Below are 72,089 nucleotides of genomic sequence, written 5' to 3' on the forward strand. Positions count from 1 at the left end.
CAAGGCTTTCATCATGGATAGGGAAGTGTCTCATTGACTTCGCTTAGTGAGACCACACAATAAGCCGAAACCTTAAAAACCCAGTGTACATATGTATTGTAGCACTTCCTATTAATTGTACATACACATACTAAGAATGATAAAAAAACATGAAACCAAAAAAAAAACTCAAAATGATCAAAAATTAAAAGCGCACATAAACACCTTTACAACCACAAATCATATATACACACCCACACTCACTCGCATGTGCACGCACATACACGCACACACTTAGCTCCCCTCTAAAAAGTACCCCTCTTATGCCATTTTAATTTTTCTCCCCCTTAGATCCTTTAAATTTCCTCCCCCTAAATTTTTGAAACAATCCTTTCCTTGGAGAAAATATCCATGCTTGCATGCAAGCATGTGCATGCGAACACACACACACACATAAACGTAGGCCCATGTGTGCCAGTTCATCACACAAAAAAAGTGCCACACAATCACGTGTGTCATGTCATCGACAAAAACAAAAAAAAAGGTGCCACATCGTCGTGCACGCTCATTATGTGTTGTCATCACAAAAAACAAAAAACAAAAAACAAAAACAAAAAAAAAATCCACCCTTCTATAAATGCCAAATTATGCAGGCGCATCCAACACTAGTCAGATTTCAAATATACAACCCCAAGTTCTAATTATACATGATAATAACCTTTGGGTTTACACAAACACCATGAAATTTTGACTAATTTGGGAGTTTGAAAAACCTTGTTAACTTCACATTTCCATGGTCAAAAAATGAGCCTTTTGTCAAATCAATCAACTAACACTAAGATAAAGGTATGCTCTCTCTACAACTTGAGTGACCTTCTATCAGCCAACAGAGAAGAGCTTTGATACACAAATTGGCATTGATTTGTGTATCAATGAGTCAACATAGGATGATGACTTGGGCATCGAGGATGGAGACACATGAGTGGATTCTACAAGGGAGGCAGCACTTTCTATTTGATTTGAGTGGTGAGGGAGGTGTCTGCCATGGGTTGACACCATTGGATCCCTGCTTTCCTTTAGTCCCACTCAAGATAAAGGACTCTATCAATGCAGGATGCCATTGAGGGTCGCCTTGGTAACACAGACTCTATCAATGCATGTCACGAGATCTCACCGCGACAGCCATGCAGCAATCTGAGTGTTCACTTCGGCTCTCTCAGGCATGAATTCCCTCTTCTTACTTAAGCATATAATAATTGAAAGCCTGATCTTACATCCAAGGCCCGTCTACAGACGGGTTCATGCATGATTTTCCCTGGTTTTGTGGGCATAAACTCTCGCCAGAGTGGGTATGCTAAGCATGAATTGAGAAGGTATTGGACTCTGGAAAGACTTGCCCTATCAACTAATCCACTGCAAACTAGCAAACATTGATCTAGGCCTACAAATACACGGTGATTTCCACATTCAATCAAACACCACGGACATAATACATTAACAAGCTAGATGTTAAACCTATGTGAAAATAAAGCCAGTTACCGTTCAATGGTGCATCATACACAACTAAATGTGCACCCCAAGGGTCTGAATAGGTGGGGATCAAGATGGACATCTTTCTGCTTAAATAAACCATGATTGTGAGAGAGAAACTAGAGACAAAGAACACAAAATGACATAAAAGATTTCCTTACATGGGAAAGCTTTAGTATCCACATCAGTTAGTCAATCAAGAAGTTGAAAGAAACTGAAGAGTGAAGACCACAGGTACATGGCAAGCCTTTCCCCTCACATGGAATAGATGAACGTTTTTTCGTTTGCAACGAGTGTATCAGCAGCAGCCAACTGACCAATGCCATGCCATGGCTTAGATCCTAAAGCATAAGAAACCCCATGACAAACTCAAGCATCACAGTCTCATGCATAAGCTACAACCCCAGAGTCCAAGTCCAAAGCCTCTTGCTACTGTGCATGCTAGTTCAGACAAGTAAAAAAGCATTATCTATCACACATCACCAATCTTCCATTTCATAGTACCAAAGTCTACTGACAGCAGAGTAGCTGAAACATGTGACAGCAGATACCCTTCAATCTATCATTGGAACGGCACCACCGGCAGCTAGTATTTGTTTCTCCAACTGCAAGAAAAAGAGAAAGCGTATGTTGTCCTTCTGATTTGCGAAGCATTCGCTAAGAAAAGAGACTCTTGTGCTGCATTCACAAATTTACAGACCGCTACAGGACATAGAGACTTCACGATAAAGAACGTTCAACACCTAAAAGGCTAAGATAAATCACAGTATCCACGACTTCATATAGTATGAGGAAGCAACCTCACCTGCAATAGAGCCTCAAGCTTGCTTTTCACAAGATAGAACTCTTGCTTAATCTGCTGTAAGGCTTGCAGGCATCTGTTATCAGTTACCCACAAACATGTTATATCCCTCTAGCATGTTTAAAAGAGAGAGCAGCAGCAAAAACAATCATAACACCATGGCACGGACTCAGACAATACCAATCTTGAGGATCCCAAAGCCACCAAATAAATATATGCAGTCAGACCCTACTACACAAAAATTTGCCGCTTCACAAAGACCAAAAGTTCAAGAGAGCAGAAAGCTTTTAAAGAAACCATTGCATGAGCTTCTTCTCTTTAGCTAATGCACAAACAAGAATCTGATCAAAGAAGTATATAATCTCACCCTTCTCTATTTCTTGCCTCTGCATAAGCCCGAAAATCCATGCACACTGCTTTGACTCGCTGGGCTCCTACACTGCATAAATCAACAAATCGTTAAGATAGTTTGCAGCTTGCTGCAGTTACATAACAAGAGAAAAAATTCTCCATAAATATTAAGGAGCCTTCCTTTTTTATTGTTCAATAATTGATTCTCTCTCTCTCTCTCTCTCTCTCTCTCTCTCTCTCTCTCTCTATATATATATATATATATATATATATATATATATATACATACATACATACATACGTATATATATATATATATGGAGAGAGAGAGAGAGAGAGAGAGAGAGGAGGGAAGAGCGTGGAGGAGTTCTGCTGTTGCCCCGCCGCCTCCGCCCTACTGTTGGTCCTTCCCACTTGCTGGTCGTGCTCGCCAGTTCTTGTTCATAGTCGAGCTTCTGCTTCTGCTCTACCTCAGGGCTTGTGTGTGTGTGTGTGTGTGCGTGTGTGTGTGTGTGAGAGAGAGAGAGAGAGAGAGAGAGAGAGAGAGATGGGTAGAGAAGTCGAATTTGTAAACACGCCTCTTGTTACGCTGGTGACTGTGTTGGCACGATACCTGGACGTGGCAGTGTGATCGACATCCTTGCAGAGAAGACAACACACCGCCTTTCGTTATCAGTGGAGCTGCTTGCAACAAGAGGTATTACTGTAAATACAGCAGGTACACTAGGGTTTCTAGCAAGTACTGCAGGTTCAGTAGGGTTTCCAGCAGGTGCTGCAGTACAGTAGGGGTTCTTCCAGGTACAATAGTTTCCGCAAGTACTGCAGGTACAGAAGAGTTTCCAGCTGCCGGTACTGTAGGTACAGTAGGGTTTCTAGCAGGTCACTTGCAGGTACAGTAGGGTTTCAGCAGGTGGTACAGAAGAGTTTCCAGCCAGTACTACAGGTACAGTAGGGTTTCAGCAGGTACTGCAGGTACAGAAGAGTTTCCAGCCAGCACTGCAGCAGGTGCTGAATTTGGGTTTGAGAGAACGAGTTTTCTTTGCTTTTGTACATGGATTTGGATGACCCGGCTGCTGCTGTTGGCGACATGGCTGCCAATAGCCTTAACATGGATCTTATTGAGGAGATGATCGAGAAGGATGTGGGTTATGCTTCAGATGCCTCAGAGCAACAAAAACGTCAAAGGCTTGATGTTGATGCAAGCTATACTCCGGTGAATGTTGGAGAGAATGCAGAGGAAAGTTCTCAGGCACCTTCTCCGGAGTTTGCACATTTGCTGCAGATCACTGGTGAGCTTCTGCAAGAATATGTGAAGGCAAATAGCGTGCAAATGGCTGCAATAGATAATAGTGGTGTGGCTGATGTATGCATGGAGACTCCTTTGTTGCTACAACAGCTAGCAGATTTTCATGATCGTGCTGCTATCTTTTTCTTTACTGGGCATATTCCATTGTTGCCTCGCCTTAGAGCATGGCTGGGCCGCTTGGTGTCGCCTGAGGCACTTGAGGAGATTTACGATGGTCCGAGAGGCTTTTATGAAATACTTTTTCGCACTTCGGAAGCCCGTAGGGCAGTCTTGGAGCAGGTGCCACTTTTTTTGGATGGGCAGTTGGTTCATGTGGTTCCGTGGAACCCTATGGCAGAGTACCAAGATATGTTGCGCCAGGCTTGCCCAGTTTGGGTTGAAGTGAAACAATTCCCACCAATGTTTTGGCGTGTTTTACCAAGTCTCATGCGAGGTATCGGTGATGTCTTGGTGGTGCCTCGAATGACATCTAGAAACCGAAATCGTCTATGCATGTTGTGGAATACTGGGAGACCTAGGCCGACACATTTGCGTGTCAATATGGCTGGGCTGCAACCTTTAATGTATGAATTGAGGTGGGATACATTTGCTGGCCACTGTTTCAAATGTGGTGAGATGGGCCACTTTGTCTCCGAATGTCCTAAGAAAGAACAAGTTGCTGCTACAAAGGATATCCTTGATGGGCAGTTGCCCGTGGAAGATGAGCATGATGCTCCTTCACATGATGCCCAACACATGGATGTACATGTGGATGTTCAGAATGAGGCTGAGCAGCCATGGGTGGAAGTACGTGGTAAAAAGACACGATTTGTTGCCCCGCGGGGGGATTTCTCAGATGCTGTTTGGCGGGGGCCTTTGCGTACTCATCAGGGGCCCTTACATACTTATGCTCGTCGCCCTTTGGGTTCAGGTGCCCAGCAACAGACCAGGATTGAGAGGCCGGGAGGCCAACTTTCTCAGGGTACAGGGCCTCTTGGGGTGGATAGAGTAGAACGCTATCCTATTAGAAGTCGCCTAACAAAAGAAGCACAACAACAATTGCCTCTTGTGTTTGGTTCGAAGGGTGAGGTCATCTCGCCATGGGATGGTCATTACCCTTTGACATGTGCTCGGGAACTCCTAGGGCAGTCTGAGATCACAAATACCATGTCTAAAAATGCAATGCTTCAAAAGGTTCGTGATTTGGCAGATTGTCCTGGGCCTAGTACACGGCCTTGTTGATTCCTTTTTTGGGAAGGCTTATGAAAATTGTACAATGGAATGTAAAGGGTATTTCTTCGCGCCAAAAGCAGTTCAGGCTTTGGCGTACAACTTTTTGTCATGGTTGGGATGTTTTGTGTGCAGTTGAACATAAGCAGCATAAGTTGGCTGGCAAAGCCTATGTATATAAGGGGTTTCATGTTTTCTACAGCGGACATCCTGCTTCGCAGTCAGGTGTTATGTTTGCTGTTCGTTCGCAGTTTCAGCCTTCTCTTGTGATTCAAGATGTTCATGGAAGATTTCTAGTGATACAGATTGTTTGGGATGATACGCCTTTATGGTTGTTAGGGGTGTATGCTCCAAATAATGCTCGTGCATGCCGTTTGCTGTGGAATGACTTGTGTGCTCTTTCAATCTCTCATCCTGGCTTTGTGATGGGAGACTTTAATATGTGTGCCTCCAGGGAGCAAGCCACGTCGCCTCATTCTGTAATGGATGGCCCGGAGAGAAAGGCGTGGGAAGCTTTTGCAGCAAGGTCGCTAAAACAAGACATGTGGTCTTGGTTGCATTCAGATGAAAGGGGTTACACTTATGCCTCGCAACAGTTTCGGGGCACTTATGCTAGATTGGATAGGATGTATATTTTACATCAAGATCTCTTTTTGCCAGAGGTTCTTACTATGATGGTTGATCAGCAACAAGTTTTGTCAGATCATTGGCCGCTTGTGTTTGAAATGGTCTATCATCCTGTGGATGCATATAAAGGCTTGTTGGGACGCTTGCCTTTGCGCTTAAATCACACTTTTTTGGAGCATGAAGTTTTTGATGTTTATATGCGTCAGTTGATACGACATTTCTCCACAAGAGTGTCCATGGCTGATTATCATGCTTGGCCAGAGTTCCTTACCAACACTCGGAAATTAGCACGGCATTATGGTCTTGCTAATGCCTCTATACAAAAACAGCATGTGGCCCTCCTTGAGTCGCTTTTAAAGGGCTTGCAAGCGTTCATGTTTACTGACTCTATGGATGCTGAAGTTGCGGATGCCATAGAATGGCTGAAAAAGGAGCTATCTAGGGTGCAGGAAGCACAATATGTTCGCTTTAAACTACTTGCACGTCTTGATGCTTTGCAGGATGCTAACCGTCAATCTCATCGCTTCTATGATAAGTTGCATCAAAAATATATGCGTGAGAATATTGTTAGGCTGATGGATGCCAAAGGCAACCTTGTTACTCAACCTTCTGAGGTTATTCAGCATTGCATCAGGTTTTATGAAGATTTGCTTGCCCCTCGAGAGGATGTCTCACCGGCTGTCCTGGCTGCAAGGGAGTCATTGTTTGCTGAAGTACGATATCAAGTTGACCCTGATGTGGCGGTTCAGCTTGATGCTCCTGTTACTCAAGGGGAAGTGGAAGCTGTTCTCTCCAAACTTCCCATGGGAAAGAGCCCTGGTTGGGATGGTTTGACAAATGAGTTTTTCCGAAAATATGTTGATCAGCTTGCAGAGCCTTTGACGCTTATTTGTCAAAGGGTTTGGGATGAGGGATATATGCCTGCCGATTGGAAGTTGGGCATACTTCGTTTGTTGCCCAAAGTCCCTTCGCCTACTTCTTTGGCTCAATGGCGCCCGATCTCACTTATGGGTATTATGTATAAAATCTTTACAAAGATTTTTGCCAATCGCTTGCAGAAGGTGCTTCCTACTCTTGTTCATCCATATCAATATGGATTTGTGCATGGCAGGAATATTTTGCATAATATTCTTAATGTTCAAATTGGAGTGGATTATGCCAAGGCAAAGAAGCAAGAGATTGTGATGGTGCAGCTGGATCTTGAAAAAGCTTTTGATCATGTCAGCTGGTCTTTCCTTTCTTAGTTAATGACAGCCATGGGCTTTGGTCCCAAAATGACTAATTTGGTGCATTTACTTGGCTCTGGCTCTATCACGCGGATTATGCTCAATGTATTTCTCTCACCCGTTCTCTCCGGCAGGGCTGTCCTCTTAGCCCTCTTTTCTTTGTCATTGCCACTCATCCTATGTTATCTCGCCTAGATGCTATGGCATCGCATGGTGAAGTGGTTGGTTTGCATCTCCCTCATGGCAAGCAATTGGTTGCTCAAGCCCTTGCGGATGACACTTTTATGTTTCTCAGGGCCGAAAAAGCCAATATAGATCGAGCAATGGAAGCTTGGAATAATTTTGCATTGGCTTCTGGGCTGAAAATAAATTCATCAAAATCAGCCCTCATTGTATGCACGGAATTTGATCTTGAGGCATTAGGGTGGCAAGGCCGTGTGGTGCATACAGGAGACATTGTTCGTCATCTTGGATATTCGGTGGGTGTGGATGTGAACGCCCAAGCGCTTCTTGCTTGGATTTCTGCTCGGATCTCAGATAAATTTGTGTATTGGAAAGCTCAAGGGTGGCCTATGCATGTGAGGGTTAAGGTAGCTCAGGTTATTATGCTTAGCATGATTTCCTATTTTTTGCCTTTGCTACCTTGGACGCACAAATCTCTCATCCGTTTGGTTGCTCCCATTCGGTTTATGCTGTGGAAGAGGCAAGGAAATATTATGGGTCAAACATGGATAGCTTGGAATCACATTACGACACCCAAAAGAATGGATTGGGCTGCTTTACTGGATGTCCGCTTGCATATGGTGGCGCGTAGCTGGGCGCTTTTTCAGGATATGTGTTTGCAAGAGCAACCTTGGGTATTCATGGCTCGTGACTTGATTGAGTTGGAGGGATTGTCACATGGGCGGACACGTGTGCAGGCTTCATGGTGGGACATTATGAATGCGGCTCATCCTGTCCGTATTCGCTCATCACACATTTTATCGCATATTCTCCTTTCTTGGCATGAAGTTCTACTGTTGGCTCGGTGGGATCCTGGTCATGAAAGACTACTTTTGAACTCTTTGCAGTTCGAAACATTTGTGGAGTCGCGTGTCATTGTTTGGCCAGACAGAGATGCTTCACGCATACGACTCAACCGCATGGTCAGGCTAGGCTTGGTTAGAATTCGAGATGCTGTGATACCTGGTCGTGACAGGCCATATTCATTTCGTCGTATTCGGCAGCACTTTAGGGTTCCTCGGACATTTCAGCCACTATGGGTTGACATCATGCATGCAGTTGAGCCTTTTACTCCATTGCCTCGGCCATCTGCAGATCAGCCTTGGCTTGATTGGGCACTATGTAAATCTGGTGACTTGATATCACTCTCAGCTAACCAGGTCTATCATAAGCTTGTATCAGAAAAAGATTGGGTTTCAGCCAAGGCCAATAAGGTGTGGGGATTGCACAAGTCTAAATCATGGTGGCAGAAAACTCTTATGCGTGGTTGGCAGTCTAAACTCCCTTACGAAGGTAAGGTTTTCATTTGGAGGATGTTGGTGGGAGGGTTACCTACACAGGATCAGTTGAGCCGTCGTAAAATTACACTGGCCTCTTGCTTCTTCTGCAACATGCACTGAAACAGTTATGCATCTGTTCATGAGTTGTCCAGTGGCCCGTCAGATTTGGTCTTTTGTCTCTCGCGTTTGGGAGGCAGTAGAGAGGTCTACTGTTTCGGCTCATCAGTGGATATTTGGGATTTGTCCTCAAGTCATTACTTCAGACAGCCACCTTGTGATATTCCATTTCCTTAGGTGGACAGGACTTTGGCATATTTGGACTACACGGAATGGGTTCATTTTTGATTCCTTGTCTGGAATACATGGGCACATTCTACGTATCCGCGGTTTGCTGCTTTGGCAGTTTTCTTCTCTTCTCTCAACTCAGCTACTGGATGCAGATGTTATTTCGTTATGGTCTGCGGCGGCTCGGCTGGCTCATCTTTGATGCTTTTATCTGGGATGCTTATTTGGCTAGGAGGCTTTCTTATTAGTGTACAGGTTTGCATGGTCATGATCCTTTAGAGGATCTTTTGTGGGGGTTTTGTTTGGGGCCATAGGTTCTGTGTGAGCCATGTGGCTGATGTACATTTTACATATAATATAAAACACCATTTCACGAAAAAAAAAAAAAGAGAGAGAGAAGCTCTTTTAACATCGTAGAAACAATCCCAAGAGACCAAATATGATCTATCCAATGGGAGTCAAATTCGAACACGAGACGTGTTGAATAACACAACTCCATGAGCTAGCCAATCTACCACACTTAGGAGATAGAAGGGTTAGCCCATTTTGTTTATTTACCCACACACCCGATTATAAACAATATATGCCTAAAACACCTATCGATTATTAATATAGTTATAATTGATTATTATTATAAGTACTAAATTATTCCATTAATATTTATTAAGATAGTTATAATTGTTTTATCAACCTATTGTGCATTAAAATAATAAAAACAATATAATTATTCATAGTATCAATTATTATACTATGACGTTAAATATTCTAGCATAATACTGTTAATTATTCTTACTTTATATTAGTAATACTGTTTAAGACATAATATATTCAATTGTAAATTAACAATTCATGGTATCATTACTGTTGTGCACAAAGTGATTCCACATATGGGCTTCCTTATAAGACCATCAGGCCAATCATGTCTACTCATCCACATCTAAACCGCTGTCCTAATACATGCCAGATTCAGTATGCATCCTGAGTGTCCCTTAGAGGTACATTTCCTATCTATTGAAAAGGGTAACATACTACAATAAATTACAGATGTGATCATGTACGGGCTGCATGCTCAGCAAGCAACCCTAAAGCCAGACTGCCTTTCACTCAAGTGAAAAAGGTCCCAACCTCTTTTCATCATGCAAATAACAATCTTACAATCTCCATCCCATGGCCTTCTTGGAGAGAAGGGGTGTCTAGAAAAACGTCCTACCAATGGCCCTGAGATTATAAAAAACTCACGGAAACCAAGCAGTAGATTGTGGCAGAGGTTCTCTCCAGGATAGGTTATGGTTCTGCACAGTTTGACAATACGCCTCCAGCTATATGCTCCATGTTGACATGCTACTAAATATAGAAAACCATTTAGGTACTTGATCAAGCCTCCAAGACAGAATTTGAAGCTCACCATTATCAGGCTTGTAAAAATTTGGATTCTGCCTTGGTATGAGGATGAGTTCCAGAGACATGATACAAGCCTTGAATTCTCCATCTAACCAGAGAATAGTGGGTAGAAACCATGCCACAATTGACAGGATCTAAGTTGATGAGTGGACCCTTGATGGAGGAGGCACTATCTGTAGTAACTACCACTTCAGACAATCTGCCAACCGTTCTTTGTCTCCTATCCTTTATACACAGAATGGTTCCGCCCCCAACGTTGTTGGATTTTATGCTGTGTATGCACCCAGGGGAGTGCTAGTGATCATCAGTAAATTACTGGGGCACTTTTTACTTCAATTAGTGGAGGTTTTTTCCCCCAGTTTTAGTTTAGTTTCACTTATTATGGTTTATAAGTGATTTGGTCCACATGGCACACTTTATGGGCGGACCATGTGAACACAACTTTTAGGTCACATCTTTATGTGGCTATTGTACTTCATTTTTATCATTACTCAATACAAGAGCAGTCGTGTTCCTCTCTCTATCTCTCATGCCTCTTGCTGAAGTACCTTCCAAACCCTAACCCTAACAGCTGAATCCCTTCATTTGGTTTCAGAGCCTGTCCGTACAGTTTGCTTGTTTTTACTTCAGCTGCAGCCACATACACACAGTCGCCCTCAGCTGCACAGACAGATGTTCCGTACACAGCTCCATGCAGGTTCGCTATCAGCTATCACCTTCAGCTGTCCGTACAAGCAAAGTCGCCAAGCTGCCCGTACTGGTTTGTCTGCAGCTGTCCGTACTGCTAGTCATCAGCTGCACGTACAGGTCTTCGCCTGTTTTGTTTTGTACCCGTCAGCTGCACGTACAATCCTTCTGCTCCGTACAGGCGCCTGCTTTGCTCCGTACACAGTCGCCTAGTACCCGTACAGTACCTGCAGAGGCGACCAGTTCTGTTCCGTACCCTGCAGCTGCTCGTACAGTCAAACGCCTACAGAGCAGAGCAGGTTCGCCTAGTTCCGTACAGTACCCTGCTCTGTACAGTAGCCGTACAGTCGACTGTACCTGCTCCGTACAGCAAACCAGTTGATTTTTGCAGGTACAAGTCGACTGTTTGCTGGACGGAACAATAGTCAGGTACAAGTCGACTGTAGGCTGTTCGAAACAACAGTTCGAAGCACGCGCAGCAGGTCATTTGTGGTAAGCTTTACAAGTTTTGAAAGTTGGGCATTTTCTCTGTGAAAATTTTTTGGCAGATACAGGGAGATTTTCTTGCAAAGAAATCTCTACAGGCTTTTGCAAGGTTTTGGATGCAGTAATTTTGGGGATTTTGTGGGCATTTTGGCACTGTGTGAGCCATTTTCATTGCTCTACTCAGTCAGTGGTGCATTTTGTTGCACATTCAGAGGATTGAGAGTGCAGGCGTATTTGGGTCAGATGTATTCAGTGGAGTACAGTTGCTTTCAGGGTTATTGCTTTTGGGTTTTTTGATACACAGGTACAGCATTGTGCACTAGCATAATGGCAAATCAACAGCAAAGTGATGTGTTCATGTACTTGTCTAAGGAAGAAAAGTTGGATGGCATGAACTACTTGTGGAGTTTTATGCTGAGAAATGTGCTCGTGGCAAAAGGTCTTTGGGATTTTGTTAGTGGTGATGAACCACGTCTAGGGCCATTGGCTCCAGAGACTCCTCCCCAAGGGGGTGCTCGTGGAAGAGGACAACAGGCACAGGCACCAGGTCAGCCTCTGCCTGTTCAAAGAACAAATGCTCAGAAGACATGGGATGCCAGAGATGCACAAGCCTCATCACTTATTGCATTGTCAGTACAGAGGTCTATAATACCTCATATTCGTTCAGCTGGCTCTTCACGGAATGCATGGGTGACTTTGGAGCAAATGTATGCTGCTCGTAATGAGGCACGGATCTCATTTTGGAAAAGAGAGCTGGAAAATCAGAAGATGCATGAAGGAGATGATATGTCTAGCCACTTGAACAAGCTGCAGGATTTGAGAGAGCAACTCATCAATGTGGATGAGATTATTCCTGAGACACAGCTTGTATCCACCATCTTAAACTCTTTGCCAAGATCCTACTTAGCTTTTCATACCTCTTTGAACCTCAGCATGAGGAATGCTGTTGAGCCCCTTAAGTATCAGGAACTTGTTGCTCTCTTGCTACAAGAAGAGCAAATCAGGAAGAACATGAATATGAACACAAGTGCCGAACAAGCATTTACGACAGGTCAAAAAGGGAAAGGCAAATCTCAGCCAAAGAGTTCAAATCAGAATTCAGGTGATGGTGGTTCATCTCAGGATACCAAGAAAGGTGATGGACAGCCCAAGAAGAAGGGCAAATGCCATTACTGTAAGAAGCCAGGTCACTACATCACACAGAGTGTAGGAAGAGGATTGCAAAGAGAAGGCAAAGGAATCTGGGATGTCTGTAAATGATGTCTCTAAAGCTCCTCTGGAGACTGCTTCTTTTGTTGAGGCCTCTTGGTCTTCACAGGCACTCAGTGTGACAGAGCATGCATGTACTTGGTATTTTGATAGTGGTGCTTCAAAGCATATTACATCTCACAGGGATTTGTTTTGTCATGTAGTCCCTGCTCTTGTTGGCAAAATTGTTCAGTGTGCCAATAATGCTTCATATCCAGTTCGTGGCATTGGGGAGATTCAGTTCACAGCCCATTGATGGCTCTATTCTTCGCCTTACAGATGCCTTATATGTACCAGGGATAAAGAAGAATCTGTTGTCCAGTTCTTCTTTAGCACACTGTGGTATGCAAGTCCACTTTGATGATGACAAATGCATGGTCAGAGACAAAGCTAATGCTTTGACCTTAATGCTTACTGGTACATTATGTCATGGACTCTATCTGTTGGATGCATTTCAGCCAGTGGATCAGTCTGCTTATAATGCATTCACTCTTACTCCAGCTATGGTTGATGCGGAGTTATGGCATGCTCGCATGGGGCATGTAAATTTTGGTAGTATTATGCTTATGCAGCGACATAACATGTTGACAGACCTACCTCTTATGGAGAAGCCTCCAGATCACATATGTGAAGGATGTATTTTGGGAAAAATGCATCGGTTTTCTTTTCCACGTGATCAGGCTCTACAAGCAACTGCAAAGTTGCAGCTTATACACAGTGATCTTTGTGGTCCCATGCAGACGAAGTCATTAGGAGGTTGCTTCTATTTTGCTACATTTATTGATGACTTCTCTCGTATATGCTGGGTCTATCCGTTGACACGGAAATCACAGGTATATGATGCATTTTTGGCCTTTGTAGCACTTGCTGAAACAGAGTCAGGAGGAATATGTGTCACACATGTTGAATTCCTTTCTTGAGAGTAGAGGTATCAAACATCTGTATACTATTCCTTATACTCCACAGCAGAATGGGATTGCAGAAAGGAAGAATCAGTCACTCATGGAGATGGCCAGATGTATGTTAAAGGCAAAGAAGCTACCACATATCTTTTGGGTGGAAGCTGTTATGTGTGCTTGTCATATTTTGAATCGATGTCCCACAAAGGCATTGGTTTCCATTACTCCTTTTGAGGCTTGGCATGGCCGCAAGCCTTCGGTATCACATTTTCGTACTTTTGGGTGTCTTGCATATGCACACATACCCAAAGAGTTGAGGAGGAAGTTGGATGATAAAGCCACAAAATGTATTTTTGTTGGGTATAGCCGTGAGAGCAAGGGCTACCGGTTATATGACCCACTATCCAAGAAGATATTCACTAGTCGGGATGTGATTTTTGATGAAAAATCAGAATTATCCATGGCTGGTTATGATGCAAATCAGGCTGAAAATGATGTGTTTGAAGGTCTACTACCTATGGAGTTTCATTCCATAGTTGGTGATCCAACCCATGAGGGTGCAGGACAGCCAGCTAATCATGAAGATGGTGAAATTCAGCACGCTATTGAGCCAAAAGTTGAGCCAAATATGGGGCAGCAGGCTCCACAGGTCAAACACATACCTAGATAGTATTTGAGGACATTACAGGACAGCCATCTAGAGGGTCTTCTTGCTGGCCGTACTCGTAGGGAGACACGGACCAATGAGCATGCACACATCATGGATTTAAATATGGTTATGGCAGCCAGTTTACAGGATGATGATGAGCCTGATTCATTTGTGGATGCACAAGACAATGTGCATTGGAACAAAGCCATGCAGGATGAGCTTGATTCTATTAAAAAGAATCAAACATGGGATTTGGTTGATCTGCCCAAAGGCAAGAAAGCCATTGGTACTAAGTGGGTCTATAAGTTGAAAAGACATGTAGATGGATCCATTGACAGGTACAAAGCCCGTCTAGTTGCAAAGGGCTATGCACAGAAGAAGGGCATTGATTATGAGGAGACATTTGCTCCTACATCCCGTATGTCGACACTTAGGTGTGTCATTGCATTGGCTGCACATCGTGGTTGGGTTGTTCATCAGTTGGACATCAAGACTGCTTTCCTACATGGGGACCTCGAGGAGGAAGTTTATGTACATCAACCCATAGGTTTTGCAGAACATGGTCATGAAGGGAAAGTATGCAGGCTGAAAAAGGCCTTGTATGGTTTGAAACAAGCTCCACGAGCTTGGTATGCAAAAATAGATGCTTTCCTGCTCACTCAAGGCTTTGTGAATAGTCCATCAGAAGCCACTGACAAAATTGCAGCTTTTAAAGAGAGACTGCAAAAGACATTTGACATGTCTGATTTGGGGCTCGTACACTACTATTTGGGCATACAGTTTGTGCAGGATAACAGAGGCATTGGGTTGTTGCAATCTCGGTATGTTGCTATATGGAAAAGTTTAAATTTCACGATTGCAAGCCTATCAGCACTCCTATGGAGCCTGGGATGAAACTGTCACTACAAGATGACAGTATTTTATTTGATGCCACTACATATGCTCAGGCTGTTGGGTGCCTTATTTACTTGTGTACTACACGGCCAAATATTCAGTATGCCGTATCTCAGTTGAGCAGATTCATGCACAGCCCGCGATTGTCACATTGGCAAGCTGTGAAGCGTGTATTCCGGTATTTGCAGGATACCTTGTCTCTTGGATTGCTTTATCCTGAGGGGGGTGACATGCAGTTATATGCTTACAAGGATTCAGATTGGGCTGGTGATTTTGATACCAGACATTCCACTAGTGAAAATTGTTTCTTTCTTGGCTCTTCATATATTTCTTGGCTAAGCAAGAAACAGACCACAGTGGCCACTTCGTCTTGTGAGGCAGAGTACAGAGCAGCCTACACTACTACCGTTGAGTGTGTCTGGCTGCGTCGTCTCATGACTGATATGGATATTTCAGTGGAGGAGCCTACACCTATCTATACTGATGGTCAGAGTGCCATTGCCGTGGCCAGGAATCTTGTGTTTCATGCTCGCACGAAACACATTGAGATTCACTATCATTTTGTTCGGGAGAGACTCCAGGCAGGTGATATCACTCTGATCTACTGTCCTACAGATCATCTTCACCAAGGCATTACCACGTCCGAAATTCGAAGCATTCCGCACTGCTTTGAATTTGTTTCCTTTTGGTGGATGATGTACAGTGATCACATATCACTCCAGGGGGGTTTGTTGGGTTTTATGCTGTGTATGCACCCAGGGGAGTGCTAGTGATCATCAATAGATTACTGGGGCACTTTTTACTTCAGTTAGTGGAGGTTTTTTTTCCCCAGTTTTAGTTTAGTTTCACTTATTATGGTTTATAAGTGATTTGGTCCACATGGCACACTTTATGGCCGGACCCATGTGAACACAACTTTTAGGTCACATCTTTATGTGGCTATTGTACTTCATTTTTATCATTACTCAATACAAGAGCAGTCGTGTTCCTCTCTCTGTCTGTCACGCCTCTTGCTGAAGTACCTTCCAAACCCTAACCCTAACAGCTGAATCCCTTCAAACGTTGACTCCCAAAGCACAAGGCAATGAAAAAGGAAGCCATAAAGACACTTGGACATAGACTTGCAGCCCTCTAGAAGGATGAGAAACACTCGGGAGACCCTTAAAGCAGTGAGATACTAGTTCTTCCTGGAGAGGAGAAGCTGTTGGAGCACAAGGCTGAGTATAGAGACACAATGCCGGAGAGTACTCCTTGACTCATGTTGGAGGGAGTGTGAACATGCACTTTTCCTCTGTTTTGAATCCATGCAAGGGCCTAAGGATGTACATGATGAACTTCATTCTGATCACAGCACCATGAGACATACTCTTTATTTACAGCTTTTCAGGGCAGAACCATGTCCAGCAGCTAGAAGGATCTAGACAGCATTGGAGCTCAAAAAAGCTATTTATGCGTTGCCAAAGGGCAAGTTTCTAAGGGAGAACTATCTTACCCGTCCTATTTTCAATCATACGGTCTCCTTTCTTGGTTGACTCTTGACTTTTGTATGTTACAATATGCTAAATAGACTCATCACATCGAGACAGCCGAGGATATCCAGCTTCAGATCATTGAGATATGAGTAGCCTCATTTATTTGAAGGAATGGGGCATGGGCACAATTGTTGCAAAATAATTACATTATCTGACATAAAGAGCGCAAACCCATTTCAGCTTAACAACATGAAATACACTTTGGAAAAAAAAAAGCCAAGAAACACAAACCTAGAACTGCTTCCTTTGAACTGATGCACATAAGCATCCACCTTCTTGTAATCAACTGGGTCTTGCTCACTGCATTTAAGACCAAGAGGACTTCACCATTCAAAAGCACAGGACTAAAGCTGCTTATTTGCACAGTTAATAAAACAAGGCATGCACAGCTTAACTAAACAAGAAATTACCCAAAGAGAAGCTTACAGTGCTTTTGTAAGTTCTGTTAGGAGCCTCTCAGAATCTTCTGAAAATAGAGAGATGACTTCACTAACAAAGTCAGGATTGCTGGCATCTTGAAGCATTTGAAGTTGAGTAAACTGATCATCCAAGAATCCCTGCAGCCGTAAGGCCAGATCAATCAATCCGGATACAAAGGTCTTGCATAAATCTTCCTCCCTATCTCTTGACAGGCTTAACTTTCTCTTGAAGAATCAGCTTTTCATGTTGACATTTGACACAAACTAACATGCTCATTAGCAAGGCAATTGAAACAAAACTTCCATTTAGAAAACCCCAAACTTCATCAGCAGACTCAGACATCCGTTCCATGGCTTAACATAGCTCTATTTAGGCCTTATCTCTGTGGTTGTTGTGGTCAGTGTGTGCTTGATCTAAGTGTGTGTATACTTGGTCAACATTGTGTGTTGTTTTCAATCATATCTGTGACCTAATCCTGTGTGTACTCTACCCTCGGGATCCCATAACAAGCATGAGAAACTAGAGCCATGAACCTAGATTTATCCTTCACACAGTATGAGGTAATCCCTTGAGGGCAGGACTGTTGGGAATCAAGGTCTTACTTGTGTGAACCCACTCATATAAGTGTGGTAGTATGTTTGTGTGTAAGGCTATTTAGCCTCGTTCTATGTGTGAGACTATTAAGCCTCAATATGTGTTTGTGTGTGTGAACCACCTCTTAAAAGGGTATCAATAGTATCTAGATATTTGTGCGTGATGCATAGTTGCATGCAACAGCAACAGCAACGGCCTCTGGGAAACAGCAATGGCCGGCCTCTGGAAATGTAACGGCCGGCCTCAAAACTGAAATGGCTAGGAAACGGTGGATGTATGATACACAATATAAAAATCATTAATAACTAGGGAAAAGTTTGAGTACATAACTTGAAATAAATAGTGAGCAAAATTTGTAGAAAATCACTAAGCAAGCACTAGATGAGACAAATCAATGGGGGAAATGGAGAAACAGAAATGGAAACAGCGACTCGGGAAACGGCGTTTCCGCGCTTCCGGGCTAGGAAACAGCCGTTTCCTGTTACTATGGTGTGATGTGACATAGGCAGCGATGCCAAGAGGAGAACCTTTGTACTTCTAAAAGGTACATGTACTCCATTGAAAATCAATCAAGCAACTATCACATCATTCTTGAGTCATGTACTTCTCACTCTCTCTCCTCTCTCTCTTTCTCTCAGTCATTGTAGGCTCCAACAACATAGCCATGGCTTTCATCTATGAGCCTCCATAGCTAGCTGCTCTTCTCTTATTCTAACATGGTATCAGAGCATACCTTTCCTCCCTGTGTGCGCCCATTCTCACCACCGTTGCCGCCTATCTGCTTGTGTGCCCTGAATGCTGCCGTCCCTGTCACAGCTGAAAGCTGCCCCATGTGTGCGACTAAAGCTGCCTTCCTTGTCATAGCTAAGCTAAGCTTAGTAAGCTAACCACAAGGATTCTCTGTAGCTAATTTGACACTCTCAAGTGAATTGGAGGGTGCCCCTAGAACCAAAATGGTTTTACACAATCTAAGAACTTTTGTTTTCTGCTCGGCACTAAAGTAGCAGCAGTGCCGACAGTCACCAGACTGCGCAGCAGTAACCACAGCCCGGAAGCTCGACTAGTGCAAGCGACCACATCAACTGCAGCACACGCATCTCGAAGAAAGTCGTCTACAGAAATTCAAAATACAAGTGCTTCGGCAGAATATCACTCAAGAAAGGTATATAAAAATCAATTTGGGGCTTTTTCATTTTTTTTTAAAATCCTACTTAATCGAAGCATTAATCTCAAATCCCCCAACCTTCTTCAAATTTGAGGGTGTATATCAAGCATTGGAGAGTTGCTCCAGCCTCCAATAGCATCAGATTTTTCCCTCTGGACAACAAGCAGGTGGGCACGGGCACGGGCACGGGCACGGGCACGGGCACGGGACGCACAGTGTGGACAGGCATCAGTTGAATGTGAAAAGGAAACTCATAAGTGTGGCCAGCCCAAGTGTGAAAGGGGACAAAAGGGATTTTGAGGTTATAAGGTTTTTAAAACCTTTGATGACAAAAATAATAATATTATTTGAAGGCATGCGTTTTTTTTTGCTATTGCTTTTAGTTTTTGGAGAAAAAGCAGGTGGAGGCGCCTTTTTATAAAGGGAAGGGTGGCGGATTCCGAACCGTGGAGGCATGTGGCGCTTCTCCTTGGACATGGTTTCCTCCCACGCATGTGTGTGCGAGCAGTTACGTGTAGGTATGCGCGTGTGGGTATGCGCTTGTAGGTGCGTGCACACGTGGGCATGTTGTCGCCTGCTATTCTATAGCCATGTTGGTGAGCAGTGTTGCAGTTACACGTGTGGTGTTCCTTTGGCAACTGGCGGGCTGCAGGAAAGCGCAAGATTGCAGGCAGCGCACGGCTGAATAGGAGGCGGGGCTAGAATGCGCTTGTTCGCTTTCTCGATCGGAAGAAGGGAGAGGTCGGCAGGATTATAGGGGGCTGCATGAGGCGTTTCTCACGCCTTCTTTCTCTTGCTCTGGAAGGCTGCGGCGGGCTGGGCTGCTGAGGTGCTGCTGTTACTGCCGCCACTGCCGGGTACTGCTGCCACCTCCGTCGAGTGCAACTGATGCCACCAGATGCTGCTGCAGGCGGGTACTGCTATACTGATGGGCGCTGCTGCGCAAGGAGCTGCTGCTGCTGCTGTTGGGCGCTGTTGTGCATGGGGTGCTACTGCCACTGCCGCAAGGTGCTGCCGCCGCCGCCAGCTGCTGCTGCTACGTATGGATTACAGCCGGGCAGCAAGGGGCAGCCAAGCGAGCAATCAGCAACGGGGGCCAGGCAGGTGACCAGGTGGCTGAGCATGGACTACTGTCAGCAAAAAGCAACCAGACAGGTTTCAGGAAGAGGCTGCACGTGTGGGAGACCAAGTGGCTGCGCATAGGGGCTGCAGCTAGCAAACAGGAGCCAGGCGGATGCAGGCAGGTTGCATGTGTGGAAGCAGCCAGCAGAGACAATCTCCAGGTGACTGTTGGGTTGGACAGCACGACTCTATCTCTCTCTTGGAAGAAGGCGAGCTGAAGGAGGCACCGAGGGCATAGTTACCACGGAACGTCGTTCCGCCTTCCTGGAACGCCGGAACGCCGTTCCGGGCGAAGGCACGTTCCCGGAACGTCGGAATGTTCCGCAAAAAAAAAAAAAAAAAAAAGATTGGGGGAGTGTGTTTTGCTTGCAAAAATGTATGTTCATGTCTTGGGGGAGCAAATATTAGGAAGCATATTTGGCTATCCGTATACAAAAAGTTACATTTTTTTGTGTCATATGCTGACATGTCATATGACATGGCGTTCCGCGACGTTCCCGTTCCCGCTCCCGTTCTAGCATCCGACGTTCCCGGAACGTTCCCGTTCCGCGGTAACTATGACCGAGGGGCTAACAGCCAAGGGGTTTCTCTCTCTCTCTCTCTCTCTCTCTCTCTCTCTCTCTCTCTCTCTCTCTCTTCATCACAAGCAGGTTCTGTTTACGAGAATAGGATGCAAAGGATCAAGTTAAGATGCACAGGATGATTTTCCTGGAAGAGATGTGTGTTGCTCTTCGTCTTGGACCTATGTGTATTCAGGGATAGCTTGACACATCCTCTATCTTTCTCTCTCTAGGTTTTGGCAACTGTGATATGAGGATTTATCTGTCATGGAAACAGGACATTGGTCTTTCGAGAAGAAGCAAGACTTTGGTATCGAGGAAACAGGCCTATGGTTTATGGGATACAGGTCTATGGTTTATCAGATATAGGTCTTTGGTTTCATGAGGAAAGCATGTCTCTGGATTCATGTGAACAGGTTTTAGTTTTTCTCGAGGTTACATGCAAGCTGTGACTATAGAAAGGACATGTGGTTTGGTACAGCCCTACTGCTGTTTGGGGAAGGGTTGAGAGAATCCATGATTGAGATGGAGAAGACCTTTTCAAGCACGGAGGTGTCGTACAAGTGTGCCTTCTCTATGGAATGCTTTGCTGTAATAACGAGAGTTCTTATTTGGAAAGTCCTAGGTGAAAAGCTGAAAGGGATCCTATTGGTAAAGGATTCGACAAGTTGTACTTTGTACTCATTTCTGATCAAGTAAAGAAATACCGCAAGGGGCGCCACTGCGTTTTGGGGCCAATCGGTGTACTTGTATTATTTGCAGGAGCACTCTAGCTCCCCTGTTTGTTTTACTTTTCTAGGTTCCCATGGGTGATGAAGTGTTTTGTGTGCGAGTGTTTGTTTCACCGCCCGCCGTCAAGTTTTTGAAGGCCGGTTTCATGGTTCCATTGCCGGGATATCGTCGACTTTCTCAAGGAGATGAGCCCGTGGTTGTCACATCAAAAGCTTCAACATGTGGAAAGTGAAAAGGAAGTGCAAGAGACAGTGCAGGATTGTATGAGGTGAAGAGCAAAAGCTAACGATGAAGCTCAGGAGAAAAGACACCAAGGACAAGAAGTAGTCAGCCAAGAACAAGAAGCAGTTGAAGTGTTATGGTGCAAGAGATGGGTTGAAGGCTATGGCTTTTGACACTTTGTCACCAGTGGTATATTCACAGAGGCTTCATGGGTTCGGAAGGCAGCTTCTTTCTATGTTTAGCAGTGGTGATCTACTATGCTTCATCAGGAACTTGTGCTTACCACTTGGGTGGAGTGCAAGCAAGTTTTGGGTGCCTATGGATGTATCAGATGAGGCTTAGATGGAAGAGGAGGAACTTGATGAGGTTCTTATTCCCAAGCAGATACTGGCACATAAGGAAAGAAAGGTACGAGGTAAAGTTTCGCGTCGCTATCTTGTGAAGTTTAAAGAACTATTCACCAATGGATGCGAAGTGGATGGAGGAGGGTGACTTAGCAGATTCACCTAAGGTATTGCAGCTTTATCTTGATGCTTTTGAGTTGGAGCCGACTCTTGCAACGGCTCATTCAGGTTCAGTAGAGCATAGGTCTGGAGCATTGCCTGATGCTCAAGAGGGGAGTAGCACCTCCACTCCCTTGTTATAGACAGGCTCAGTTTTCATCTAGGAGTCGCTTGGTGACATCTTTGTATTCACCCGAGGTACTGAGGCTGACAGTACATCTGCTTATGGGACTTCTATGATATTGTGTACTAGTCACATGAGATGGTAAAGTTGGGTATGGTTCACAGTCGGCCGCACCTTGAACTATAACTGCAACTATGGATGGGTAGAGCATCTTGAGGAGCATATTGTTTGCGAATGCATATATGTGTCATGCATATGTTTGTCATATGTTGTATGATGCATGGTTTTGTTTTTGGCTAACACAGATTACGTGTTTCCACTTGATTTTAGACTTTTGCTACAGGTTCTGAAAGAACAAGCAAGAGTTGTTTGTCACTTTGACGTGACGGTTTGGCCTTATTGTTCAAGATGATTGTTTCATCACCCAGATGCACTTGAGGGCCATTGATTTTGTCATATGGGGAAATCTTTGCTCATAGGATGCCTTACTGTGCCATTGAGTGCAATCGAGGACGCTTGCTATTTTTCAAGAGGGGGGTATGTTACGACCCTGTGTTTTTCCCTCTGGACAACAAGTAGGTGGGCACGGGCACGGGACGCACAGTGTGGACAGGCTTCAGTTGAATGTGAAAAGGAAACTCATAAGTGTGGCCAGCCCAAGTGTGAAAGGAGACAAAAGGGATTTTGAGGTTATAAGGTTTTTAAAACCTTTGATGACAAAAATAATAATATTATTTGAAGGCATGCGTTTTTGCTATTGCTTTTAGTTTTTGGAGAAAAAGCAGGTGGAGGCGCCTCTTCATAAAGGGAAGGGTGGCGGATTCCGAAGCATGGAGTCGTGTGGCGCTTCTCCTTGGACATGGTTTCCTCCCATGCATGTGTGTGGTTTCCTCCCATGCATGTGTGTGCGAGCAGTTACGTGTGGGTATGCGCTTGTAGGTGCGTGCGCACGTGGGCATGTTGTCGCCTGCTATTCTATAGCCATGTTGGTGGGCAGTGTTGCAGTTACACGTGTGGTGTTCCTTTGGCAACTGGCAGCCTGTAGGGGGCTGCATGAGGCGTTTCTCACGCCTTCTTTCTCTTGCTCTGGAAGGCTGTGGCGAGCTGGGCTGCTGAGGTGCTGCTGTGCATGGGGTGCTACTACCACTGCCGCAAGGTGCTGCCGCCGCCGCCGCCAGCAGCTGCTGCTACGTATGGATTACAGCCGGGCAGCAAGGGGCAGCCAAGCGGGCAATCAGCAACGGGGGCCAGGCAGGTGACCAGGTGACTGAGCATGGACTACTGTCAGCAAAAAGCAACTAGACAGGTTTCAGGTAGAGGCTGCACGTGTGGAAGACCAAGTGGCTGCGCATATGGGCTGCAGCTAGCAAACAGGAGCCAGGCGGATGCAGGCAGGTTGCATGTGTGGAAGCAGACAGCAGAGACAATCTCCAGGTGACTGTTGGGTTGGACAGCACGACTCTATCTCTCTCTTGGAAGAAGGCGAGCTGAAGGAGGCACCGAGGGGCTAACAGCCAAGGGGTTTCTCTCTCTCTCTCTCTTCATCACAAGCAGGTTCTGTTTATGAGAATAGGATGCAGAGGATCAAGTTAAGATGCACAGGATGATGTTCCTGGAAGAGATGTGTGTTGCTCTTCGTCTTGGACCTATGTGTATTCAGGGATTGCTTGACACATCCTCTATCTTTCTCTCTCTAGGTTTTGGCAACCGTGATCTGAGGATTTATCTGTCATGGAAACAGGACATTGGTCTTTCGAGAAGAAGCAAGACTTTGGTATCGAGGAAACAGGCCTATGGTTTATGGGATACAGGTCTATGGTTTATCAGATACAGGTCTTTGGTTTCATGAGGAAAGCATGTCTCTGGATTCATGTGAACAGGTTTTAGTTTCTCTCAAGGTTACATGCAAGCTGTGACTATAGAAAGGACATGTGGTTTGGTACAGCCCTACTACTGTTTGGGGAAGGGTTGTGAGAATCCATGATTGAGATGGAGAAGACCTTTTCAAGCACGGAGGTGTCGTACAGGTGTGCCTTCTCTATGGAATGCTTTGCTGTCTTAACGAGAGTTCTTATTTGGAAAGTCCTAGGTGAAAAGCTGAAAGGGATGCTATTGGTTTTCAGTTTTCCCGGGATCTTGTGTATAGAGAAGAGTTTACACGCCTATCTCTCTGTCTTTCTTGTGCTGTCTATTTTCTGCACTCTACTTGCTCTTGTGGTCTCAAGTTTGGTTATCATTCCCACTGCGTATTTTGACAAATCGGTGTACTTGTATTATTTGCAGGAGCACTCTAGCTCCCCTGTTTGTTTTACTTTTCCAGGTTCCCAGGGGTGATGAAGTGTTTTGTGTGCGAGTGTTTGTTTCACCGCCCGTCAAGTTTTTGAAGGCCGATTTCAGCACCATGTAAGGATGCAACATCTAAAATTGGTATAAAGGGCTGGCGATGAAAAATTTGCTGCTATTGAGCATAAATGTGTATTTCCCTATGTATCAAAGTTCTTTGTGTAATTTTCTCTGTCAAGATATGTGTTTGTGTTTTTTAAGTTGGACCAAGTTGTGTTTTATGCTCTAGATCATGTGTTTATCACAGTTGCAACAACCTCTAGTCACCTTATGATGTAGGCCATGTGGGTTGTGTGTGATCTGGTTGGTCCTTCTTCCTGGTGGTTAGCTCTACCCAAGGTGCACCACTGCATGCACATGAAATAGGACTATGGGTCCTGATTTATCCTTGCAATAGCACAAGAGATAGCCCAAGAGGGGGGTTTGTTGGAAAGCAAGGCCTTATCTCTGTGGTTGTTATGGTCAACGTATACTTGATCCAAGTGTGTGTATACTTGGTCAACATTTGTCCTCTTCCATGTGAAATGTCCATATCTCATAAATATGAGCCTGTACTTGTGCACACCATACCATGTATGTGAGAAATCACAATACATAGAGTTCCAGATTGCCTTGGTAACCCATCATACCTTGGAAAATTCTACGTTCAACCTTTGTAAAATAAGGCCGAGCTAATTGGACAGCGTGTTGTTTTCAGTTATGTCTGGACCTGATCTTGTGTACTCTACCCTTGGGATCCCATAACTAGCATGAGAAACTAGAGCCATCAGCCTAGACTTATCCTTGACACAATATGAGGTAATCCCTTGCTTAAGTTTAGTGAGTCTTTAGCAATCTTTTAAAACAGCATACATGAATCTGAAAGAGATGTAGTAGAGACAACACCAGATGGGTGAATGAGTGTACAGAGCGGAAGCAAATAAGCACTAGAGTGTGCTGAGCAAAGAGTGCAAGAGAGAGATATGGAGCAACTATGCTAAATATACTGAAATGATACAGTCCCAAGCAAGAGACAGAAAGTGTCTCATAAGTGAGGGAGCAAAAGAAAGACTAGATGTCATGTGCACAGTGGGTATCTACCGTGTGCTATACGCATGCAAGACTAGTTTCGAGGCTTGGGGAAGCTTGGAACTAGGCAGGCTGATTGACGAGCTGAGTTAGGGAAATACTAACGGGCGGGCACCCAAGTATGGATGGGCGGGCGGCCAAGTGTGGACGCCCGATGACCGGCCAAGAGCCTATAAAAGGGTGGCCAAGGTTAGTTATTGTATATAGAGAGTCTCGCGAGTTTGTGAGAGCTCTATGGTCTTGGAGCCTGGATCTAGTGCAGACGTGCACCTCCTTTATGCAGCCGAGGCAGCAGCAATCTCGAGGCCCGCAAGGCAGCTTCGTGGCGGTATGGGACGTCGCGAGGAGGAGATTGGTCGGTACGTCAACCTAGTTAGCTCAGCTCGTGGCTCGGTGGGGACAGCCAAGACTATGGGCTTGCCCACGGCTGTCATGGTTGGGAGGTGAGTCAGGCCTGCACCCCCTTTGTTGTTTGTTTATGTCATGTGCACAGTGGGTATCTACCGTGTGCTATACGCATGCAAGACTAGTTTCGAGGCTTGGGGAAGCTTGGAACTAGGCAGGCTGATTGACGAGCTGAGTTAGGGAAATACTAACAGGCGGGCACCCAAGTATGGACGGGCGGGCGGCCAAGTGTGGATGCTCGATGACCGGCCAAGAGCCTATAAAAGGGTGGCCAAGGTTAGTTATTGTATATAGAGAGTCTCGCGAGTTTGTGAGAGCTCTATGGTCTTGGAGCCTGGATCTAGTGCAGACGTGCACCTGCTTTATGCAGTCGAGGCCGGCAGCAATCTCGAGGCCCGCGAGGGCAGCTTCGTGGCGGTATGGGACGTCGCGAGGAGGAGATTGGTCGGTACGTCAACCTAGTTAGCTCAGCTCGTGGCTCGGTGGGGACAGCCAAGACTGTGGGCTTGCCCACGGCTGTCATGGTTGGGAGGTGAGTCAGGCCTGCACCCCCTTTGTTGTTTGTTGTTCGTTTGTTTGCAGGATTCGAGTTTCGAACCAAGATCGATCACGAGGGGATCCGTGGGGATTTGACAGTGGTATCAGAGCATACCTCGTGAACGAGCAAGTCGGTAGGTAGAGAAGAAGAGGTCGAAGAACGGTATGTGTTAAAAAACTTGCTGTTTTTTCTGTGCATACTACAGTTTTCAGATTTGGTATGTGTTTTTTCTTCATCAAAGAACCCCATGTTGATGGGAGATGGTAGTCTTAGAAGGGTTGATTGTTTTGCAAGAAGTAGGGTCTTTTTGCTTGGCAAAGAAGAGGCCTGTTTTGTTGTGCATACGCATAACTTGCAAGGAGAGAAAACAGAAGGAAAAAAAAAAAGAAGAAAAAAGCATGATGCTTTTCGTTGCTTTTTGGCGCATGAGAGAGAGAGCGAGAGAAGTGCTTGATTGCTGATGAAAGGTTGGCGACTGGCCGAGTACTGCTGACGTGTGTGTCGTGTGTGTCATAGGCGTGGAGGCTGCTCACAGCTACAGGCGGCCAGGCCTGCGTAGCCAGCCCCAGCCGGCGCCCAGGCCACGCAAGACTAGCGCACAGGCCACGCAAGACCAGCGCACAGGCCACGTGGCCCTGTGGCCAGGCGTAGGCGCAGCCTACGTGTGCGCACAAGCGCTGGCTGCAACGCAGGCGGATACACGTGTGGCGGCACAAGCGTACATCTGACGGCAGCTTCAATCGACGCAGTCAGCACACAATCGGGTTATTCCAGGAGGGAAGCGAAAAAAAAAAACACAAGGCAAGCACGTTTTTTTTAGCTTTTGTTTTTTTTTAGAATTTAAAACTTTCAAAGTTTTAAAAGAATCCTCCAAGGTTTCAAAGGTTTCAAGATGTTTATTTTTTTTAAGAAAAGAGAATATATATATATATTTATTTATTTATTCCCAAAAAAAAACACAAAAGCTAAAGCAAAAGCTAAGCATAGCTTTTCGAGATTTTTTTTAGCTTTTGGGAAACCTTTATAAACCCCCCTCTAGTGGGCTTCTTGCCACACATCTCTCGAGTTCTCAAGTTCTCAAGTTTTCAAACTCTCAAGCTCTCAAGTTCGCTCGCACTTTTGTTGTGCAAAGATCGAATTTTCTCTCCGCGTATCCTCTTCACGATGTCGACCCAAGAATCAGAGTTGGAGCCCCTCGTGGAACGCGAAGGCTTGCCGGCTACGGAAGGTATCGATGCCGATCTTTTTGACGAGTTTGTGTCAAGAGTTCAAAGTAGCTCTCGAAGCTTCTTCGACGGAACGTCGGGCACAAATCGCAGCTCAGATGCAAGCTTTGCAGAACTCCATCGCTCTATTGACCACTACCCTCTCTACTTTCTCGGGAATGGATACCTTGGCTTCTGCTTTAGGCCCCAATATTACTCCGGAACCGTTCGGGGGCGAGCAAAAGCAGAGAACCAAGGAGATCGTGGACACTTGGCTACACAAGTGGCAAGTTCACTTTCAGTTTCATCCATATGATGATGGAAAGAAGATACAGTTAGCAGCAGGTTTCCTGTCCGGCAAAGCTTTGCTTTGGTGGAAGGAACTGAACCCAAAGCCAACGACTTGGGCACAATTTGAAGACATTTTCAAGAAAGAATTCCTCAAGAAAGAGGATGATTATGATGTTGTTGCCCGGTTTTCAGCTTTGACCATGACCTCGCAGCACGTCACTTATGAGGTCTACCTCCAGAAGTTTCGTGACTTGCAGATGAAGGCTACAAAGATGGATGAGGATGGGCCAGATCCGTCGAAGTAAATCACCTTGGGGTGCACCTGTTTTGCTTAGGAGAAAGAAGGACAATACTTGGAGAATGTGTATAGATTACAAAAGATTGAACAAGCTGACTATTAAGAACCGTTATCCTCTCCCTAGATCAGATGACCTAATTGACCGGTTAGCAGGAGCGAAATATTTCACGAAGATAGATTTACGTACTGGCTATCACCAGATACGTATTCATGAAAGGCATGTCGAAAGAACCGCCTTTCGGACTAGGTATGGCCATTACGAGTTTCTCGTATTACCTTTTGGGTTAACCAATGCTCCAGCCACTTTCCAGCAAATGATGAACGATCTTTTTCGTGAACATTTGGGGAAATTTGTGGTGGTATTCCTAGATGATATTTTTGATATATAGTCGTACTCTTGAGGATCATGTCAGACACCTCACGATTGTCTTATCTATTTTAAGACAGAATCGACTATATGCTAAATTCAGTAAATGTGAGTTCTTTATGACCGACATCATTTACTTGGGACACAAGATCACTAGAGATGGATTGAGCATTGACTATGACCGAGTTCAGAAGGTTTTGGACTGGCCTATACCGCGAACAGTGAAACAACTTCGTTCTTTTCTCAGTTTTGTAGTTTTTCTTCGGAAATCTGTACGGGAGTACTCTCAGCTCACCCTACCGATGACCGACTTATTGAAAGGTCGTGGACGTAAGTCCAATCAGCCTATCACTTGGAATAACGATTTGGATATGGCCTTCAGACTTTTGAAAGATAAAGTCAAGGAAGCACCTATCTTAGCATTGCCTGATCCTAGTCGGCCTTATGTTCTTGAAACTGATGCCAGTGACTATGCTATCGGGGCTGCTTTATTTCAAGATGGTAGACCGGTTGCTTTTGAAAGTAAAAAGCTGGACGACACTCAATCTCGTTGGCCAACCCTTGAGAAGGAGCTTTATGCTGTGATTCATGCTCTCAAGGTTTGGAGACATTATTTATATGGCTCCAAGTTTGTGGTATTGACTGATCATCAGTCAATCAAGTATGTGTGTGATGCGGATGATTTGAGAGGTAGGAAAGCTCGTTGGGCAGAGTTAATGCAAGATTTTGATTTTGAGATCCGTTATCGGAAAGGGTCCATGAATAATATTGCAGATGCGCTTAGTCGGATTAGAGAGGTGAATACTTTGTCGTTCACCGAGATTTCTACTGACTTATTTCAGTCATTGAGAGGGCTTTGCAGGACTGATAGTTATTTTCGTCCATTTTGGCAGAAGATCCACCAGGATGGGAGCTCATTGATTGACCAAGACTCGGTGACTGCGCAGTCTACCATTCAGGCTGCAGGAGGTCAGTGGATGATTCAGAATGGTTTACTATTCCGTAATGACAAAATTTATGTACCACAGATCCCGGACATTAGGTCCAAGATTCTGAGGGAGTGTCACGACACCCCTTCTGTTGGACACCCTAGGGTACACAGGACACTATCTTTAGTGAAACACACTTTTTATTGGCCGAAGATGAAAGGGTATGTAGAAGACTATGTTCTCAAGTGTCAGATTTGTCAGGCAAATAAAGCTGAACGCTTTAGACAGACTCGGTTGTTGCATCCTTTGCAAATCCCACGTAATAAATGGAAAAGTATTTCCATGGATTTTATTACCGGATTGCCAAGAACACATCAAGGCCATGATTCTATTTGGTTTGTGGTAGATCACTTGACAAAAATGGCTAGATTTTTACCGACCCGGAAGACTATTACAGCTACGCAATTAGCTCGACAGTTTATCGAGCAATTGTTTAGACTGTAAGGGTTACCGCAGGACATAGTCAATGATAGGGACTCTAAGTTTACGAGTGAATTTTGGAAACTTGTTTTTGAGAAGTTGGAAACAACTTTGAATTTGAGTTCCTCAGATCATCCTCAATCTGATGGCCAGACTGAAAGAGTGAATCAGATTTTGGAGGATATGCTTCGAGCATATGTATCCAAAAGACAGAGTTCATGGGAGGATTATCTTCCTATGTTAGAATTTGCATATAACAGTACTAAGCATACGAGTACAGGATTTAGTCCTTTCATGCTTATGTACGGTTTTCAACCAAGATCACTTGTTACAGTAGGATTCTCAGGACTTCAGCATGATGCAGCACGTAATTTTTTGCAAGATATGCAAGAAATGTTACAAGTTGCCAAGGAATCTATTAGAAGTGCTCAAGACCGAGACAGGTTTTATTCTAATAGACATCGTTCACCTAGAGAGTTCTCTGAAGGAACGATGGTGTATTTGCGAGTTCCGAAAGATTCCGAGACTTTACGGACAGGTAGATCTCCGAAATTATCCCCTAGATACTGTGGACCATTTCATGTTTCACGACGGATTGGTTCAGTTGCATATGAATTGGATTTGCCTTCTCATGTGAAAGTTCATCCTGTATTTCATGTCAGTAGACTTAAGGAAGTACTGGGTGGAGCAGATCAGTTAGTTACTCCTCAAGAAATTATAGATGTCCAGGACATGACATTTGTTCCGCACGAACCTGAAAAGATTCTTGGATTTCGTGAACGAAGATTGCGTCATACGCTTATTACGGAATACAAGATCAAGTGGAAGGATCGTGTTGAGGAGGATGCTACATGGGAGACATTGACTTCTCTTCAGAGAGATTATCCTGGCTTTTTAGTGAGCTCAGGAGTGAGCTCTTAGAGGAAGGGATGTCATGTGCACAGTGGGTATCTACCGTGTGCTATACGCATGCAAGACTAGTTTCGAGGCTTGGGGAAGCTTGGAACTAGGCAGGCTGATTGACGAACTGAGTTAGGAAATACTAACGGGCGGGCACCCAAGTATGGACGGGCGGGCGGCCAAGTGTGGACGCCCGATGACCGGCCAAGAGCCTATAAAAGGGTGGCCAAGGTTAGTTATTGTATATAGAGAGTCTCACGAGTTTGTGAGAGCTCTATGGTCTTGGAGCCTGGATCTAGTGCAGACGTGCACCTGCTTTATGCAGCCGAGGCCGGCAGCAATCTCGAGGCCCGCGAGAACAGCTTCGTGGCGGTATGGGACGTCGCGAGGAGGAGATTGGTCGGTATGTCAACCTAGTTAGCTCAGCTCGTGGCTCGGTGGGGACAGCCAAGACTGTGGGCTTGCCCACGGCTGTCATGGTTGGGAAGTGAGTCAGGCCTGCACCCCCTTTGTTGTTTGTTGTTCGTTTGTTTGCAGGATTCGAGTTTCGAACCAAGATCGATCACGAGGGGATCCGTGGGGATTTGACACTAGACTAGATGAAAAAGCGAGAGGCCAGGCCACCTAGATTGTGGGCTGGCCGATTGGACAAGATGAATTGGCCGACTGGGTAAAGTGAAGCTGGCTGACTGGGAAAAATGCATCCAGCATGGAAAAAATATACAAAAAAGGGGTGGCCAGCCCACAATCTAGGGCCATGAAAAGGGACCAAAAGGGACACCAAATATGAGCAAAAACTGGGGATGAATGTGCTAACACCCCCTCTCAACACCAGATGCTGAACATACTCCGAGAAGCCAAAGTTGCGTTTGGAGTATTGTCCTTCAGCGGAGAATGCAACAGATTTGTTCACCAAGCCGGTTTCTCTGGCTTCCTTGGCTCATCTCCAGCAAGAACCCATTTACGAACATAGTGATACTGTATCTCAATGTGTTTCGTACGAGCATGAAACACAGGGTTCTTGGCGATGGCGATGCAACTCTGATTGTCACATCAAAGAAGAGTAGATCCCGTAGAAGGACAGCCAAGCTCCTTCAATAATCTCCGCAACCAAATCGCCTCACATGCAGCATAACAAACCGCACGATACTCCGCCTCTGTAGAGGAAAGCGCCACAATAGACTGCTTTTTACTGCTCCATGAAATGGCTCCAGACCCAAGTGAAAAAACACAACCGGTGGTCAAACATCGAGCATTTGGATCTCCAGCCCAATCTGAATCAGACCATCCAAGAAGAGTGCATCCTTGGCCATAGAAGATGCCAAAGTCCAGAGTACCACGCAAGTACCGAAGAACTCTGAGAGCACACCACCAATGCTGCTGATGGGTTTGAATGCTACTGACGGGTTTGGATGAGAAAGAACTCAATAAGCTGACTACGAAACACACGTCCAATCGAGAGTAGGTCAACCAAACCAAACTACCGAAGAGAACCCGATACTGTCCCTGATCAATCCCTACAGATGCATCAAGAAGAGAAAGCTTCTCACTAGTATCCATAGGAGAAGATACTGGTTTGCATCCAATCATCTGAAATCTGTCAAGAATCTCCCGTGTGAACTTCTGTTGAGAGAAGAAAATGCCCTTCAAGGTCTGCCAAATCTATAAGCCAAGAAAATAATGCAGAAGGCCAAGATCCGTCATCTCAAACTCTGTCTCCAAAGCATCCATGAGTGAACGGATCCTCACAGAATAAGAACCTGTAAAGATGAGGTCATCAACATAGACCACAATGAAAACAATCAACCCCCTCTCAAGGAGGATATAAAGGTTTGAATCTGCATGAGAACGGCGCAGGACGAGCTTCTCAAAGAACTCATCAATTCGCTGGTACCAAGCCTGCGGAGCTTGCTTCAGACCATATAGAGCTTTCTTTAGCCGGTACACCGGATCCTGTTTGCCTGGAACAACAAATCCCGGCGGCTGATCAACATAAACCTCCTATGTAAGCTCTCCATTCAAGAAAGCCGACTTGACGTCCATCTGGAATATGGACCATCTATGATGTCTGTTCAATAGCATCCAGCTCTGCCTGCATAGCACGACGCCAAGGCTCATGTGAAAGAGCCTCATCCACAGAAGTGGGATCAGAAGGAACATGAATGATAGGACATAAGAGCATAGTTAACAAACATGTTGCCCTCATGAATTTGTTTCCCTGAAACTCTGGAAGATCGCCTGAGAGAACCAGGCGGAGGAGCAGAAGGAAGCTCACGTAACCCAGAATCACGAACTGTCTGAAAATACCATCTAGGCACAGATATGCTCGAACTCGTTGGAGGAGGAGCAGAGTCATCATCATCTAACTGAGAATCCACAGCTGGAGGTGTAACAGAAGTAGAGGGAGGAGGAGGAGGAGGAGGAGGAGGAGGCGAAGGAGGCGAAGGGAGAAGAAGCTCACCACCCCCCTCTGAAGATGTAGGAGTCTCATCGAACACCACATCATGGCTCACAACAACTTTGCCGACCTGCTGATCATATAGACAATATGCCTGGGACACAGTGCTGTGTCCGAGAAGAGTCATACGCTGAGACTTCGAGTCCAACTTGCAGCGATGATCCTTATGCACATGTATATACGCCGAACAACCAAATACCGAGAAACGAACAACAGAGGGCTTCTCACCATGGAAAGCCTCATATGGAGTTTTATCTGGAAGAGCAGCAGTAGGAGACCTGTTCTAAATGTAGACAGCAATGGAAGCCGCCACAGCCCAGAAACGTCGAGGTAAAGAAGAATGCTCAAGCATAGCACGGGCCATCTCCATAATGGTTCTATTCTTCCTCTCTACAACTCCATTCTGTGATGGAGTATATGCTGTAGTAAGCTGTCTCCAAATGCCATGGGTCCTGCAATATTGCTGAAACTCCTGGGATGTAAACTCACCCCCTATGTCGGTCTTGAGAGCCTTGACCGAGAAACCGGTCTCTTTTTCCACCTCACCTCTCCAATCACAAAAGTGCTAAAAAGCCTCATCCTTGGACTTCAAAAAGAAGACCCAAGTATATCTGGAGAAGTCATCCACCATCACGAGCATGTACAACACCTTACTCAAAGACGCGGTACTCATAGGACCACATAAGTCTGCATGAACAAGGGTAAGTGATGTCGAAGATAAGATCTGTGTGTAACCTCCGTCGGAAAGGCGGCTCGGTGTTGCTTCCCTTGTAAACAAGAGGAACAAGCAGAAGATGGAGCCTTGATGGTCGGTAAACCCTCAACTAACCCATCCTTCGAGGCTCGCTTTAGAAGCTGATAGCTCAAATGGCCAAATCGAGCATGCCAAAGAGCAGAAGAAGAACCAGAAGAAAGCAGAGCGGTCAACTTGTACATACCACTATCTTGGACTCCCTGAGCCAAGATGCTACCAGTCTCCTTATCACGAATGGTAATCTCATAACGAGAGAAGATCACCTCCGCACCCTAAGCTGTAAGAGCACTCACTAACAAAAGGTTAAATGCCAAATCTGGAATGTACAGAACGTCAGAGAAGTACCTCTTGTCCTCGGAAGAGCGAAAGATAGGGATGGTGCCATGTCCATGCACTGGCACGGAAGAAGAATCACCCAAAGTGATCTCGCCTAACCTGGCAGTGAAGTCCTCGAGCCAATCTCGATGGGGTGTCATGTGAGCAGTAACACCGCTATCCACAATCTACGACCGCGACTGAGAAGTCACAAGAGAAAGTATACGACGAGTACCTGCTAATAGAAGAATACCATCATCCTTCTGGGTCTGAGGCACCGCTGTAGAGGAAGAGTTCTTTGCTTCTTCATCCCGCTTCTTCTTGTGACATTGGGGCGATTTATGACCCTTCTTGCCACAATAATGACACTCAATGTCCTTGTTTTTAGAAGATCTGCTTTTGTCTATCTTTATCCTTGTCGTTATCCTTGGAGTTCTTGTTAGAACCCCTTTCCCTTTCTTCTATTGATTCTTCCCTTTATCTAGCGCAGCCAAAGCTCCATCAGAACCACCAGAGGTGCCAGTTCGCTCCTCAAAACGAGACTCAATCTGCATAATGGAGGGGAGAACTTCCTCCCAAGTAACTGGAACAGGACGAGGAGAAGAAACAAGAGACTGAAAATAAGCATCAAACCTCTCTAGAAGCTTGGAGAGAAGCCGAATAGCCATATCCTCTGTAGAGATATCCTTGCCACAAATAGCAAGCTCGTCTCGGAGGTCTTTCATCTTCGAGATGAAAGCTGATAAAGATGGAAAGGCAGAAACTGACAGGTTCATGAGCTATTTTTCTAATGCCAAAATCCGACCCGGAGACTTAATCTCGTAGAGATCTGCAAATGCCTTCCAAACTTCATGTGCAGCATCTGCTGCACGCACATGAGAGAGAACAGAATCCTGACAGTTCAACATCAGAAAGGAGAAAACACAACGATCATTCGCCTGCCAAATATCAATCTGTGCCTAAGTCACACCACCGGAAGCAAGGGTAGGAGGGGTGGCATTGGCAGGTGTAACAAGCCAATCCCAGAGATCCATGCCACGCAAGGCTGATTTCACCTTCACCTTCCACAAAGTAAAGTTGGAACCATCCAACTTTGCACACTCGGAGAACATATGAAGTGTAGTCACGGCAGCCATCACAAAAGCTTGGGCTCAATCTCAAAAATATGCACAATCTCGGAAGGAGTGTCCACACAGGTACCAAGGTTGCCACCGAAGCCCGAACCACCACAAAACCCCCTCTACAAAAGGGAATGTCCACCGGAGAGGAAAACACAGCCAAAGAGGGGCTGCTGTCAAAGTTGACAATGCGGAAGCAGTATTGCGTTAGTGAGAAAACGCTAAGGGAGAGAGGATGAGAGAAAACGCAGGCAGAGAAAAGGGAGAGAGAGGGTACACAAACGCTAGAGAGAGGTAGAGAGAGAGAGAGAGAGAGAGAGAGAGAGAGAGTATTTGAACCAACACAACAGCAATGAATTAGACGAATTTTACAATGGAGCTAGGGTGCTTATATATCCACAAATGGACTTGGCCGACCTCACTTGAGATGCATAAAAAAAAAAATTTAACACCCTCTCTGCAGCTCATAGTGGACATAAGTAGGAATACGAAGTCGATGGAGAAGCTACCATGGACACCCTAGCAGTGGCCAACCACTAGGTACACCTCGGATTTGCAACCACCAGCTTGTCACCACCAAAAATGCCATCCTGAGCACCAACTGCCTCACAGAACATTGAACTGTAAGCCACACTACGTCCAAGAATCCCCATTCATGAACTGTGAACAAATCACGTCCAAAAAACTCCACAAGATAATGAACTTTGGTACACACCCTGTCCATAATCCCGAAAACAACAATGAATGACTACAGCACATCCATAGTGTTTTATACGCCATGTTGGTTCCTTGCTAGATGCCTAGTGCTTTGAATTCCGACACACGGATCCAAACACACAGAAATTGAACTCCGACACACGGGTCCAAGTCGTCAAAACGGGAGCATAGATTGCCCCTCTGCCACTCACATGCCTCTCTCTGGCTGAAGCACGTGGTAGCATCCATCCACCAAGCTAGAATGCTGGAGCATGTGCCAGTGTAGTCCTCGCCACACCGGCAGAAGCCGTATCATCCCTGGTAGATCACTATCACTGTCATCCTCGTCAGCTTTGCCTTTGCCCGTCATTCGTCGAGCCTTGAGCTTTAGCTTTGGATTTGCAATCCCGAGCCAAATGCCCTTGCTTTCCGCACTTATAACAACGGCTCCTAGACTTCTTATTGGATTCCGATGCAGCATGTGCCGATTCTACATCCTTCGGAAGTCGAATCTTGCCTTCGGAAATGAGCACTACTTCCTCCTCAATGAGAAAAGAGCTGAGATCATCAAATTCCAGCTTTTCCTTCGTGACTTGTAACGTAATGCCCTCGAGACCATCTCGTACTCCTTCGGCAGCTTCGTAAGAACCAAGGCAGCTAACTGGGTACTAGTTAACGCACTATTCATAGCCGATAACTGATCATGGATAACCTTTGCCTTCATTAGAAATGACTGCATAGAGGTCCCGGCTTCAAACTTAATGGAAAACAACTCGTCGAGAAGGATTACTAACAACTCGCATTGTTGAGTCTCGATCAAACATTCCTGCAAGCTTTGACCACATTTCCTTGGCAGTCTCTTCAAAGTCTGTATGGCAGGGGAAATTTCCTTGGTGAGAGATTCTGCAATCGCCGACATTGCCTTCGCATTGTGAGCCTCCCAATCCACAAGAGATTTGAGAAACTCCTCCTCCTGAAGACGTGTGAACCGATTGCTATCCCTTCGGGGACATTCCTCCGAGCCATCAACAATGTCCCATAAGCCTTTTCTGCTAAACCATAGCCTCATGATCAGGTTCCAATGCGCATAATTGTCGCCATTCAATTTGTCGTCCTTGCTCGAACATGGGAGACCCATCTCCTTCGTCAATCCGATCCTCCTCTCCAAAAAACGCAGCCCAAATCTCGTCCAACTTCACGCTGAAAATCAGCAGCACTCCTCCGCCTGAAAAACGCAGATTTGAAGGGGTTCTCCGCGATGAAAATGCTGCTAGATCCGATCAGCCCCCCTCTTATAGCAAAAACGCTGGTCCAAGGGTGCTTCTCACGATGAAAATGCAGCAAATCAATCGCTCTCCTGCCGGCTGAAAAACGCAGCCGAGATCTGCCTTCTCACGCTTCGGTCCCCTAGGCGTTGACGTGCCTTAGCTCTGATACCATGTCAAAGTTGAGAATGCGGAAGCAGTATTGCGTTAGTGAGAAAACGCTAAGGGAGAGAGGATGAGAGAAAACGCAGGCAGAGAAAAGGGAGAGAAAGGGTACACAAACGCTAGAGAGAAGTAGAGAGAGAGAGAGAGAGAGTATTCGAACCAACACAACAGCAATGAATTAGATGAATTTTACAATGGAGCTAGGGTGCTTATATATCCACAAATGGACTTGGCCGACCTCACTTGAGATGCATTAAAAAAAAAATTTAACAGCTGCTGTCCTGAAAAAACAGGCCGCCTGGATCCAAACTGCAAGTAGAAGAAAAACGCTGATGAGAAATTACCTTGTGGCTATAAGCGATGAAGCCAAAGTGAAGGAAAAGCAATCAGCAGCAGCAGTTGTCCAGAAAACGCAGCAACCAGAGGGCTGCAAAACTAAGAAAAACGCAGAGGTGAAGGGGCTGTAGATAGGGCTGAATCTAGGGCAGCAGAGGGAATCGCTGAACCGGGAGCGATGATACCAAATGAGTGCACAGAGCAGAAGCAAATAAGCACTAGAGTGTGCTGAGTAGAGAGTGCAAGTGTTACATGAGATGCTTCTTTCAGCCCTAAACACCACTATGCAAAAACGCAGACAAAAGGGAGAGAAGAGAGAGAGAGAGATAGCGGGAAATTCAGTATTTCATATGGTACAAAAAGGTACATAATTCCCTGCAGCCATAGACTGCCTTCTAGAAAAGGTAAATAAACCCTAACCCTAGTCTATGTCTAGACCCAACTCAACAAGGAGTTGAATGAGTAAAACAATGAGCAATTATGCCTATTTATAGGCCTGAAAGTGACCACCGACTAGTCGGCCAACTCCTGGACATAAAATAAACATATGCTGCAGCCGACTGGATTCCTCTTCTTCTGTGTGCTGGCCGACAGCCCCAATGTCCTCTCTTGGTCAACTCTCCTTGCCAAAACAGCATACCATGCTCCAAATCATGTTGCCTCCAGGATTAGCCCTGAGATTAGCATGAACATGTGTGTGCACATGACATCCCCCTCTGCTAAACTCGATGACGGGATTCCAATCTGCTTCTTGGATGACTGTCATCATCCCATTCCATTTCCGAATTCCCTCTGTCATCCTTCCTACTCTGGCAACCTTTTCACTGAATGCCCGCCCCGGTCTCCAATTCCACTCTAACTCTGAATAAGATCTATGCATCTGTTCCATCCAGTCCCCATTCCATTCCTGCCCTGTCTCTGAACACTGTTTTGCTCTTCATTCCTGAGAAATGAGTCTGGCACTCTCACTCGACCCCTTGGAGGATCATCCTCCCTTGGAACCGTTGGCCGAAAGCCTTTCCTAGCTCACAGGACTGCCATCCCCTTTGGGCTTTGTGGAACACCACCAACCAATCTCCTGGGAGCTCTTCCCGGTCTTGTGTTCCTTGCCTTGGGCTTCGAACTTTCCTGTACCTAAGACCTGTACACCTTCATACGGGGCTGAATCAGCGTTTAGCCTTGCTGAGCCTGGTGCTCTGATACCAATGTTACATGCAGAAGCTTTGAGATGCTTCTTTCAACCCTAAACACCATCTAGAACATGCTGATGCAAAAACGCAAACAGAAGAGAGAGCAGAGAGAGAGAGAGAGAGAGATAGCTGGAAATTCAGTATTTCATATGGTACAAAAAGGTACATGATTCCCTACAGGCATAGGCTGCCTTCTGGAAAAGGTAAACAAACCCTAACCCTAGTCTATGTCTAGACCCAACTCAACAAGGAGTTGAATGAGTAAAACAATGAGAAGTTATGCCTATTTATAGGCCTGAAAGTGACCATGTGAACTGGCCGACTACTGCTCGGCCAGCTCCTGGACATAAAATAAACATATGTTGCGGATTCCTCTTCTTCTATGTGCTGGCCCACAGCCCCAATGTCCTCTACTGGTCAACTCTCCTTGCCAAAACAGCATACCATGCTCCAAATCTATGTTTCTAGTCAGTCTTTATCATGTTGCCTCCAGGATTAGCCCTAAGATTAGCATGAACATGTGTGTGCACATGACAGTAAGAGAGAGAGAGAGAGAGAGATATGGAGCAACTATGCTGGAATATACTGAAGTGATACAGTCCCAAGCAAGAGATAGAAAGTGTCTCATAAGTGAGGGAGCAAAAGAAAGACTAGGCAAGATACAAAAGTGAGAGGCCAGCCCACCTATTTATCGGTGGGAAGAGCTGGCCGACTGGACATGCTACAACTGGCCAACTGGGCATAATAAAGCTGACCGACTGGGAAAATGCATCCAGGCTGGGGAAAAATCCCAGAAAAATATGTAAATATGGGATGGCCAGCCCACAATCAAGGGCCATGCAGAAGGGACCAAAAGGACACCAAACATGGGCAAAAACTGGGGATGAATGTGCTAACACCATGTCCATGTGTGCACATGACAAGTGGAGATGGGCAATGTATTATGTGAGATAAGATCAAAAAGGCAGTGAGATAAGATCCATAGACAATGTCATGTTCATCACATCGATGAGTGCCACATGGACATGGATCTAACTTGTAGCCGCCTCTTTAGCAAGATGAGGGTCAGAATATGGTCCGATTTGGGCAGTTTGGACAGATCAATAGATGCCCAAAGGTGCCCATGGTTGGGACACAAGTTGGGCACAATATGAGCATGTTTTACGGTTATTTTGATGATGTTTTTGAATGGTAATTTTGATGATGCTTTTGAACATGAAATAGCCGACCTGCAGAAGACTTGCCATCCTATCTCTGTGTAAAGAAGGTCAGAGGTCATCGTAGGACATCTATCTTACAGATCTCTCAGGTGTTGGCAAGAACCCCCACATAGAGGCAGCCCAGAGAGAGGGTGAAGCGAAGGCGGTGTTTGGGGGGGGGGGGGGGGGAGAGAGGGGAAGGTGTGCTGCTGCTGCTATTGGGGTAACAGGAGCTCCAGCTCTCAATCTTCAATTTCTGAACCCTACATTGTGCTTCAACTTCTTCATCTCGTTCTTCTTTCTCGCAGAAGTATGGTCGTATGACTGTTGAGGACCCGTTTATTATTGTTCCAAGCAAGGGGACCACTGTTCTTATCCCTACGTGAACAGCTTCATAGAGCCTCACTCTCCATACACTTCCACCTCTACACTATCATGGAGTTCGCCATAAACTACTTCCAAAAGAAAATACAGAGTTATCAAAAATGACATTAGGCATGTGTATGTTACAGGACCTGGTTTGAGCAGACAAGCTCCAGTCTAGGATGACTATGTCACCTAAAAATGGAAGAGCCAAGGAACACAAAGAGCTTCCACTGAAGCTTTAAAAACCATAAGAAGCACTTGGCCAAGTGTTAATAGGCTTCAATGTGGGTTGGGGCAAATCACTCTGCCTGTCTGCCTTGGCTACTATGCATGGCCTGCAAAACAGGTCCTCAAAACTGGTTTTTGGCTGCTTCTCTCTCTGGAATCAGACCCATGCACTTGTGCTCTGCATCCACAACATACTCAAACTGCATCCTCAAAAGTGGTTTTTGAATGTTTCGCTTCTTGGAACCAAGTCCATGCTCTTGTGCTCTCCATCAACTAAGAACTCAACATTTGTCCTTTTTAGGGGCATGTGCAACAGCAGGCTCTACTTGGCTGTTCTGCACCTGTGTGCCCTTTTACCACATTCATACCCTTTCTTCACATATAGCACCAATGTGTAGTCGCATCAATGTCTTACGATAGCTCTTAACTCAGGTGGTCTTTCACCCTGAGCACTATTATGCTCTGACCTCTTTCCTACATGTGGACAGAAGCTTGCAGTTTTGGTCCTTGACTTTTTAAGATCCTCAACCTCTGCACTTCTCAAAGTGGGACACTATTATGTCCAATAATATCAACAAAAGTTGGGGGCACGAATTGTCAATACTCCTACATAGAGAATGATATTTTGGAGACATCTTTGGAGCAATAAGCAGCTGCTCAGTGCACTTGCCAGATTTATCAGCATGAAGAACAGAAACAAACTCTTCTGGATAGTCAGATCTGCAGTCCTAGTGAACCATGTTCGACAGTGAAATTTCTTCCCTGCTGAGCCGTATTTCAACATGTACCTGGCAGAGCCACATTCCGGACCAAGCAGGAATCGTGTCAATGATTGATAGCTGTTTGTCATCAGGCCGACACTCTTATTGAAGTAGGTTCAAAAATCAGAAGGAAAGCATTATGGCAGGTTTGCTGCCCCAAAGAGAACCTAACAGCGGCCACTTTCACGAGCTTGAAACGGCAAGGTTGGAAAGCCTATGCCAGGTTCTCTGGCTCGCCAGAAGAGCTGGAGCTTGTGGTAACTGGAGGCTAAAGAGAATTCTCGTCCACATGCAAGACCAGAGAAGAAATAGGCCTAGACAGTGGAAAAGCAAAGCAGCAACAACAACAAAAAGAGCCGGTGCTTGGAGCCAAAAACCCACCTCTTGGAACAAGGAGTTGGTGAGGTCGATGAACTTCTGCTGTAGTCTAGCCACTTCCATCTTCTCCCGAAATTGCAATGTCCGGCCACAACTGAGACCGCCCAACTCCTAATTAGCGATTTCCTGCCAAATTTGAGACCGCCCAATTCCTAAAGCGAGGAGCAATGTCAAAAGAGCGACGCAGTTTTAAGCCAGGGAGAGGTACGGAGATCGTCTACTTGGACCAGGCCTCATGATCTCCAATTGCTTTGCCACAGGGACAGCATAAAGAAGCTACTCTCTCTCTCTCTCTCTCTCTCTCTCTCTCTCTCTGTGTGTGCGCGCGCGCGCGCGCGCTGCCCCCAACTGTAAGCAAAATGGGTGTGTAGGCACCTAATGGATTGCCCAAAAAGCCAGTGTGTGCGGTGAAGGCAACGTAAGCATCACTCACGGTTATTGTCAGAAGTGGGTTCCTGATAGGTCCATGGCTATGGCTATGGCTATGGCTAATGAAACGAGAAAGAGGAATTATGTGGTAGAGAGAAAGGGGAAGAAAGTGAAGGAGGCACGCAGGTACCCTATTGGAGGAAAAGATACGCAATCTAGGCCATTTGTAGCTCTTTGTGGACCCTCCCTCATTACTCTAATAGTTTGTGACCCCTTTGCGCAATCACTAGGAAGATCTCCTGCCCACTCCTCCCTGTCACCTTTCAACCCGTGTCCCCATCGTGCATCCATTTTAATTTTTTTTTGCCTAGACTACCACCAGACCTTAAGTCACTATGTCATGTGGCATTAGCCATCTACTCGTCGATGTGCTTGCAATGGGCCTGTTCACACCCATCATTGTCCCTTAGCCAACCACTTCACAATTATATGGCTTCCAAATTTTGTAGGATATGTGGTTGTCCACTTCAAAAACGGATTGCTTTTCATATGGGGTTGTCCACTTCAAAAAACCGATTGCTTTTCATATGGGGTTGTCCACTTCAAAAATGGATTTGCTTTTCCATATCTTTTTGTGATCTACAAATGGTTTTGCATACACCTTACAGAGCATTAATTACAACTACTTTTTAAATATCATTTTCTCGCATGAACTAAATTCACGCTCTGCTTTCCCTCCGGTTTTAAAATATAGAGCCACGTGTGAAAAGCATTTGCCACATGAAGTGTTCACATGTGAGAAACCAAAATCGGGCTTCGAAGTGTTTGGAAAATTGTGTCGGCTCAAATTTAAGATTTGCTAAGGAGAGCTTCTCATTAAGCTAGTAACATATCAAAATTATTGAGATGGCATTGTGCAATTCATTGGTTGGTGTCATATTCTCAAAATTCATATTCCTTACTTAACCCCTTACTCATCCCTATTCTAGGTTTTTTTATTATTCACTAGAGCATAATGCTTGCTACATCGTGGCAAGAGTTTTAACTTTGCATGGAGCTTAATAATCACCCCCACCTTGCCACAAGTCTTATTTAGCTCAATATCAAAGTTAAACCATTTCTACTTTTTGGCTTGACTTTGTAATTGCCTTTGTAAAACATAAAGCTAAGAGATTAAAATATTTTTTAGAGAACATATCAAATAACTAGGATGCTTAGGTACCCTTATCTGCAAGTACAAGTTTTGGTTTGCCATGTTATCTATAGCAAATGTCTGGCAGTTTTGATTGACATATCTCGAAGGCAAAGCTCAAAATTAACAAACATACAACGTGAAGTTTTACTTAGTCATAAATATCTTGAATTGATCAAACAAACATGAATCTATAAACATACTTGGAAAGGGTGCTAGAGTCACGTCCGGTATGAATGAACCACACGCCTACGATTGTGATCGATCGAGATCTTGAAGCACCTCGCAAAAAGGATAATTACAAATTGGTTAGCACAACCGAATCTAAGTTACATGTCATTGTTCAAGTTATACGAATTTTGTGCTTGTTTGTGCGAGTGAGAAAAAAAAAATGGCGGGGAGTTGGCACAATCCTCCCCAAAACTAACATAAGGGAACATGCCCTTTCCCCGTTTCCCAAATAACACTCTCTATATCGAAAGTGGACCAAAGATACACCTTCAGTGTTGAAAGTGGCCAGTAGTTTGCTCGAATATAAAAGAGATAAAAATAGGATGCGACGAGTCTCGTGTGATATTATTTCATGATTTTGTTGATTAACATAGAGCTATAACCGTTGTCGATGCGCATAAGTTATCTTCAATCTCGTAACCAAACCCGTAATCTGCAAAAAAAAACAGAAACAAAATTAAGATCAAGTAAATCTTCTCTTTCTATCGAGGCAGCTTGATCAAATAGCTAAGCCTAAAGAGGGCATGCTTGAGGAGCTTCTTTCTCAGGATGTTGTCTTTTGGAGTGCACTAATTGCAAGATGTGTACAACATCGCCAAGTGTGGTGTTTTAGCAAGAGCACCACACTTGGCATACATATCAAAAAGCACAATAGTGCCAAGCACTGTATCATTTCCAAACAACCATTGTCTAGCAATTTTATCGTGAATTTGTTTCTCTTTGTCAGCTGCTCTTATGCATTTTCTTTGCTCCACCGTTTTGCTGTTTGGCCATTGGTCTTTGGCCTCGCCTACCCCGCGGCAGGTGTCTCTTGCCACTATGCTTCTTTTCTAGGCTGCCAGCTTTTGCCTCCCTTGCTTGTTGCATATTGCGCGTGCTCTCTTCGCTGGCTCTTGCTGGACAGCCACAACAACATGTCATCACTTCTCTCTCCCTCTCTCATACACTTTCTTTACACTTGGGTAACACACTTTTTTTAACCTTGGGTAGCCAGGTGGTCTTCTCCTTATGCTTGCATTTGTACAAGCATCTTAGGCTACCCAAGTTAAAGAATGGTATGTACATGAGATATGGGTGAGGTTAAGGGCTCGAAGAGAATCATGTGCGACTCATCATGAGCTTGAAGTCATCGAAGTCCACATGACCGACCCCTTTACGATCTATGCTACAGATCATACGTTTGCATCTTTGGCGGTGGTTCTTGTCGAGGTCAAAGATGTGAAAGGCAGTCAGCTCGTCGTCGTGGCTAGCTATCTCACCGTTCATGTGCCGTGCTGAGGTCCACAAATTCTTGCAGATCGATGAAGCATCCCTGCTGGCGTCCACCTCTCGTCCACCACCACCTCCTCCTCCCATTGCCTAGCGACTGCAGCACAACACCCAGCTCATCGACAGAAATCTTTTCGTCTCGAATTGGGCTCTCTCTTGTGTTACGTTCCACTGAACCCGCCACAGAAACAAACGCCTTCGCTCTGCCTCTGTTAGGTGGAATAGCAATGTCCACCATATATATGGCCTACAAAGGCAGGTTTAGCACAAAGCCATTCCATGAAGAATTAGCAATACATTGCAGCTTAGAAATATTGACCAGGTACCGCAGTAGTGTTTCCAAGTCTTGCTCGTCTCTCCAGCTTCATTGATGAAGAAGGTCGGACAGTAGCACCTGTTTTTATAGCGTGTTTAGCTTTATGAGCATCTGTTGTTTTATATTTATAGCGTGATTAGCTTTTCTTGGGTAGCTCTCTTTATGCCTACTTTTATGTAAGCATGTTAGGATACCCAAGGTAAATATTTTGAAAAGGGGAACAATACTTTTATTTTTTTAAAAAGGAAAATTTCTCCATTAGAATCATTAAAAAAAGGAAAATTTCTCCATTAGAATACTCAAATTGCAGAGTTTATGAAGAGGATAGTTTGCTATGTAGAAATCAAGATTGTTGCGCAGAAATTTGATACAGTTTCAAGAAAGTGTGTAAAATCTTGGTGCAAATTTCAAGATTATGTGCAGTTGATACAGATTTTCAAGGATGGGTGCAAATCTTCAGTGTAGAACAGAGCAATTTATAAATTATGCAAAGTTTATTGTGTTGAAATCAAATCCTGACATAAAAACAGAACAGTAAGTGATTCTTGATCAAATCTTTCTGATCTTGATACTTTCTTACAAAAAAGATAGACAGAGATTACAAATCTGTTGGAGTAGCACAATTTATACAGATTAGCATAAATCTTGTTGAGAAAACACTGTTTACAAGTACATACCTTGGTTTACAGCATTTTAGCGCATTACCATCAAGAAGATATATATCATAGTCTCTGGTGGCTGTCCGACTACCCATTCAGCAGTCGTGTGGCTGGCCGACTACCTAATCAGTAGTCGTGGAGTTTTCTCTGCTGGCCGACTGCTTCATGCAGTCATTCAAAAACTAACCCCTGTTAGACCCTCATCATAATCCAAAACTTCCCGTCAGTCGTGCAGCTGTTGCAGTGAAGTATCATACCATCGTCAATCCTGTAGTTACTGCTGGCCACCTATCGCCCACGAGATCTCCCTAGAGTTCGCTTACGTCTCCCCACGAGTTTCACTACAAGCAGCAGTACAGTGTTCGCTTACATCTCCCCACAAGTTTCACTATAAAGCAGCAGTATAGTGTTCGCTTACATCTCCCCACACGTTTCACTACAAGTAGTAGTACAGTCGTCTCCCCACACGTTTCACTACAAGTAGTAGTACAGTCGTCTCCCCACGCGTTTCACTACAAGTAGTAGTACAATCGTCTCCCCACGCGTTTCACTGCATCACTGTTCCAACACATGTAGCAACGCACGAGCTCGTGAGCCACATAGTGCACTTGGAGGGCCTGAGAATTATGCACCATGGAAGCCATGTGTGACCTTCACGACCAAGTGTCCCCACATATACATTGCTGTGCGAGCTCGTGTGAGTAGTTTATCACATGCATATATACTGCTACGCACAGGCTATCCAAAAATAAAAATAAAAAAACAAGCTACGCCACATGATACATCAAAAAGTTACACAGTTTGGATTCAAGTGTTAGTTCAGACTTCAGCAACAACAATAGATTGCAACTGCAATGTACACTCTAGGCATACAAGCGTCCAGCACACAGGTGTGGTATTTCGGGGAAAAAATGCAGCATCACTAAGCTTAAGTGCTCTCAGCTTGCTGGGGTTACAAAGAGGGAGTGAGAGAGAGAGCTCTCTCAATTGTGGCTACGTGTGAAGGAAGAAGAAGGAGAAAAAAAGAACGTTCTCAGTTGTCAGTTGTGGCTGTGTGTGAAGGAAGAAGAAGGAGAGAAAGAACGTGTGGTCTTTTATTCTTTCTATCATCTTTTGCTCTAACCCTATTCTCACTTACATCTCCACCCTTCATCTACTTCACATCTTGTCCCTTCATTTTTTCAATTTTCATACTAGCCCATCTTGCCCATTTTGCAGCTTGTTCCCACGTAGCTTTTGTCGTGCTCGTGCCGAAGTATTTTCACAGGTTCCTTCTTTAGTTTTGGATTTTTTTAAAGCTTGTCGATCGTTCACACGTGTATTTTGGCCCTTGTTCATGCGCACACTTTCAGCCATTTAGTGTATTTTAGGTGTCCACACGCGTATCTTTGCCCTTGTTTAGTGTATTTTGGGTGTTCACACGCGCATCTTGTTCCTTGTTCATACACGGGTGGTCATTCTGAGCATTTTAGTTATTGTTTTAGCTTTTGCTCACATGTGGGTGCCCATTTAGAGGTGTTTCCACACTTTCAAGTTTTGGCGGGACAACATGGGTATCCATTACTACTTCTACCCTGCCTATGATCGCCATGCTACCCACCATTATCGTCATACATCACTATGTCTCCATACCAGATGCTAATCGTGCGGACATCTGCTCATACCATCACTTTCGGGTTTTGGCGGGACGACATGGGTATCTATTACTACTTCTACCCTGCCTATGATCGCCATGCTACCCACCATTATCGTCATACATCACTATGTCTCCATACCAGACGCTAATCGTGCGGCATCTGCTCATACCCTATCACTCTATCTTTATGCCCATCATCTTGATTTGCCATTTTAGGTGAGGAGTTGCATATCATTTGTCGAGTTCATACATACATTTGGCACATCGCCGGCTTTGACCTCTAGATCCTTCTTCACCGACATCATGCTATGATGGCACATCATATTCATGTCACATATGGATGTTTGAGCTTCAAATGTTATTACTTAGCTAGTTTAGACACTTATTTAACGAGGAGGATGTCTCTGCTAGATGGTCTAGACGTTCTACATGTGGTGATTTTGTTGAGGATCTATGTGGTTATCTTTACATGGATGATTCAGCATTACTTGCATGGGATGATGTATGTGGGGACTTGATTGAGTGCCCTACATTTGTGAGCAGAGATGACTATGTACCTGAGGATGGGTATCATATGACATGCTTCAGTTGGATGATGATGTGGATAGTGATGATGATCATCATGTTGATGATGATATTGATGTTGACACATGTACACATGGTGATGGTCACACACACATGTGATGACATTGATGTATCACACCCACATACCTATGATGATGTATCATGCACACACACACATGATGATATTGATGTATCACACACACATACACATGATGATAGTGATACACGTGCACAACATGATGCCACTGACACATATGCACGTGATAATGATGTATATGATAGTGATAGTGAGAGTGATGTGTGTGAGTAAGATCATGTGGACATGATCTCGAGAGGGCAAGGATGGCAGCGAGCACATCGAGCACTACGAGCATCATAGAGCTACCTATCTCTATTCCTAGTGATCATAGGGATACATTAGATGACCATAGTGATCATAGGGATACATTAGATGACCATAGTGATGCATTCCATGATCTTCATAGGCATTTGACTAGTCATGATCATTCGGTTAGTCATACATCCCTAATTACACATGGGATTGACACTTCACATGTTGTTGAGCACATCATAGACCATGAGGAACATAGACCAGAGGTTCTAGTATTAGATGTGTTGGGCTACTCCTCTAGATTTGTTACATGTGGAGAGATTTTGGATACCACCACTACTCCTAGTTTTCATAGCATTCCTGGCAGCATTCGAGTGGATCATTCGAGTTGTTGTGATTGAGCAGTCAGGGATAGTGCATGAGAGTAGTGATGAGTTCATAAAGGTGAGACATCGTAGGAGTATGCATATCAATCATATTTTTAGCATATCCTATGACGTTGACTTTGAGAGCTTTACAGTTGATCTAGATATTTCCTTAGATCCAGTGCTATTGGAGATTGATCTATCATGGGATTTAGGTCATATAGGGACAACAATGACGGAGTTTGTCTATACCTTTGGGGATGACCTTACTGGCCTTGGAGATTCCATTGATAGTGAGTTACAGATACCACTTATATCCCTTGTGTAGACACTTTGTCAATGCTTAGTGATGATGATCTTTATGATAATCCAGCTTCTATTTTAGAGGGACACACACATATAGAGTGTCTTACACATGGAGATATTGTGCATGGGTCAGATCATACTCATACATACATAGATATGGTGGATCATGCCTTTGACTTTTTGAGTGGTGCTATATGTGACGGTGGCATGAGTTCACATTTGACTCTACATGAGGCCGACCTTGAGCTATGTTCATTTGGCTCCTACGGATGTCAACATGATCCTGTGTTCTTTGGAGCTAGGACATATTTCTTTGGATGCATTCTTTGCCATTTGAGGAGCATAGTTTTTGCATATGTGGCTCGACATTCAGGTGCATCTATGACATATGCCAGTCTTGGCCTACACGATGATTCTTTTGTGCCAGGACCACTTGACATTCTAGCCAGGAGTTTCTTGCTTCTTCGGCGAATACCTTTCATGCCAGATTCACAGTGTGGTCGTGAGGATGGGCTTGTGAGTTTTCCTTTCGACCTTGGGGCTAGTATCTCTTTGGAGTCGAGCTTTCCTTTTGATCTAGAAGCTACTACCATTCCAGCTTCGACGGTTTGGGGTGTATACCATACATATCCCTTTGATCCTGGGGGATACTCGACTAGATTCGTCATCATCGACAGTGGTTCCTTATCATCTCCACTTGCACCAAATTATCATGGGACCATTGCCTTGGATTTTCCATGCCTTGGATTTCCCTTTGATCCAGGAGGTTGCATAGACAGCCTCATTATCGACGAGAGCTCTCTATCCTTTCCATTTGACCCAGGGGGTCATATGATTCATGCACGGGTCTTCCGTTACATTCAGTCATGGATGTGATTTTTGGCTTTTGTACATGGCCACTTGTATATGTCTTTTCTTTGGGAACGACCACCCTTCGATTTTGAGGATGAAATTAATGTAGGAGGGGATGGTTTATAATGAAGTAGGTTTGGGTGTACATGCACATGGGGAATGGGGCCTAAGCACTCGGGCTTAGGGACATTTACATGTGTACTTTTAGGGGCCCCTATATGAGGCATAGGGCTCATGGACATTGTACCTTTTTGATCATTATACTTTCATGGTACTCTTACTCTTTGGAGCTCTAAGCTTTCATGGTGGACTTCTCCCTCTTGAGAAGCTATGTATGTACTCCATTATGAGTGCGATAGGTGCTACTCCCTATGATGAGTGGGACATGTGTGTACTCCATGCTAATGAGTGCAATCCTTAGGTTTCCTTCATTGCACCATGGTGTACACACCCATAGAGAGAGAGGGCTATACTTATTAATATAACTGATAAAGCACTATTTTTTAGTTTGAGATAGGTGTATGTGTGCCAAAATTTAAACCACGAACAAACAAATTCACATGGGAGAATATGAAAGAAGGGACCATTCTTTTTTAAAGTGGCTCTAAGGCAAGGACCTCAAAAATTAAGCCCAAATCTTTTGTAAGCTATGTGGTAGTGTTGGGGAAGAAAGCAAGACCACATCCATGGGATCTATGGAAAGATGATTGTTAAAGGCCACTCACTCTTTGGTGGAACTCTTAGAAAAATTGTTGGTAAAGAAGATTGTGGGGCATGCACCACTCAACCACAACATGACATAATAGATGTTGGACAATGCCCTAGCTATTAGACATAAGGAGAATCAGATCATGAAGGTAAGCTATCAAAGGCAATGGAGAAAGTAGCTGAGGCAAGACTAAAAGAGTTGTCACGGATCTAATTTTATAGGTAGATAGAATTTAAAGAAACTTGCAAGAATTGATTTAATTAAAATAATTCATCAAACACCACATGCTCAACATATTCAATAATTGAGAGGAAAAACAAATAAAAATACTTAGCTCACAAGCACGACTCCAAGATTTGGTGCACCCTCATGTGTGTATGGCCTATTTTCCCCACACATGAGTATTTACGAGATACTTTATTCCAATTTAAGCCATATCTTTACGTCAAGCCAAATTATGTTAATATCATGGGCGATTCCATTATAAATGTTAATACATTTGGTGGATATTGACGTATGTTTGGGGTCCAATGTTTGTTTCAGTTGGTTCATATGGAGGGGTGATTCCCAGTTACTTACGCCTGGCAAACATGTGTGTTGCTATGGTTTGTATGCTTATGGAATATTTGTTTCACCAATTTATTGTTGGTTATTTTTTATAGGTGAAGAGGATTCCGAAGATTGAGGAGGAATTGCACAAATTTATTACTTGGCACACCATTTTTGTAAACAAGCTTTGTATATACATGTGCTAGCTTGTGCATATTTTGATTTATTTGGAAAGCCTTAGTTTATCAAGTATAGACTTGATCTTTAATATTTTTGTAAAGCGTGATATGCTTTAAACCCAAGCATCAATTTATGGGTACTCTATTTTTAAAGATAAGAGAGTGTTGTGTAAGAAAAGCACCTTTTTGTATTTTTGGAGGGTATGGCCTAAATTAGAATAAAGTATCTCGTAAATACTCATGTGTGGGGGAAATAGGCCATACACACATGAGGGGGGATGATTGCACCCAATCTCGGAGTCATGCTTGTGAGCTAAGTATTTTTATTTGTTTTTCCTCTCAATTATTGAATATGTTGAGCATGTGGTGTTTGATGAATTATTTGAATTAAATCAATTCTTGCAAGTTTCTTTAAATTCTATCTCCCTAGAAAATTAGATCCGTGACAGTAGTATCAGAGCTAGATCTAGGAAGATGGAGACAAGAATTGAAAGCTACAAAACTTAGTTCAAAGGTTTTTGGAAGGGTTGTGTCTATTATCCAAGGGGCAAAGACCAAAGGATAAGGAGAGGGTGGTAAACCACTCTGCAAAAAACCACGAAAACACCTTCTCTATGAAAAGCGTTTTTCCCAAATTCTTAGCCTTTTCTTGATCCATCTGTATATGGATGAGGTCTACGATTGAAGGGAAATCCAGCTTAGCTTTTGGTTTGCTAAGCTACTGCAGCAAGAAGAAGTCTATAATGGACGGTGCTAAATCTCCCACAAATCTATTTAATTGGAGAAGTTTTAATCATTTTTTGTGAGGCTGAATTTCTTTTTCTTAAAAATCTTAAATTCTCTTCTTTCCCTTCTTCCTCCATGGCAGCAACATGGCAACAAACCCTTTTCTTTTTTTTTTCTTTTCTCACAGTGGCGGTGGCATCAATTCCATGGAAAGGCGCTCTCTCCCATAGCCGCGCTGCACGGGATTTCTAAGAGGAGCAGCTCCATTTTTTTTTCAAAGCTTTGTTAATAAAGTTTTAACCAAGCTTTAAAAAGGTAAAAGCTATATAAGCTTTGAAAGCTTTATAACATAGAGCTTTGATATATATATATATATATATATATATATATATATATATATATATATATATATATATATATATATATATATCCCTTCTTTCTTTTGTGGTGCATCTTGGCTAAAGATAAACTACCATCTTATTATTTTTTTCCAAAGGCTTTAAAAGCTGTGATAAGAAAAACTCAAACTCATATATTATGAGCTTTGTAAAAAAGAATTATAGTATAAGCTTATCAAAGCTTATATAAGGTTAAGGGCTTACCTTAAACTCATTCAAGAGAACTCACTACTCTCCACAAAGGCAACAAGTTGGGCCTTCAGTCCACACATTCCATTCAAGTGTGCTCCAATGGTGACCAAACTTTGCAAGAGTGAGGATGGGGTCCACATATACATAATTGCTACACCATCAAAACACATTTGATTAAAAATATGTGTTTCATTTTCTTGGTTTTCAATGTATCGTGACCTAGAGAGCCCCCTCTTGAAATTGGACCTTGGTCCTCATTTTACAACTAAATGTGCTTCAATGGTGACCAAACTTTGCAAGAGTGAGGGTGGCATCTACATATACACACTTGCAAAGTTTGGTTACATCGAAGCACATTTGTTTTCAATGTCTGTGCCATTTGCCTAGTTTTCAATGTGTCGTGGCCTTAGAGAGTCCCCTCGAAATTGGGTCCTTGGCTTGCACATTACATTCAAATGTGCTTCAATGGTGACCAAACTTTGTAAGAGTGAGGGTGGGGTCCACATATACACACTTACAAAGTATGGTCAACATCAAATCACATTTGGTTACAATGTATGTCCAAAACTCCCAATGCTTCAAAACATAAGAGTCCTTGATGTAAAATTTGAGTGAAAATACTAGAACTTGGAAACTACCAAATTTTGGAATGTGAAATCCTATATCTAGATTTCAGAATCCTAATCCTAGATTCCAAAATCCTAATATTGGATTTCAAATTTCCAAAATTACCCAACACACTCAATGACGTTAGAAGAAAATGTTTTTATAAAGCTTTTTAAAAATCTCAGTCTCTAATCTAGCAAATGGATTCTAGAATCTAAACTAGGGACTCTCATCTCTATTTTTTAAAGCTAATTTTTAAACCAAATTTTTGTTTATTTTTTACAAAATCTTAAATCCATCCAATTCTAACATTCTTTTCTGCTTTTAAAAACATCAAAATATACAAACTACATTTTCTTCATGTTTTCAGTTGAAAAATATTTGTGAAACTCATTCCTCAGGATATGGAGACAATATTTTTGCATGTAAAAATTCCCAAAAAGAGCAGGATGGGCGTTTATCAAATTTGTGCACAGAGTTGAAAGCAAAGTAGGATACATCGAAGAGTGCACAAGAAAAAGTTAAGTTTAAATAATTAAATTTGGAGCTTTGTCTTGTGTTGTAATGAATCAGGGTTTTCTTTTTCACTTGTTTCCAAGCTGTTTAAACCTTTGAATATTTATTGTAGTGCCCATTCTAAAAGCTTTGAAGATTCATAGAGAATAACAAAGCACAAAGTGTCAGAAATTAGCAAAACATAGGAAAAAATGTTTAGACAAAAAGAAGAAGTACTTGGGCTTGGTCATTGATGGAATGGATCAAAATAAAACTATGTTGCCTCACTTCATACATTCACCCAAAATTTTGAAGGAAGAAAATTTTATCCAACTTTGTGTGGTTGGAGCATTAGTCTTCACGCATCATGTCATCTAAAGTATTCATAAATTTTCCCAACATTCATAATGATCCAAACTTGATAATTACAATTATTCAAAATATCATTGGAGATTGGCCCGGTGATCTACCATCTATTGTCTACTTACAGCTAGAAAACACTAGTAGAGAGAACGAAAATCAAGTGTGGCTTGCATACTTGAACATATTAGTGCATAAGAAGATCTTCAAGAAGATTAAGCTTGGGTTCTTGTTGGTGAGACACACACATGATCAAAAATCAACCAAATGTTCAGTAGATTCTTTGTCGAATTGGTAAAGAAAAGTGTTTTTGATCTTCCTCAAAATTGCTATGTGTTATAGGATGCATACATTCCACAGCCAAGTATAGAAATTATAGAGGAAACATATGATTTTAGATCTTTTGCAGTAGGAGATGGTACAAATGCGTCTTCTTTTGTGCAACTCAATGATCATAGTTTTTAGCATCAGTTTAAAACTGAGCAAAGGGAAGAAGAAACCCTCATGTGGTGTAAAAACTACTCAAACTCTAATGCATGTCTCCCAAAGGAAGGTCTCAAGTTTCTGTTATTTATTCCACAGCATGGAATTGCCCGAGCAAAGTACATGTTGATCTCTTCCATGAATGAGACACTAAAGTCTCAAAAGGAGAATCACCTATAACTGATTTTCTTCAGTGCTTGACTAAAATTAAGGAGATAATATATGTTGCACAAGTGTATTTTTAAGCAAGCCCACTAGAATGGTGGGAAATGTTTTTTGTGAAGCAAGAGAAACTCGTTGAAGAGCTAGAAAATGATGCGAAATGTAAACAAGCTGAGTGAAGGAATGATGATTACCATGCTTGCCCCACCAATGATGAGAACAATCTTCCATTCTCGTTAGCAAAAGTCACAAAAGTTTTTCAGCAGTGCAAGCAAAAAGGAAAAGAAAAGTGGTACGATGTGTGGACACATTCAATCTGCAGGATGTAGAAATCCTTGTGTATGGATTTGATTGAAAAAATCTGGTCACTTGCATCAAAAAACCATTGAGATTTTAAAGCAAAAGCTAAAATATCTCTCCTAGTTCTAAAGAAGAGAATATGATTTGTCCGTGTACTGAAGATTTTCTTGTATTTTTATTCAAGGAATAGAAAATTATTTTTCTTGCATAAAATTGGTAATTTTTTATAGTTTTGTTAATTTATTGTGATAAAATATGCTCAAAATTTTTTAAAAAATTAGTGTTTAAAAAAAAATCTAGACCATTTTATGCTTTTTTCTCTTTTTTCAAAAGTAATTTGTTATTGCTTTTTTTAGAAAACAGGCTTGAGTACACATTTGCGTGATTTAGTGAACATTTTTCATGACTTGATGATGTTCAAGCCAAACCAAGCTAATCTCATTGTTCTTAAAGGGTTTGAGAAGCAAACAATTGCATGATGCGTTGTGTATGCTAGATGTGATGGATTTTGATGATAACTTTACTGGCATCCCTCCACAAAAAGTAGCATACCATACTCATTAGTCAAAATAGAACCTAGTGCTAAAAGCTAGAACACTAAAAAATGAAAGAGCCTAAGAGCACAAAAGACAGCTAAGGCACTGAGATCAAAGGGTTAGAAGAAGTGTGGAAAGCCTCCCCTAAAGAGACAAGCCATCCATTTAGCTCCAAGTCGGGAAAAGACTTGGTGTGTTTATAGAAGTAACCACACGGTGCATGAGTGCCCAACCATAAGAGAAAGATGGAACCAATGGTGTAGGTATTGCAAGAGTTATGAACATCATGAATCATCTAACTACTACCATGCACAACAAGTAGCACAAGAATGATAGAATTCCTATATTATCGGCGGCTTCTCAGCTCTGGACATTATCTTTGAAGCCCCACCTATATAGTTAGACACGAGACATTACTCGTGTAGCAATGAACCCTACATTGTCGAGGAACCTATATAGAACATCAAATGTACGACCTCTAGTATTACCACCATAGCCAATGCCACCATGGAACCATACCAAAATTAGGCTAGTTGATATTGAACACATTCATTGGCAAATGAACCCCCTCCCCTAGCATGTTGAAATTATATGTTGACTATCGACATTCAGAGTCCCTGGGAGCCCACCTAGAAGTGAATATGATTGGGACATAGGACTAATGATGTGGGTATGCAACAATAGTTGACTACCTTAATGCAAATAACATCAAGAGCTTATACGTTATGGGACATTAATGGCCCAAGGAGAGCCCATATTGCTTGTTTGATGTGTCAAGGACCCCACCAAGTGGAAAAATTCCCCATGAAGGCAAATCTTGAAGTAATAACAACAAATCCACCACCTTTGGATAGATGGTGTATTAGGTGTGTGCCATAGATCATTTGATCACAGTGAGGATGCCCACATAAGCCTACAACTCTAAATCCGTCTACTATCTACTATCACACCATAGCCACCTCTAGTAAGTTTTGGCATAGATAGTGTCACCAATCTGTGAATAGGAAGTACAACAAGGATTTTGACTAGGGTGCAAGCCCAACAAAAGCAAGATCAGGCTAGTTCTTAGTCTACAAACAACCCAAGCACACAAAAAACTTCCAAGAGTGTTAAAAACAAGAAAAGAGGCAAGGATCGTAGCAAGAGAAGCTACATTGCCCTCCTCAAAGCCAACAAAAGTGCTTAATTGTTGAGATATCGAGCTCATCTAGTGAGGCGGTGGATAGTGATGACGCGCCTGGGAGATAGGCCCCACACTTACACCACTGGCATGGTTGGTGAGGTCATGGGTGATATGCGTCCACTGGGATGAAAGGCTGTGTGACAGCCATTCTAGAGACTGGCATAGTTATAGCGCCAGCTCATTTAGTTGGGTTCACACTATAGAGAACCCTAGTATGTATTTGGTTGAGTACCTTTTCATATTGTGTGTACTCTTATCTTTGTATATGGCGTGTTGAGTGTTGTTTGTGTGAAGAAGAAGAAGATTTTCAGCCTCTCACCTTGTGTGTTCTCTTTGAGGGTTTTGTGAGTGTGTGTGTGCTTGCAAGAGCTCAAGCTCTCTTCTCCCCTACATCTTTTCATGGTATCAGAGCCTGGTTCATGCGCTAAGGGTTAAGCTGCAAGCAAGAGAAGCACAGGAAGCGGTACGAGGGTAAGAGCTTCAACTACTCTTCCCTATTTGTGTTGGTGACTACACCCTTGTCGGGAGCGACACCGGCAAATGATCTCTGATTGAGGAGCTTTCTTCGCAGGAGTAAAGCTATAGGGCAACTATATTGTCCTATTAGACTAAATTTTTCGGGCCAAAAACGCGTTTCAGGCGCGTTAGGACCTCCGTTTTTTGGAAAGCAGGCAATTTTAAGCACTACAGGTAAGCCATCGATTCTCTGTAGAACTCTATTTTAAGAACTGCAGGAAGACAGATTGGTTGTGCAGACATTGTGTGTCCTGCAAGGAGATCAACAGTTGCCATTGGGTGTATGTATGCACATTGAGGTCACTGGTTGTGACATTTGAGTGTAGTATAGTACCGCTGCAGAAAATACAGCAGTTTGTGCAGGACAAACCAGAGTGCTGTTTCTGGTAAATTTGTGTGTCTGGCAAGATGTCAAATGATGGCATAAACCAGATTGTTGCTGAGAAGCTTGATAAGAACAACTTCCATGCTTGGAGGTTCAGGTTGACAAATTTCCTGATGGGAAAGGGTTACTGGGACTACATAGAAGGTGAGCATGAAGAGGCAACGGAGATACCGGAGATCAATCCGACTGCTGTAGATGTGAAAGACTTCAAGGATTGGAACCAAGGAGCCAAAAAAGTTATGTATTGGCTCTCTACTATCAGTATACAGGACACCATGAGTGATTGGGCACATATAGGATGCCAAGTCCCCCAAGGAGGCATGGGACACCTTGGTAAATCTCTATGAAACGAATACCAAGGCACGAAAGATACAGTTGAAGAATGAACTTCATACTGTGGAGAAAAAGAGTATGTCTATGAATGATTATGCATTGAAGATCAAGGGTATTGTGGAATCCCTTGCATCTATTGGTGTTTCAGTAGATGATGATGATAAGGTGGAAGTTTGTCTACGTGGTCTCGGGCCACAATACAAGGCGTTCAAGACGTCTATTCAGACTCGGGAAAACATTTCCAATTTCACAGATTTGGTGTCTATGTTGATTATAGAAGAGAAGAGCTTGGGCAGTCTTCACAAAACAAAAACAATTCAGAGCAACATGCCTTCTACACAAGTTCAGGAAGAGGACGAGGTAGAGGAGGCCGTGGACGCGGCCAAGGAGGTGGTTGAACAGGTAATCAGAATTATGGCCAGTAGCAGCAACAACAACAAAAGTCCCAGAATTCACAACAACAACAACACGCAGGTGGAAGAGGCCAATTCAGAGGCAGGGGGAGTCAAAGAGGTCGTGGAAATTGGCAAAGGCAGTATAATGATACACCTGGATGCTTTTACTATGGTAAGCCTGGACATGTGCAGGCAGATTGTTATAAGAAGCAGGCTGACATGCAAAATGGAAAATTGCAGCAAAACAACTATGCATCCTCGAGCAGAAACAATGAGGATAATGAAAGGTTATTTGTTATGTAGCATGTCGTTAATGCCATGTCTGAAAATGTTGAAGCAGCACATAAAGATAATGTATGGTACGTTGATTCAGGTGTTTCGAACCACATGACAAGTCATGGGGAGTGGTTCAAGGAGATGAAAAACCTTGAAAGACCAGGTTTTGTGGAAACAGGGGATGACACTGCTCATCCAATTGCCCATGCTGGAGATGTGCCATTGTCTATGCAGGATGGCAAAGTGAAGTACCTTGCAGATGTACTTCATGTTCTGAACATAACAAAGAATCTGGTTTCAGTTGGCCAGATGATTGAGCAAGGTTTGCAGGTTCGGTTTAACTCTAATGGAGTTGTTGTGTTGAAGACTTTAAAGACAAGTGCAGGTTGGTTGCAAAAGGCAACAGAGTGGGCAGAATGTTTACATTGAATGTAAACATGCCTGAAGTGAGTGCTGCAATGTTTGCAAATGGTTCAGGAATTGTTGCAGACATAGACATTTGGCATAAAAGAATTAGACATATGAATGTGCAGAGAATGAAGTCTATGCAGACTAAAGGAATTGTGACAGGGCTGCCAAAGTTTAAAGTTGAAGGTATGCAAAAAATATGTGAAGCATGCCAATTTGGAAAGCAAACAAAGCATGTATTTCCACGTGACAAAAATGTGACCAGAAATGCACTAGATGTGCATTCATATGTATGGGGTCCTACGAAGACAATGTCTATGGGAGGCTGCAGGTATTATGTGACATTTATTGATTGATGAGTGTGACCATACAAGGAAAGTGTGGGTATACTTCATGAAGGAGAAGAGTGAGGTGTTCACTCATTTTTAGAATTTCAGAGTTATGGTTGAAAAGCAAACAGGGAAATATGTAAAGTGCCTAAGGTCAGATGGAGAGGGAGAGTACTTCTCCAATGAGTTCTCTGATTTTTTGAAGAAGAATGGTATTCGGAGACAGTTTACATGCAGATACACTCCGCAGCAAAATGGAGTTGCTGATGAGCGGAAAAACAGGCACATTGCTGAGATTGCGTGAGCATTGATGGGAGAGAAGAATATGCCGTATAGCTATTGGGCTGAGGCTATTTTTATAGCAGTTTACATCATGAACAGGACTCCAACTGCAGCCATACATGATGTAACTCTAGAGGAGAGGTTTATTGGTAGAAAACCTGATTTGTCTTATCTGAAAGTCTTTGGATGCATTGCATATGTGCATGTGCCAAATGAGCTGAGAACTAAGCTGGATCCAAAAGCTGAAAAATGTGTGTTTATTGGGTATTCCCTTGAGCAAAAGGGATACAGGTGTTATAACCCTGCTACACGTGAGTTGAGGGTAAGCAGGGATGTTGTTTTTGATGAGATGAGCAGTTGGTATGCTGCTCAAAAAGAAGATGTTGGGGCTGATGTGAGTGGAAATGTGGTTGCACAGAATGCAAGTCAGTAATCATAGTCTTTGAGTGGACCAGGAGAGTCCTCATCTAGTGGTTCAGTTGATAGACCATGGAGTGGCAGGCTGCGTCATAATACCAGTCGTGTAAATGTGATTAGTACATCACATAAAGGCAAAGAGAAAGTGGTTGAGCCCCTAAGTATGCTTGATATTTTTGCAGGGTGGCATTCTCATGTTGATGGAGAGTCTAGTGGCTCAGAGATGAGCCTTGATGAGGATCTTGGGATACCAGCTATGAGAACACCTGGTGTAAAGAAGGCTATGGAAGCCATGAATGCAAAGCTGCGAAGATCTGGGAGAGTGAAGAATCATGTGCAGAGGTTTACCTATGATGGTTATGTGGCTCATCACTATGCATACATGGCAAAAGTTGTACATGTTGTAGAGCCCACATGCATTGATGAGCCTATTGGAAATGTGTGTTGGGAGAAAGCTATGGATGAGGAGATGGATGCACTATATGGAAATGAGACTTGGGATTTAGTGCAATTGCCTGAAGGCAAGAAAGCCATTGGATGCAAGTGGGTGTACAAAGTAAAACATAACAGTGATGGAAGCATAAGCAGGTACAAGGCTAGATTGGTAGCCAAAGGATATGCGCAGACATATGGCATTGATTATGAGGAAACTTTCAGCCCAGTTGCCAAGATGGCAACAGTGAGAGTTGTGATAGCAGTGGCTGCGTCAAAGCAATGGTCTTTACATCAGATGGATGTAAAGAATGCATTCTTGCATGGGGATTTGCAGGAAGAAGTGTATATGTTGCAGCCACCTGGTTATGAGGATGTGAGTCACCCTGAGCATGTTTGCAGGTTAAAGAAAGCCTTGTATGGCTTAAAACAAGCACCAAGAGCATGGTCTGACAAGATTTTTGAATATCTTGTCACTATTGGCTTTCATGTAGCCAATGCAGATTTCTCGTTGTATGTGAGACACAGTGATAGAGGGGTTGTGCTTGTTGTCATCTATGTAGATGACCTGATCATTACGGGGGACCATGATGCAGAGATCTTTGATGTAAAGATCTTACTTAGATAGAAGTTTGAGATGAAGGATCTGGGGGAGCTCAGATATTTCTTGGGCATTAAGGTGATTAGGTCACCACATGGTATTGGATTACTGCAGGACAGTATGGCTTGGACATGTTGTCCAAGTATAGTATGACAGGCTGTAAGCCTATCTCAGTGCCATTGGATCAAAATGGCAAGTTGAGTGCAGATTCAGGAGAGATTTTGGAGGATTGTACTATGTATAGGCGCATAGTAGGAAGCTTGATCTACATGACGATCACCAGGCCAGATTTGAGCTATGCTATTGGGTTGGTGAGTTAGTTTATGCAGGTTCCTTGGAAGCTGCATTTGGATGCATTGAGACTAATACTAAGGTATGTGAGGTCTACTTTGCATTGTGGACTATTTTATGAAACTGGGACAGAGATATGTGTACATGGGTACACAGATGCTGATTGGGCTGGTAGTATCTAAGATAGAAGATCTACTAGTGGCTTCATGTTTTCTTTGGACAGTGCTGCTGTGACTTGGATTAGCAAGAAGCAGCCTACGGTTGCTCTATCTAGTACAGAGGCCGAGTACAGAGGTGCTGCTATGGCAGCATGTGAGGTAGCTTGGTTAGAAAGCTACTTGCAGATTTGGGTCTATCAGTGGATAGACAAGTTGTCATTTTCTGTGACAACATTAGCAGTATACAGTTGGCCAGGAACCCAGTTTTTCATGCTCACACGAAGCATATAGAGGTCCACTACCATTTTGTCAGAGAAAAGGTTTTGGCAGAAGACGTTGACCTCGTTTATGTCAGCACACAGATCAGGTCATTGACATCTTCACCAAAGCATTGGGTACAGAGAAGCTCCGCAGATTCAGGGCTTTGCTTGGTGTACATGAGATGGAGTTGAGCTCGAGGGGGAGTGTTGAGATATCGAGCTCATCTTAGTTATAGCGCCAGCTCATTTAGTTGGGTTCACACTATAGAGAACCCTAGTATGTATTTGGTTGAGTACCTTTTCATATTGTGTGTACTCTTATCTTTGTATATGGTGTGTTGAGTGTTGTGTGAAGAAGAAGAAGATTTTCAGCTAGGGTTAAAACCTAATTGACGATCTGAGCTATGTAGAAATAGAAATATCCATGAACCGCCAATTCAAATCACTCTCGACGAAGGCAAGGAAAGTCAAGTCGTATTCATCATAATGGATTAAAAGGATGAGCTTCTTGAAATGGCAAAGAAAGCTGTGAAAGGGAAGTATAAATTCAGAGGACTAGAAGAACCCTTCTTCCCAAGACGTTACAAGCTTACCCTAACTTGCCTTATTGATGTAAATTTTGTGTCTTCTCAACCCGGATTTCTATATGAGGATGTGTAATCCATGTCCTTACTATAATAATGAAATAAAACTCTATAAGGACAAGGAGCCACCTAGTGATGTTGTACAACAAGGTCTGTTGATCAGGTAAAGAAGATCTTGGTGATCAACAAAGAACACAAATTTATATGCCACCCAACAAATAGTGTCAAAGCTTCTTAACCACATAAACCATTACTAGCCCTTTCCTCTCAGTTTTGGGGTATAATTTTATTTGGCATAATTGAGTTTTCCTACCATCAAATTTGATAGGAAACTCCATATTATGCTCTCTAAGGTTGTTTATGGAAACTTTAGGAATGCTTTATGGAAACTTTAGAAATGCTCTCATCAATATCACCAATCAAGTTCTTCCATTTCATCATCATTTTAGAAAGTTTATCCCCTGTCCATAGGATCACAAGACTGCTTATCATGGCATGCATACTCATATGTATTGCCACACTCCATAAGAGCAGGACTTGAGCATCCATGGCATGGTAAATAAATCCTTGGAATAAAGAGATGTTATTTTATTTTCCATATTTATAAATTTATCTTTTATCATAAGTAATAATGTATAAATGAAAATGCACAATAGCACAAATTTTTCCTTCCACTCAAGAACAACAAGCTGTCTAGGTTACATTCTAGCCATATTCACAATGATAGAGTGGACACAACCTATTACCTCAGCTCTATAAGGAGTATTATTTTGGTTAATCCTACTAGCCCTTGTACATGTGGCAACACCAGTGGGATGAAGATTTCTTCTCAAGCTTCTCACTAACAATCTGGTTGATGATGTAAGACATCTTTGCTTACAACAACCAAAAATTTACAAACAAATAATTTATGTATGTAACATACAATACAATAATATATGTTGTAGCTCCTATAGTGGTACTTCTACATAACATGTATGTCATAGCACATGACCAAAGTACATGTACATATACCCACAATTAATAATACATGTGCAATCTTTGTCTAGACAACCAAAATGCACTATTTCACTGCAATAACCAGATTTTGGATAGAAACAGTTCCAAACCATGACTTCCTAGAAGTGTACAAAAACACCCTACAGTGGTCAAACAAGGGCTGAAACATGCCCAAAACATGAATCTAGCCATAAAACTATAGTGTAAAGTACTACGCACTACATAAGCACCTGCACACCTACAAAGACAGCTCCTCAATCGTAGATGTGTAGCTCCCAGAGCTACCCAAGGGGTGTCATATCTAAACAAGAAGGGGAAGAGATAATAATGGTCTTACCCACCATGTGTAGTGCTTCCTTTGCCTTCATAGCTTCCTTTTCTTATTACTCAGCTCCTTAGCTTGAACCATAGGTGAGCTGGCAAGATAAGCATGCCATAACTTGGTTGGACAAGGTAGGTGTAGTCTAGTTATAGAATCATCGGCGAAGATCCATCACGTTAGGTACCAAGCATGCTAGTGGTGTAAATGTGGGAACGGTCACCGAGGCGCATCATGAGTGTTAGTTTATGTTGAGCTTGACATCTCAACAACAATTAGTTGTATATTTCAAGACATTTGGTTGTGACTATTTTTATGTATGTTCCAGGCTCATCTAGAAGCAAGTGGGATTTTAAGAGCAAGAAATGGGATTCTTGGGTACAATATAGAATCAAAGGAGTACTGACTATATGGCTCGAAGGTAAAGAAGATAGTAATGAGCCATGATGTGGTTGTTGTTCATGTATTTTCCTCATCGGGTAGAGGAGAGGGCTCCATTCACACTATCCTTTAACAAAGAAGTACAACAGACATAACTACTAACATACCAACTCCATTAGAGGTGGATTCATCATATGATGAAAAAGAGAAGCTTGTAACACCACAAAATGGGCTATATCATAAATGGGTCAAACATATATCTTGGATGGGAAAGCTTTGTTGCAATCACATAAGAGCCAATAAATGGGTGAAGCATCTATCTTGGATGGGAAAGCTTTGTTGCAATCACATAAGAGCCAATAAATGGGTGAAGCATCTATCTTGGATGGGAAAGCTCTGTTGTTGCAATCACATAAGAGCAAATAAATTGGTGAAGCATCTATCTTGGATGGGAAAGCTCTACCACATAAGAGCCAATAAATGTTCAGGCTGATCCAAGAGAATAGAGGACCATAAGAGTGCCTCCACTCATATTATTAATGTGGCCTTGATGGTCTGAGATAATGAAAACATAAGAGCCAAGCAGCTTGGAAGAAGCATTAGGAAGAAGCATTAGCAGGCCTAAATTAGAGGGGGTCCATGCAATCAGACTATATATGACTCAATTATGAGAAACCACAATTGGGATCTTATGGATTGTCTTGTAAAATAGAAAGTTGTTAGCACCAAGTGAGTTTGGAAGGCCGTACAATTATGATGGTACATTGTATACGTACAAGAGGCAAGGCTCATGGGTGAAGGGTTTTGCACAGGTCGAAGGACTCCAATTTTAGGAGATTGACCACTATTTATACAATACTAGCCTTGGCCACCCATGGTAAAGAGGCCGATATTATAAATGGATGTGAACTCAAAATGTTTGAATTGCCATCTCAAAGAGGAGATCTATATGGCATAGCCACCTAGGTTTGAGATACCCGGTTTAGGAAATAAAGTGTGCAAACTTTGAGCTGAAAAACAAGCGCCTTAGGCATGGTACAAGCGGGGATAGATGCTTTCTTTGTAAGTATTCATCCTTCTAAAAGTCCATTAGATGTGAATTTTTAAATTTATACATGATGATCATTGTTATGTGGATGACCTCATTACCGACGACGACGACGGGGACCTTGAAGAGAAGATCTAGCAAACATAGGAATTGTTGAGTTTAGAGTTTGAAATGACAAACCCTTGGCTTATGCATTTCTTTTTGGGGATTGAGGTCTAACAAGAGTCAAATGGAATCTTCATTTCTTTACAAAAGTATGCAGTAGAAATTCTAATGGCATTTGGCATAGTTGAGTGCATGATGGAGTTTGATGCAAAGCTATCTGATGGAATATGCTTCTCCACTTGTGGACATGAAGTAGAACTAGAAGTTGGTGGCGATTTGAACTAGAATTTGGTGGGGATTTTGATCTTTTTGTGTAATACACGGCCTTGCATCAGCTTTTCAATTGGTGTAATTAGCAAGTTTCTCAAACTAGCCTTGAGAGGACCACTAGAAGGTAGGGATATAAAGTACATCAAAGGTACCATTGGGTATGGCATCACTTACAATCAAGAAATACCTTGACTAGATTTTGACTTTGATTAGGCAAGAGATCGCGATAGCAAAAAAATATTTTTGGTTATTGTTTTCTTATTGGGTGTGGAATTACATACTAGAATATCTATGGAATATGCTTCTCCACTTAAGGAGATGAAGGAGTAATAGAAGTTGGTGGGGAGTTCGTCTTTTTGTGCAATACATGCCCTTACATCAGCTTTTCAATTGGTGTCATTAGCAAGTTTCTTAAATCATCTCTAAGAGAACCACTAGAAGGTAGGGATATAAAGGATATCAAAGGTATCATTGAGTATGGCATCACTTACACATCAAGAAATACCTTGACTAGATTTTGTGACTTTGATTGGGCATGAGATTGTGATATCAAATTTTTTTGGGTGACTATTTTCTTATTGGATATGGAATAACATACTTGGATCACAATAACATTTGGCACTTTCTCTATAGAGGCTGAGTGCTTTCTTCATGTGAAGTAATCTAGTTGAGAAGGATTTTAGGAGACATGGGTGTTTCTCAAAAGGGAGCGACATTGCTACTATGCAACAATAAGAGTTGCATAGAGATTGTTAAGAACCTGATGTTTCATGCTCACACAAAGCACATTGAGATATATTATCATTATGTGTGTAAGATTATCATGGATCAAGAGGTGGAGCATGTTTACTTCCCAAATAAAGAGAATTATGCATATATTTTTACTAAGGCTCTTAGTAGATTTTTGCTAGAGCACCATCTTCATCGAGACTCGGTGCTGGACCGAAGAGATAATTCTCCTACAAGTGGACATTTGCTCAATCATGTATCCTTGTGCTCAATTGTTATTCTTTTCCTCTAATTGCCATACTATCCCAAGCAAGATGTTTTCTTATTGTGTAAGGTTTACAAGTTTTAGTTCCAACATGGAATGTTGGAACTAAACCATAGGTTTAGTTCCAATATAGAATGTTGTCTTGAAACTAACAACACTCATGGTTTGTTGATTGTTTACTACAGTGATAATAGTGATAATGGCTATTAAGGAGGGCTGACCTATGGAGGTTCATGTTTCCTATCTGACAATAAATTATGACTAGCTCCAATGTCCACTAGAGCTAACCTCATTACCATATGGTCCTTCTGGGGAAACTCAAGCTCAAGGTGAGCTAGCATGATTATTGGTTCAATCTTAGATACATCTTGAAGTTTAGCTTGGAGTGTAGCCATATTTGGTAGTGAAACATATGGGCATGCTTCAATCACTATGTGAGCATCCACTATCTCTATTTCGGGGTCCACGGCTACCCAATATGCACTTTTTACAGCTTCACAACACTGATCTACTGCCTTTGCAGCTTTTGACTCAACACTCTCACAGTGATCCATGACAAACACACTGCTCCTGGGGCAAGACAGACATCAAAAAAATTAAATCCAACAACCATTCTCGGCCTAATGGATGGCATACTCAAAGCAGCCCTCTGTCTGATCTTCCTCTCTTGGTACAGAGCAGTCTTCACAACTTCAACAGCAAAGGGAAGTGGATCTTTTAGCTCCACTTTCTCTCTGATTTTCTCAATCAACACTTCAATGAACTGATCTTTCTTCAAAAAGTCTGGAGAAACCTAATTTCCTCCCAAGCTCTTTAGCATCTTTCTCTAGGCAGATTCAAACCTGTCCAAAAAACAGACACTTCTTCATCATCTCCTTGGCTCAACCTAGTTAACTTTCTCCACATGTCCTCTAGAGTATCCACCCTTCCATATCTCCTCTTCAGGGCTTCCCTCAAAGTGTCCCATCTTCCTCTGTCATCTGAGGCTTCATGCTCATACCATTCTCCAATTCTTCATCCTCTAGCAATAGGCTCACCATCTTTAGTTTGTAGTAACCCTCATCCCTATTATTTTTGAAGGATACCAACTCTCATCACTCCTCATAAACATATCAACATCTTCTCTCTTCTGACCTCTAAACAAATCATATCCCAAATAAGCCATTGGCACTGAGTTGATCAGCCCCATTAAGTTTTAACCTGCCGACCAAAACCCTTAACAAGAACCTTCTGATCCTCAGTGGGGGCACCAAAACAATGTGTGGTCTTTGGGTAACTGCCTCTATACACCATTAGCCAGTAGGCACACAAGAAGAGAACACTATGGGATCAAAACTGGGGGATGCTGAAATCCCAGCTCTCCAAGGGCACCAACCAACTTGGCAACTGTCCCCCTACCACTAGGTGGCTCTCTTGACATTTCAAAACCCTCCCAACCTCCCTTTCACCAGCTGCCTCCTCCAGCTACTGTCCTCCCTAGTCCCAGCACATACCTCTAGAAGCTCTGACCTGACTCCTAGCTGACCAAATGCATTCCCATCTGACACAGAAATGGCAAATTCTGCCTTTGAAATCCACCTCTAGTTCCGAGACAAAAATCTATCCTCAAGGCTCCTCTGTTGTCCTCTAATATCAGCTGACCCTATATCCACAACCCCAAGACCTTCCTGCACACCCTGTTGACCCTTCTCTGATTGAAACAGAATGACCTCTATCTCAAAATTCTAACACAAAGTCTGAGTAATTCAGAACCCTTATCTAGTGTAGAAACCTTCTCCAAATGTCCTCAGACTTGCACAGACCCCATGGCACCTCTAAACTCCACAAGATATCATACTTTTGGCAATTTGCCGACGGAAGCTGACCCACAGCTACTTTCGAATGAACTGTCCTCGATCAACCAAGTAAACTAACACAGCTGACGCATATCTCCTCTCCTATGTGTCTACTGACACCTCTAGATGCTCAGACTACTCACACCACATAAATGTAAATTCCACATCTCCATCGATTGTTTGAGTATCATAGCTAAAGTAACCAGGAACTTTAATGTTTTATCCATCGGCTCCTCTTGTTGTAGGACCATTGTTTGTAGGGATAAGTTTAGGTTGTCCCAAGTGTCTATTGTTCATGATGTTATGACTAGCTCGAGGGCTAATCAATGCGCGTTTGCGCTTAACATCATTGCATGTAGGAAAAGCTAACCATACCATGATAGAATCTTCCAAAGGAACCATGTATGTTTTAGTTTTTGTGTCAACTCTTCAAATCCCGTTTCTATTTCATATTCCCATTCACTTTTATCCTCTTTTTGGCTCTCAGCTTTTTCAACAGTACCCAATGTGTACACTGGCACACTTGGTCCTCTAACAACTCTAAATGAGGTCTGTTTGGAAGATTACAAATCCTCACAGTCCTATTCTATGGAGCTCTTTATGTCTTGGTAGTATAACTCGTGTGTTGAGCCCTTACAGGTGTAAGTGTTGATGTTATGTTGGCTTCACCCCATAAGAGAAGAGCATTCCTCTAAATGAGGTTTTGAGAGACTCTTTTAATTTATTATCAAATTCCTCACGTGCTTTCTCCTCCAAATGAGGTTTTGAGAGTGTTTTAATTTTGTAAGGGAATTATCAAATTCCTCATGTGCTTTCTCAACCGCATAATTCGTGCAATCTATCTCGACGAATTACTCTTCTGTAGAGAGTATGTCTTCCTCTTGAAAGGGGAAGTCGTACTCCTCTTGGTTTTGTATTTTGGTTGCTTTTTTAGGATTGGCATTATAAGGCTCAATCACAACTGGTGATCCTGTAAGACACTTAACCAAGCTAAGCATGCTCTCCTGAGCTTGCTTTTTGTGTTCCGCATATGTCAGGTGATCATGATTTTCAATTTGGGGTGGTTGGGTGGGTTCCAGTTTCTTGATTGGTCTATGAGGTGCACTGAGTGAAGAGTCAGAACTTGTTTCATCCTCACTTAGTGATGTACTAGAACTTGTTTCATTTTTTAACTTTCTTTGGATTGTCAGTTTTTCATTATGTTTGCCCATGCGACGAGATCGAATTCTCTTTTGGGCTTTTGTATCCTGTGTCGCACATATGGGTTTTGTGGTTTGTGTGGTGGCCTTCAAGGTGGATGCTTCTGCATCATGTGTACCTTTCGACTCTTTTGGTTTTATGTCTTTCACAGACTCCTTTTCCCTGTCCTTTAATTTAACCTTGGTTTCGATAGTTTGTTGTCCCTTGTTTTTCTTGGGTTTAGAAGGTTTTGCTTTTTCTTTTGGGTTCTACTTTGAAGCATGTTATTCTACTCATGTTGAGGTATTATCTTTTGCGTTCTTTTTTACTGTCTCTCGTTCCTTGGCTTGTAAGCGTGTAAGAACATTCAAGGGTACCGTGTGGACAATTTCCCGTTTTATACACTTAAGATGTTAAGAGTCGTATTTTGTGAGACAAGTTGCATTGAAGCAACTTGTCTTGGACAATCTTGGAACATGTGATCAATGCCACATCGTTCACATATGGGTCATGAGGTATCAGTGACTATGGGCATGGAAGTATTCCAAAATGTGCAGTCTGCCACCTTGTGAGGTCCACGATAATAGAAATCATTCTCCCCTTTTTCCCACTAGAATGGAAGGGTTTAGGATCCTCTATCATTGTGTAAAATGAAAGTGGTGCTATTCTCCAATCCTATTGGGAAATTTGATTTTAGGGGTGCCATTGTCAAGGCCTTACACCCCATCATCTTGAGGGGTAGAATGGCACCACTAGCATTCCCCCTTACTTTCAGGGAAAAATGACAGTGGCTTCCATTCTCAAGTCCTCCTATCGCCTTAAAGGGGAGAATGGCATGACATGCCATTCTCCCTTACATTCATGGAAGAATGGTGCCATTCTCCCTTGCATTCATGGAAGAATGGTGCCATTTTCCCTTACATTCTATGAAGAATGGCAGTGGTGTCATTCACAAGGCCTCCCTTACATTCATGGAAGAATGGTAGTGGTGCCATTCTCCCTTACATTCTATGAAGAATGGCAGTGGTGTCATTCACAAGGCCTCCCATCACTTCATGGGGAGAATGGCACCAGTGCCATTCTCTCTTACATTCAAGGAATGGCAGTGGTGACATTTTGAAGGCCTCACATGCCATCATCTTGAGGGGTAGAAAAGCACCACTGCCATTCCCCCTTACTTTGGGGGAAGAATGGCAGTGGTGGCTGGCATTCTTAAGTCCCTCCATCACCTTGAAGGGGAGAACGGCATGACATGCCCTTCTCCCTTACATTCAAGGAAGAATGGCAATAGTGTCATTCTCCCTTACATTATTCTAGAAAGAATGACAGTGGTATCATTCACAAGGCCTCCTATCAATTCATGGGGAGAATGTGCCATTCTCTCTTACATTCAAGGAATGGTAGTGGTGCCATACTCAAGGCATCACATGCCATCATATTGAGGGGTAGAAAAGCACCACTATCATTTCCCCTTACATTCAGGGAAGAATGACACTGGTTTCCATTCTCAAGGCCTTCCATCACCTTTAAGGAAGAATGGCAGTGGTGCCATTCTCCCTTTCATTCAAGGAAGAATGGCAGTGGTGCCATTCTCCCTTACATTCTAGGAAGAATGGTAGTGGTGCCTGCCATTTTGAGCTGATCAAGGGATGTGTGGATCCGAGTCAGATTTCTTTGAAATCTACCACCGGGACATGCCATGTGTTGAAGGCATAGTTCTCTTAAGTTGAATATTGCTAAGTCGGATATGTAGTAAGTCGGATATGTAAGAAGTCGGATATTTAGTAAGTCGGATATATGCTAAGTCGGAATTATAAGGTGGTAGGAATGTATGATGACTTTCTTGGGATCTTGGAAGTTAAGATAGGTAACGATTAACGTTTTGGGGAATGAGTAACATTTTTTAGCAAGGTAGAAAAGCCTTATTCTATCCAATCTACGTCTGAGCATTGCGTTTCTGCTGTGTTTGAATGTCTGATTTCGCCTAATCAACATGTCTCTTATTGAGCAATGGTGTCTGCTTGTTTTATTTCTGTTTGTGTTGATGAACCCCAAACATTCTTGTCAAACTTTAGGTGAAGATGTTGGGGTTAAAGTCAGTGGGTGAGGTTTTCTTCACGTTGTTCAATTTTGGCAACCATATGATGGGATTACCATCATAGTATCCTCGGGGGGGGGGGGGGGGGAGGGGGGGTACTCATAAATATGTAAGCGTA

The 72,089-nt window shown here is 43.3% G+C and overlaps 1 protein-coding gene across 2 annotated transcripts; it reads right to left on the minus strand.

Annotated features, from left to right (window-relative positions):
* Positions 1-1,652: 1,652 nt before the first annotated feature.
* On the minus strand, positions 1,653-42,815 carry LOC147610208 (histidine-containing phosphotransfer protein 1-like). Of its 2 annotated transcripts, none has more exons than XM_086786149.1 (6): positions 42,112-42,815; positions 17,040-17,170; positions 16,845-16,913; positions 2,679-2,750; positions 2,315-2,387; positions 1,653-2,114 (listed from the first exon to the last, which is right to left on the minus strand). In XM_086786149.1, the coding sequence occupies exons 1-6, from the start codon at positions 42,169-42,171 to the stop codon at positions 2,064-2,066; spliced, it is 456 nt and encodes a 151-aa protein (XP_086642275.1). In that variant the 5' UTR covers positions 42,172-42,815; the 3' UTR covers positions 1,653-2,063. The 2 variants fall into 2 exon arrangements, with proteins under 2 accessions (XP_086642275.1, XP_086642274.1); XM_086786148.1 differs by lacking the exon at positions 42,112-42,815 and adding an exon at positions 18,361-18,504.
* Between the last annotated feature and the right edge of the window lie 29,274 nt (positions 42,816-72,089).

The sequence above is a fragment of the Cibotium barometz genome, chromosome 49, assembly GCF_041138505.1.
Source record: "Cibotium barometz isolate CiBa-2024 chromosome 49, ASM4113850v1, whole genome shotgun sequence".
NCBI classification, from domain to species: domain Eukaryota; kingdom Viridiplantae; phylum Streptophyta; class Polypodiopsida; order Cyatheales; family Cibotiaceae; genus Cibotium; species Cibotium barometz.

Excerpts from the sequence above, each read along its gene's own strand:
- LOC147610208 (XM_086786148.1), bottom strand. The coding sequence starts at position 18,489 with ATGACAAGGAAGGCAGCTTTAGTCGCACACATGGGGCAGCTTTCAGCT. Across the intron at positions 2,751-16,844 it reads TTCAAAGGAAGCAGTTCTAG|TGTAGGAGCCCAGCGAGTCA; the intron begins GTTTGTGTTTCT and ends TGATTTATGCAG. Across the intron at positions 2,115-2,314 it reads AGCTTGAGGCTCTATTGCAG|TTGGAGAAACAAATACTAGC; the intron begins GTGAGGTTGCTT and ends TTTTTCTTGCAG.